The 63955-nt window shown below is 35.8% G+C and overlaps 2 protein-coding genes across 2 annotated transcripts; one reads left to right on the top strand and one right to left on the bottom strand.

The window, feature by feature from the left end:
* Nucleotides 1-8437: 8437 nt before the first annotated feature.
* LOC127505299 (N-acetyltransferase family 8 member 3) lies at nucleotides 8438-11919 on the top strand. Its single transcript, XM_051880755.1, has 2 exons — nucleotides 8438-8516; nucleotides 9995-11919. The coding sequence occupies exons 1-2, from the start codon at nucleotides 8438-8440 to the stop codon at nucleotides 10696-10698; spliced, it is 783 nt and encodes a 260-aa protein (XP_051736715.1). The 3' UTR covers nucleotides 10699-11919.
* Nucleotides 11920-51522: 39603 nt separating this feature from the next.
* On the bottom strand, nucleotides 51523-63489 carry cbln4 (cerebellin 4 precursor). Its single transcript, XM_051880305.1, has 3 exons — nucleotides 62462-63489; nucleotides 54731-54847; nucleotides 51523-53675 (listed from the first exon to the last, which is right to left on the bottom strand). The coding sequence occupies exons 1-3, from the start codon at nucleotides 62753-62755 to the stop codon at nucleotides 53478-53480; spliced, it is 609 nt and encodes a 202-aa protein (XP_051736265.1). The 5' UTR covers nucleotides 62756-63489; the 3' UTR covers nucleotides 51523-53477.
* Between the last annotated feature and the right edge of the window lie 466 nt (nucleotides 63490-63955).

Here is a 63955-nt window from a genome sequence, read left to right as displayed (position 1 = left end):
TAAAACATAACATGCATTTTGTATGATCCCTCTTATTTTGCTAAAATTATTCACATTTTCAGATTCTGCAAGGGGTTCACAAAGCAGCACTGTATACCACAGTTAGATGCTTTAGTAATGTTATTATTGTAATCACTATATGACATTATAAGGCAAGTGAAAAAGCCAAATTTTTCTGTAAAATTATTTTAACTCTTTTTTTAACCCTCAAAAAGCTGAAGTTTTTTTTCCAAATGAAATGAGATCATAACATGATCCAATATAACGGCCAACGTATATTGTATCTATTAAAGGCGGTTGGTGAATTATTTATAATAACTTGCTTTTTTGTTCAGGGTTGCATCGGAAAAGAGTTTTAAAGTTTAATAATAATGCATTTTCTTGATCAAGGAACCAAGGAATTGATGCTAATTCTCTGGCTTGAGAATCAAACCGCATTTTCAAAGATTACAAAAAAAAAAAAAGTTTTGAATGCAGGCCATTTTTTTAAATGAATATTATGGTTTTCATAAACACATTGAAGTTTACAACAGAAAGGCAGACTTCAACCAATAGGACAGGGGGGAAAAAATACAAATGAGATCTCTCTAATTAATATGTCAAATGTTTCTCTTAGATGACAGCGAGTTCAAATTGAGACTTTTGCTCATGCCGTTTAGATTAAGCTGCCCATGACATTACAGTGTAGTCTAGAGCTACTTTTAATCACTGTCTGTCTTAATAGTTGTCCGGCAAAGGGAAGATAACACAACCATCACCAAAACTAACTTGATTTGCTCATAATCTGATTAAAGATTACACGGATAAAGAGGGTCACCAGTGTGGAATTCCAAATTCATCAACATGCTTTGAATTATTCTAGAAACATCAAGAGTCCCTCGACCCTCACCTTCGTCTGTGATTCATGAGGGACCGTTATTGATTTAAGCAGGTGTAAGGAGCCGTCTCACCACAGAGGAAATTCAATCTTACCTGACATCCATGGACTTATTGTTCAAGACGCTGTCACAACAGCCTGTGCCTGTGTATCAAAACAAATGGCATAATTCAACATTTCACAGTCTCACTGTGCCAAATACGAGCCCAGCTATAACTTCATCAGAAAATATTTTGACTGAACATTTCTGAATGCCATTGCATTAGATTGCATTAGATCTATTATTTCAGTTTTAAAAACAGTACATGTACTGTTCATATTTTATATTGTGACACTTTCTGATTGTCAAATGTTAGAGGAACATGTCCATACCCAGCTAATAACAGGGAACATTCTCAGAACTTTGGTTAACGTTCTGACATGGTTCTCTCAAAGTTTTGAACAAACATTCTTCCAGTAAAGTTAATAAAACATTTGTTCAAAGTTGTACGCTGCGTCCGAAATTAAATACTTCCCTACTATATAGTATCTGAAAAAAAAAAAAAAAAAATGCCAAAAGAGTAGTGTATCCAAATACCTAGTAGGCCTATTCGGAAAACAGTAGGCGAAAAGTCCCTAGATGACCTACTACTTCCGCAGAGATTCTTAAGTGTTCATTTGATGGACACTTTACTATCCCATGAGGCCACGGGAGAGGATTTATGAATGGAAGTGAAGCGACGCTGGTAGGTCATGTGACAGTAACAACATGGCGGATGCAGTACATCCAAATTCATACTATCCATATCCACCTTATTCCTACGCCCCATGACGCTTTGCGCGAATTATGGGTCCAACTTCCGTTAAGCTGTAAACAGTCAGTGAAAGACTCGCTCTATGAACGCAATAATACGTTTTTTTTTTAAACTGGGTACAATGAGATGATATTATTCTACTCACCGTTCAACCAACGAACAATAACATTTAAAAGTGTAAAAGCATCAACAAGTACGTTCAACAGGCCATGAAAAAGCGTGATTCTTTCCACAGCAATAACGGACGGGTTAAATATAATTATGATATCTGTATTATGTAATACGTTGCCTTAATAAAAAATGTTCATGAACTTCAGCATTGCGTGATACTATTTCAAAGTGATTTCCATCATTTTTACAGATAATAAATTGTACCTGTGAAAACAAACCTGGAAAGAGACGTGAGGCTTTTTTGAGGAGAAAAAAAATATTGTTATAACATGTTACGTTAAAATACCAAGTTACGTTATTCTCATCATGATGTCTGAAGATAAAACATGAAAGAAAAATTGACTGCTCATTCAGTCAAACTGACGGATAAGCTTTATTTGTAGGGCAACCTTTTGATTTGAAACGATTCGTTTCAGTCTTTTTAAATGGAAGTTCCCCAAACCGGAAGTGCAACCCATAACGGTCGCGATGTTCAAATTCAAATGCATTACCTACTCAGTATGCTATTTCGGATGCAGCGATGGTCTTTAACAATGTTTTCAAAATGTTAGCTTGAAAAAAATATTTATACATCGTTCATGGAACGGTCGCATAACCAAAAAACACGTTTTTAAAACATTTAAAAAAAGAAAAAACTTGAAGTTCAGAAATAACGTTTCAACCTAGCGTGACATCTGAGCTTAGGGAGGCGGCCAGACCGAGCAGTTTTGGTCAGTCAACACTATTTTCATCACATTATTCATATTCATATAGCATATTCGGTAATTACATTATGTAATATGACGTGATTTAATTTTATTATGACTATCGCGCACAGTTGTCATGGCAAACAGATATTGCAAGATGAAGGGCTTCGCTGAGTCTGTTTTGCAGTGCAAAACTTAGCAATAAAACGTTGAAAATACACTACGAACACGATATTTTAAAGTAGGCTTTTATTAAGCAAATAAAGTAGTGAAAAATTACTCACCCTCTGCTTTAAAACAGATATCTGTTGGGCTGTTATTATCCAACAAAATGCAATTTCATCACGCGACAACTTCTTACCCAAATGAGATTGGGGTAGACGTTAGGACGTTTAATTGGATTTATTAATTTGTTTACAAAATAACAATTCAAAATGTATTAAAATAACTACATTATATGCATATTTACCTTCGAGTTGAAAATATAATTTATTTGTATAACTATAGTAGCATCTTTTAGTCACTAGAGGGAGCTAAGCGACGCCCATGCTTAGAACATTAACAGGGTAGTTAATGTAATGAACTACAACTGTTGCTAGTAGGCCTACACTTTTGTTGGTTAAAATTCATTGCACAAATTGCCATGAGAAATTAAATGAAATTGAAATTGGAATTGAAAAAAAAAATCAAGGCATAGTTTATTTGAAGATGCCATTTGGTTTGATATATGTATCTAATGCAGTAAAATCCATACCTTTTTAACATGGTTTAAATTTTCAAATGCTTTTGGAAGATGTTGAAAATACTTTCCAAGAGAGAAATGGTTTGCTAAAGAGTAAAAAAAAAATTAAGGCAACAGTTTGCAGGACTTATTGATTGTTCTTTATTTCATGTTGTCGATGAGAAATATGGAGAACAAAGTGCTTGTTGTTTTAATCTATTATCCTGTTAAGTTTGTAGTCCTAAAATCAGGAAGAAAATGAGCATTTTCGAGCCATGTGGTCCCTCTGGAATTTTTTATAATAGCTGTTTTCGATTTGTGTTTAAAATAACATCTGTTCACTTTAAATGAACCTGCTTACAATTTGCTTAAAAATGAAGTAATTTAGTTATTTTTCAGCATTATTTACTTCAACTAAGAATCATTTTTTACAAAAAGTTCTCTGTTTCAGGACAGATATTGTGTACATATTGCAAGATCCATGTTTGATGTCTTTTCATTTCAGGACAGTCAACATTTGGTAAACAGCAGGTTGCTTTTAATTTTCTCCCAAGATTTCTGTTGGTGCAAAACTCATTAGCTACCCAAAAAATAATTATCATTGCAGGAAAGAAAAGAAGACCCAGAGGAAAAATTAAGCATTCAAAGTTTTTCTATTGTGTGACTCTTTTAAGAACTATAAGCTTTATTCAAGTGTCAAGAACAGACGAAAGAAGGGAAGGGAAGATCCACATGTTGAGCAAACATTTGTGAGTGTGTAGGCCTACTCGTGCAGCAATGAACGTTTTAAAGAGATAGATATCTTAAAAGTGAATATTGTGTCATCATTTACTCACCCTCATGTTCTTCCAAACCTGACTTACTTTTTCCTGTGAAACAGACATTTGTATACTGTACATGTCACTCTTTTTTATTTAATTAACTAATGAGGACTGGAGCTTCCAAAAAAAAAAAAAAAGATGCAAAAACCATAAAAGTGTCACAAAAGCAGCCCATATGACTTGTGTGTTATCTTAGCTAACCAAAAAATATGTTCTAAGAACGCATTGCTAACGTTCTTAGAATGTTCATAACATTTTCACACTGCGTTTATCATCATTCTAAACACTGCTTTTAACCCCGGGTAAAGGAACGTTTAACACTTGTAATTTATGAAACCCTGCTCCTAGCACCGGTTTTGCGGTGCCAAACTTGTACAGTGTGAAACGATGCGGTGTTAGAATTTAACAGGTAGACGTTTAGCAACAGACAACCAATCGCGTATATTTGCCTGCTTTGGACAGTCGTGGAAACACATTGTAGGCTATGAACAGTAAATTCAGCGTTTGAGAGGAAAAATGTCAAATGTGTCTTTTTTTATTATTATTATGAAAACTTAATGAAACAGACAGAAATTAAATTAGTCTTTCTGGAACATTGCATCCGAATGAATCATTCAGACTGGTTATGTGAACCAATGATTCATTAAAAAGATTGGACTCAAAAGAAGAATTGGTTCATAAATTGGACATTGCTACTTGTCTTGCGATCTCATTATGAACTTATGAATGAAAAATGCGTCAAGGAGAGCAAATGCGGATGTCAAGATTTTCAGTGAATGAGACTCTTTAGGTCTATTAAGCTACAATACGTCACCAATAACTTCAGTGCATGAGTCATTTGGTCCATTTTTATGATACTTTTGCATTTTTTGAAGCATTCAAGTGCCAGTCCCCTTTTATTGTAAATGAAAAAAATTCTCCTTTTGTGTTCCACAGACGAAAGAAAGTCCTGAAGGTTTGGAAGGACTTTCAATGTGAGTAACTAGACAGAATTTTAATTTTTTTTTTGACGTGACCTATTCCTTTAAAATCTCTTCATTTGAGTGTCAAGAACAGAATAAATGTGGGGAGATCTATGCGTTGAGTGAACTGCTTCAAGGTCATATGAGCACTTGACAATGTTAAGATTGGGAATAAAAGATGATGTTTGTGTAGAGGCTTCACGTAAATCAGTACCACATAATCAGAGAAGCGAAATATGGTTTATAAGCTGCTACGGCAGCAGTGAGCTTTAAGACTCTGTAAATAAATGCAGCATCCTTGTGCATGGGCCATAGAAAAAACAACAACACAAAAAACAATGTGCATTTGCGATGCTGAAATTGGTTGTCCTCATAAATATGTCATTGGATTTCTGAACATAAATATGTTGGGATATATTCAGAAAGCACATGCCATCAGAGCTTAACAGCAATTGCTTGTATTTATTCCAGTGAGATTTTGAGATCTGAACGCATTTTATGCGCTTATTAATGGAGGTGAAAGGTAACATTAAATCTTTATGGCAGGCAGACCTACCGTACAGTATATGTCAAACCATGGAAACTGAGCTAATATTTACTGTGATAGATCACTCCTTGCACACGTGTGAATCTAGAATGTGAAAATTAATTTCAGCTAGTAAAAATGTGGGATTTCTAACTGTGCGTCAATCAAAGATCCATTATTCCTTGAGGTGAGATCTGCATTCAGAGATGCCGGTGCCTATAGTGCAATCTGTGGTAGTGTAGTCTTGTATAATGTAGAGGAGACCGGGGCTAGTTGTCACACTCAATATTTCCTAGAATAGGTTAAATTTGGAGTTCGCTTCTGTATATAGACCTATAACTTACGTCTTGGCTGCAAAAAAAAAAAAGCTTTGGTTTAACACGCCGGGGCATGTTGTCACAGTCTATGGGGTAAGTCACGATGGAACTTGCCATTTAATCAATTTTTTTTATGCTTTTCATGCAAAAAAAAAGGGTAAAATGTAACAATAACAAAATATAAAAACAAAATTATTCACATTTTTTTTTTCTTTTTTTTTAAGTTACTATTTGTTTCAGAACGTTCAGAGAACATTCAAAAGTAATTCCCATAATGTGTAAAATGATCAGATTTAATGTTTCCTTAACGTTCGTGTAACTAATAATTTTAAAAAACAGGATGTTTTGAATGTTCACAGAACATTCCAAAATAACATTTTCATAACGTAATGGGAACGTTAGCAAAACGTTCTTAGAACATATTAGCTGTTACCTGGGTAGTTATTATATAGCCATTGTGGCAACTTCCCTTTGGCCCTGTTTCCACCTGGTATTAAGATGCGTTTTGATCAATTGGATCACAAGTGGACGACGCTAAATACAGGTGTAAACAGGGTCTAAAATGTTTTGAGCTTGTCCACTTTCGACCACTTCCAGAGGTAGTTGAAAACGCATTTGACCGGATTGCTTTCGTAGTGTAAACCCTCATGTGGTCGAATGAGTTCGAACAGCCACAAAAGACCACCTACTCTCCACCTACTGACCTAACGTGTAAACATTATGGGAAGTGCGTTGGCCAGACAGGATTTAAACTTTGTCGGCTGAAAACCCAAGTTTGGTTTGAAGATGAAAAACCTACCAACCACAATCTTCTCTCAACATTCCTGATTTTTAACACACTCACCGTGTTCAGTGTGGTCTTGCGGCTGTCAGAGCAGAAAGGAAAGCTGATGCTCTCCGTATGTTTTTCCGTCGTCTCTCGGCGCGTTCATATGTAAATTGCGTGAGCTTATTTTGTCCATTAGATCAAAAGATCTGGAAAAACCCATACATTTACCCACTTATAGACCCTTCCCTTGAAGAAATCAGGACTGAAGTGGTTGAAAGTGGACAAAAGAGACGGATTAAAACATCAGGTGTAAACGGAAACGTGTCTCCCTCGTCCACTTGTGATCCGATCGACCAAAACACATCTTAATACCAAATGGAAACAGGGCCAAAGATACATTTTGGTTGATCGGATCACAAGTGGACGACGCTAAATTCAGGTGTAAAAGGTGTCTAAAACGTTTTGTCCTCTTTCGACCACTTCCAGAGGTAGTCGAAACACATTCAACCGGATTGCTTTCATAGTGTAGACGCTCATGTGGTCGAATGTGTTCAAACAGCCACTAAAGACTGCCTACTTTCCGCCTATTGACCTAGTGCATAAACATTATGAGAAGCACACTAGCCAGACTGGATTTAAATGTTCGCTCACTATTCTTGATTTCTAACGCACTCATCGTGTTCAGCGTGGTCTTGGTCAGAGCAGAAACGAAAGCTTCATGTTCATATGTAAACTGCCCAAGCTTATTTCGTCCATTAGATCATAAGATCTGAGAAAAAAAAAACATACATTTACCCGCCCCTTGAAAGGAGGGATTAAAACACCAGGTGTAAATGTCTCCCTCGTCTACTTGTGATCCAATCAACCAAAACTCATCTTAATATCAGGTGTAAACACGGCCTATGTGACAACTAGCCCCGGCTCCCCGATAATGTAAAACGTGCGCACTGGTCACTAAATGAAGTGCATGGTTTGGAGAGCTGTCTGTCCTCTGTAACATGCAGTCTGATTGAGTGACAAGCAATCAGATGTAATTTATGGCTCTGTGGCACTTCAGAACGAACTAAAGGATTTCTCATTTAAATTCTACAGCGCTGAAGGCCCTAGAAGTATTCTGAGTCATTGTCATTGCCCTCAAAGCCACATCATTCACCTACTGTATGTGTGTCTCCGCTGGACTCGGTAAATATTCATAGTGATCTGTTTCTAGTTACAGATTTTCATAATTTATGCTTAAAGGGACAGTTCACCCCCCAAAAAGTGAATATTCTGTTATTATTTCAAAACCTCTGTGCTGATATTTTTACTCTAGGAAGACAAAACAGGAAAAATTATGAGAAATTTGTTTGAGAAGCCATGTCTACCAGGCTGTAAAAAGGACAGTATAATTGCACCATGGCCTATGCCGCTCATTGAGAAAGCAATTTTAGCCAGTGTATTGGCACGTAGAGCTGGCAGTGATGTATCTTTAACAGCTCATATTAAATGACACAGTTACTCTAATCTGGGCTCTCCTGATTAAAAACCTGGTCACATTTAGTGGACGAACTGGTTCAGTCCTACGAAGTCATTGAGATATGGAGCTCGTCTGATCCAGACAGGCATATGAAGACCTCATTACACAGTCAGGCCAAGATTAGAACTGATTTTATGAAATACTAGAGGCGCTGACTGTGTGTGTGTGTGTGTGTGTGTGTGTGTGTGTGTGTGTGTGTGTGTGTGTGAACATGCACTATTTCTTTCCATAAGCTGCTCTGTAATGGGTATTTGTCCCAATACTCTGGCTAAAGTTCATGAGCGAGGAAGAAAGAAGGCGTAGAGCGTTTGAGAGTGAAGTACAGCAAGCAGCAGCGATGGTACAGAAAACTAGCTGTAAGTGAACTTTTTTTCTGTAGGAATGTGTTGTGCGAGGTGTCTCAAAGGTGGCAGGTGTGTCTTCACGTTAATGCAATTAGCATGCAAGGACAGGAATAGCTTGTGCTTTGGTAAATTATTATAAGTTACAGAGTTGTGGCACAATACATAATTTTTTAGATTTATGTGTGGGTGACGGTTCTGCTTGTAAGTTGTGAGTTCAGGGGTGTTGCTTGGGTTCACACCAAATGTTTCCCAAATGTGAAACATTCTTTTATTATAATGCATGAAGTTTGTTGATTGTTTACAACTAACAGACATTCCAATAGAAATGTATTTATTACGATTATTTCTGTTTTTTTTTTTTTTCCTCAAAGGATAGGGTGTTTTGTACTCTTTCTTTTCTTTCTTTGATGAAAAATACACATGAAATTCACACATTTTTTCACAGAATCATGTTTTTGGTTTTGAAATATTTTGCCTGTGCAAATTCGAAGCTTCAGATGCTCTTTTCAAGTGATAATATGTGAAACACACAACCAAACGCATGATTTTGATGCGTAGTATGATTCATGTGCTTTAATCAGTTTTATTTTAGTATCATTGATAAACTATTTTTATATAAATTGAATTAGATTTTATTTCATATTTTCTGAATTCATTTTAATTTTAGTTAGTAATTTTGTTGTGTGGTTTTATCATTTTTTTAATTATTTTTTTAAATATGCATTTTTTAGTTTTTAGTTTCTTTAGTTTGTTATTGTAGTTCTTCAATTTAAACTAAACGGAAATGAGAAATAGTGCCATGACAACTAGCTTAAATAAAATAAGTTTAAGTTGTTTTATGTTTATTTCAGTTAACATTTAATATTTTATGCTTTTAGCTTTAGTTAAAGGGTTAGTTCACCCAAAAATGAAATTTCTGTCATTAAGTACTTTCCTGCAAGACCTTTGTTCATCTTCAGAACACAAATTAAGACATTTTTGATGAAATCCAAGAGGTTTTTTTTATCCCCCGTAGCAAGCAACGTAATTACCGTCATTCAAGGTCCAGAAAGTAGTGAAGACATCTTTAAAATAGTCATTTACATTCAGCGTCAGCATCACACGCATGCGTCGTGCTGCTCATGTAAACAGCATTGGCCAATACTGAGCCGGCGACTATTTTAACAATGTCTACTTTCCTGGACCTTGAATGACGGTAATTACGTTACTTTCTATGGGGGATAAATAAATCTCTTGGATTTCATCAAAAATATCTTAATTTGTGTTCTGAAAATGAATGAAAGTCTTGCGGGTTTGGAACGACATGAGGGTGAGTAATTAATGACAGAAATTTTATGTTTGGGTGAACTAACCCTTTAATGATAATAACCCTGGTTTTAATTACAAGGGTTCTTTCTGCACGTCCTTCCTTCTGGCTATAAATCTGCATGACTTTCTGCAGATGTTCAATCAGCATCAAGCTGAATCCCTGTCTCTTTTCTCTCTTGCAGTGCAGAGTGTAATCAGGCCCTACAAGCCCACAGATAAGTCTGCTATTGTCTCTCTCTTCCGCTTTGGCATTCTGGAGCATGTCTACCCAGCCTTCTTCAAAGCCATGAGTCATCCGGACCACATCGGTGTGACCCTCAGCGTCTCCGTGGCCGGATATGTGCTGGGAGGGAGCTCGTGCTTCCAGGCCCTGCTCTTCGGAGGAGCTTGGGCTTGCTTGGTTTACTATTGCTGCCATGAGATTTACGACAGCTACCTCAAGAGAAAGATGGAGATGGAAATGGCAGATATTCAGGCCAACTTCTTGGATAACCAGGTGAATCATTTCTGGGTGGCGGAGATGGAGGTGAACGGGAAGTCGAAGGTGGTCGGGCTGCTGGCTGTAGTTGGTGTGAAGGGCGACGTTTCGAAGGATGGGTGGAACGCAGACGATGCAGCGACAGTGGAGGTGTTTCAATTAATCGTGTCCTTCAACCAGCGACGTAAAGGTCTGGGAACTCAGCTGGTAGAGACAGCCGTAGAGTTCTGTAAGGAGCAGGGACTTTCTCGGGTGGTCGTAGAGATCAGCTCCCCACAGACCGCGGCCATTTCGATTTTCCGCAAACTGGGCTTTACTGTGACATCCGTGCATAGCAACACACACCCTAACCGTTTGGTCTCAAAACTGGCCATGATCAATGTAATACGAATGGAAAAGCATCTTTAAACTGCAATGTTAAATCCGTGGGTTACACTTTATTTCAATAGTCCGCTTTAGACATTCTACTAACTATAAGTAACTTTGCAACTACATGTCAACTTTCTCTCATTAGAGTATGAGTACCATCCCTTGGCAATCAAGCCTATTCTCACTGCAAAGACAAAGAGCAATGCAAATTTAATAGATTTAGTTCACTTTAAAATGAAAATTACCCCAAGATTTTCTCACCCTCACGCCATCCTAGGTGTATATGCCTTCCGTATTCAACTTACATAGAAAGCGTAGTGCCTCTCGCAGTTCAAAAATGCTTACATTATGTCCCGCGCCTTCCAATTTCAACTTAACAAAAAAAGCGTAACTGAGGTGACATCAGTTACGTTTTTTTCGTAAGTTGAATACGGAAGGCGGTCTGGCGGAAGTTAGATATTTTACTTTATGACTTGTTAAATATTTATATTTTTCTTACACAAATGCATCGCTTCACTTCAGGAAGCATTTATTAATCCCCTGGAGCCATGTGGAGTACGTTTATGATGGATGGATGCACTTTCTTGAGCTTCATACTCATTGGTCCTGTTCATTGGTGCCATTATAAAGCTTGGATGCATCAGGATATTTATTAATATAACTCAGATTGTGTTCATCAGAAAGAAGAAAATCATATACATCTAGGATGGCTTGAGCGTGAGTAAAGCTTGGGGTAATTTGCATTTTAAAGTGAACTAATCCTTTAAAACTAGATGAGTAAAGTTTGTAAACAAACTTTAAAGTTGGCTTGAGAAAGCCTGACTAGAAAGCTTGACAAAGATTTAAAAGCAATTTAAAACAAATACTGTTTTTTTCTAAAGAAAATGTTGTTTTCTTTACATTACTATATGGGATCTATACAAACACCACAAGCAATAAACAATACAAATATCATAGTTTGCTCTCTCGTCCATTAGAATTGTAATGCAAGTAGAAGCTAAGGTGTAAAAACGTTATATAAACTACTTTTAGCTTTCAGGAAAGGTTGAATCTCATTGATCCAGAGGAATTTATGCCAGCTGACCCATATGACCATACTTAAGTCTTAAAATACCACTGAAATGCAAAACCAAAGAAAGCGGCTGGAGGTTTAACATTCTTGCAGCAATGACATTGTGAGCCTATTGTGCAGATTGGAATAAAGGAGCTAGTGTTTACTACTCACATCGTTGGGAGTAAAAGCCATGTTTAACCAGGTAACACCGCTATTGTAGTCAGCCTATTGAAGAACGTCAATCATCAGTAGTACAATGGGGGGGTACATATGATTCAATAGGGTGTCCTTTCTTTTTCACATGACTGTATATGGGTGACACTTTTTTACAGTGTCCTTGTTACATGTTACATTTAGTTACTATATATATGTTCTATTATATATATATATATATATCCAGGATATATATTTATGCATTCAGATAAATGACCCCAAAATATATGTACTCTTTCCCAAAGGTGTGCTGTGGTTGGCTGAGATGCGCACACATTACTAGACAGAGCACAGACATCAATCACCCTCTCAGATCTTGTCAGATGGTATTAAAGCACTGTCCAGTCTGCAGGTGATGATCTCTCCGGTGATGTCTGCGCTACTGAGCCCCCTTTCAGCCACTCCGAGGGGAATTAGCCTCTAGTAATGACTTCCATCATTATTATTCCTACCATGCATAAGGATGGTTTTAAAATAATTGTCTAAATTGCACATCATGACTCTAATGCATGCATATGCACATATAAGTAAGGGACGCAGATGATGTCAGGACGGATAATGCCATAGTGTTAATGCTGAATAATTGGCAAGCGTCAAGGTGTGTGACTGTGCATTTTTGGAGGTATTTTTATAGCTTGGAGAAGCTTGATGTTTTGGAGAGGATAAATATTCAATCAAAGTTTCCTTTATACTCGGACATGGTACCCAGAATATTTATCAGTTTATAATGTGTAAATACAGCAATGGGACTTCTAGGGCTGAATTTACATGTGCATAGAGTTTATAAAAAATATACTTATGTGACATTATCAGGACATAAAAAGGTGAAGTGTATATAATGCTCTGTGCCAATAGCATCACCATCATTTTCTTCAGAAAATATTCCCGTAGATTGGATTATATTAACTTTTTAAGAGTACTGTTAACCATTTAAAGTTGAAATGAAAGTGGTGGTAGTCTTTTCCTACCCAATTGTCACATATATACGATTGAAACGGAACAAGAAAAAAATGTTGAATGGGACTGATTTTATCCATGAGGAATTGATTGGATTGTTGTGGCTTTCTATTGGTGGATCTCATGTGACTGACAGGTTGTCCCGCCCTCGTGCCAGTAAACATGTCATCAGATGATGCTGCAAGAGGGAGGGGAAGTTATTTTAATGAAAGATTATGAGGAACATAAATGAAAAAAATAATAATGATGTGCATGGATAAATCATTTATAATAAATACTACAATATTCCATAAAAAAACAATTGTCAATTTTTGATTTCATGATGACTTTAACCATAATGTATATAGTTGATTACATATATATGATATATAAATATCAACTGCTTGACTGTTATATTTTAGAAAAATATAAACTATATTATCACCCAGCAATATTATAAAAGTCGGATATATAGAACATCCTACTTTACCTGCAAACATTCAGTATACTCAAGTAAAGCAATATATATGCTATATAGCAAATCTTAGTGGCGTGATTGTTTATATCATCTCTAAAATGTAAACTATATTATTGCACTATATATAAAGTTAGATATATTATATCCAAATGCTTTTTGCATATGTACAGTATACTTGCGTAGAGCTGATATATACTAAATAGCGAATGTCTACCTCCTGATTTTTTATTTCGTATGTAACTATATTATCGCCCAGCTCTTTATATAAAGTTGGATATGTAAGTATGCCCAGCTTTATCTGCATACACATATGGCGATATATATTGTATAGCAAAATTCAACTGCTTGATTGCTTGGATAGTCACAAAATGTAAATAATATTATCGCCCAACTCTAATCTGATAAATGCAACTATAAGGCATGAATATATTAAGATATTATAAACATTAACATGATTTCCTGTAAAGCAGCTTTAAAGCTATATGTATTGTGAAAAGCGCTATACAAATAAAGCGGTTATGTGTAGAATTCAGAAACCCTTGTTATTAGCGACACCGGTGGCCGTTAAGTGAACTGCATCCAGCAACTTATTGCTCGTGTTCGCACACGTAACAGAAGAGACTGAATGTGATTTAAGGCTTTTTACTCACAGCGAAGTTATTTTTCGTTCTTTGCTTAGAAGTAAAAAGAAGTTGGAAATACTTTTGCAGTGAACATCCCAACACCACCTAGGAAGTCAGGGAAGGTCTCATTTTTTAAGTTTCATTATTGTTTGTAATGACACATTGGCAAATACAAAAAGCAATTAATACATGAAAATTCTTAAATATAGCCCCTTTAAGTTGTTATCAGTACAATGCCCTAATTGTGTCTTTATTCTGTTGCCAAGATATGGCTGGGGCATGTTGCTATGTAGTTGCTAAGGTGTTGCTAGGCAGTTGCTAGGGTGTCTGTGCTGTTTCTAAATGCTAGCTTGCTAGTCGAAGTCAAAAAGTTGAGTCAGTATCGCTGTGTGGGGCTTATTGGGATGCTCAAACAAAGCGAGCAATGTTTTGATAGAGTTGCAGTGTTTACACTTTCCAGGGAATCAACTTACAAATGGCTTATTTATCGTTGTCTCTGCATATTAAGCTGGAGAAAGTATTCAAACAGCAAAAAAATTACACACACATCACCTCTAAATAGAAAGGCCATTTCATATACCATCATCTTTCAGCAGACATTAAAGTGAAGAGATAAAGGAGGGATGAGAGATGCAAAAAGCACAGTTCTCTTTAATGAACTCTCTCTTGGGTTTAAGAGGGAACATAGAAATCAACACACACACACACACACACACACACACACTCACGCTGCTGGGTGCGAGGCGAGTTTAGAATGCCAATTAATTCTAAAATTTTCCTTTTCTTTTAATGCAAATTTTGGGGGCACAAGCTGAATATATTACAGCCAGGGCTGTCGATTTAACTTTAATTTTCTACACTTAATTATTATAGTTTTATAAAATGTCTTTTTAAAAATTTAAAAAGTATTTAATGTGTACTCATGTTCAGTTAATTCTGCTTCATTTCCCAATTTGTGTACATGACAGTGATTTACAGAGGATATTTTTATCCTCTCATTATCTTTTATGTGGAAACAGATATTCGGCAGCATACTGTGTGACAGCAGGATATATGAATCACTAGAGTTTGTGATTTCACAATAGCAAGATGTCCTCGGTCAGCAATACAGCTTCAAAGACACTACGGGGTCACTTTAAGGTCACTTTTTGAAGGAAAGTTCAGGTCTGTGACTTTCTTTGAACGTGTTCTCTTCAAAAGCTTAATAGATCTGAAATAATGGTATCAGACAGATGTGGCTTATAGGAAAGAACCAAGACAAACTGAAGCTGGATACTGTGATCAGTGTTCAAAATGAATTAGATGCCATTTTAGGTTTTTTTCACATTCTGGTTTTGTTTTCTGAATTTGAGTTGCCAGGGACTTTTGTGTTGCCTATCATGTTGTATACTGGTTAAGCAGTAGGAAAAGCTCCGAAATCAATTCATGCTTGAAGAAAAAACAGCATTAAAAAAATCTAGATTGCAATACAGAAACAGGTATGACAATTATGTCCCATTATAGCATCTGGTATTGACATCCAATTTAGTGATCCGATCACAAGAAGGTACTGCTAAATACAGATGTAAACAATGTGTTTTACACTGCAAAAATCATTTTCTTAGGTATTTTTTCCTCCTTACAGAGCCCTATACATGACATGAGTGGAAAAATCAATAACATAGTCACTATTTATTAATTTGTGGCCACATTTTCTTAATTGGTTCCATCATTTTAGTTAAACCATAAAACAAGGGAACAAATTAGTACAGCATGGCCACGAATTAAACGTAATGTCCTGGCAGAAAATTACCAGAATCTTTTCAGTTTTTCTACCATTGTTATTTCTTAGAGTGTGTACTGTTTTTCTCCAGAATTTATGACCGATAAAAATGTCTGTTCAAAATTAAGTTGCGGGTATCTCTGAACTCGTCAATGCAGGCGTTTATTGCTATTTGTTGTTATGCAGGCATTTATTGTATATTGTTGTACAGTAGCTCTATTTATTTTAATTTAATAATTGATATAATTAATTATTAGCTTTTCATTAGTTTGACGGACCCCCCTTTTGGAAACCACAGTGTATTGCTTCTGTTTAAAAATGTAGATGTTTTTGTAAACAACTGTGTTAAAGCTCACAGGTAAACAGTGAATGATGTGAAAAACTGCTAATTTTACCAAATCAGTGCTTCTGAGTTGAAGTGAATGAGAGATTTAATCTAATTGCACTTTTAATTGTGTGATAATTGCTAATGCTTGTTTATTTTTTTTACACTTCTTCCCTTGACAGTAGTGCTAAAAAGACTAAAAGTGTCCTCCATTTTTTGAACGAATGCCACATAATGAACAATAACCCAGTTTTTTTTATTTTTTAAACATGCCCTTGAGATTAATCCAATGAATGTGTTGAATTGAGGCTTAACCAACTTAGTGCTAAACAGTGTGTGAATTCTTAGCTTAGCTTGAGCCTCAAGAGCTATTGAGAATGCATGAGTCACATATAAGTTGGATGCTTGTTTCCATCACGGAATAAAAAAAAATAGCGATTTCTGAGAGAATTCTGAGGAAAAAAAGATCAAAATTGTGAGATATAAACTCGCCATTGCAAGTTATAAAGTCCGGATTGTGAGATCTGAGATGTAAACTCGCAATTGCAAGAAAAAGTCAGAATTGTGAGTTTATATTTTGCAATTCTGACTTTTTTTACCCCTTCAGAAGATATAAACTGGAAATTGCTAGTTATAAAGTTTGAAATGCAAGAAAAGAGTCAATTGTGAGTTTATATCTCGAAATGTTGAGTAAAAAAAGTAAGAATTGGACGATATAAACTCACAATTCTGACTTTTTTCTAAAAAATTGTGAGATATAAACTCGGAATTGCGAGAAAAACATCAGAATTGTGAGACAAACTCGGAATTGTGAGTTTATATCTTGCAATTTGGAGGAAAAAAGTCAGAATTGCAAATTTGTTTCTCACAATTCAGACATTTTTCTAAAAAATTGTGAGATATAAACTCGCAATTGTGTTATAGTCTGAATTGCAATTTTTTTTTTTTTTTTTGCAGTTTTGAGAATTTCAGAATTTTGAGTTTATACCTCAAAATTCTGAGGGAAAAAAGTCAGAATTGTGAAATATAAACTTGGAATTGCAAGAAAAAAGTCAGAATTGTGAGTTTATATCTTGTAATTCTGAGGAAAAAGTCAAAACTGTATATAATCTCGCAATTCTGACTTTTTTCTCGGAATTGGAGATATAAGCTAGGAATTGCGAGAAAGTAAGAACTGTGAGATAAAAAGTCCCAATTACCTTGGCGGAAACAAGCTTTCGTAGGATGCAACTCTTTGGGGTGTTAAAAACAATCATTTACCCACTGCTCAAGCACCTCAATCTGATGACCACAATGCAACACTCAGACACTGAACACAATGTGAGTCATTACGCCTATAAAGAGCGAACATCCTCTTTTTGTTCTCTTTGAAAATCCACTTGAAACCAGAGTCACGTAGTGTGCTATCTGCCCAGAGAAATGCCGAACACTTCACAGGGCAGGAGGGCTCTTATTTCGGCACGGATGTACGGCACCTTCAGCGCTGTGGCCGACAGCTGTTGTCATGGTATCAACCCGGGCAGCGGGCGCTCAAGTGCTTCCACAAACAGGGTACTTTTATGAATCTTTACCTCAGGATGGTGCATATGCAGGTTGTGGAGACCTGTGCAAATAACGATAACATGATGGAATCACTTGAGCTTATTTACTAAGCAGAGGCTCAGGGCTTCATGCTTGTCTGGGATCTGTTTGACTAGCTGATATGCCACCTGGGGTGATGTGGGTCTTAGAGCACAAATTATTATGCCACAGAGGTGCTTAGAGATGTGTAAGAAGAGTATTTGTGGTAACACTTTACGCATGAATGCATGAACTAACAATGAACAATACATTTGTTACAGTATCTTTGTTAATTTTAGATAATAAAAATACAGTCATTCATTGTTTGTTCGTGTTAGTTCACAGTGCATTAACTAATGTTAACAAATACAACTTTTGATGAAATTAACATTAAATACTGTCATGAAACTCTAGATGGCACATTCTGATGGGTCTTAACACAAGCTGATGATAATTACAGCGTTAACTACTTTGCACAAGCTGATTGGTCCATGTCACATCTGCAGCCAATGAGCTTGATGATCACACATTTAAATGGCTGGTTACATTCCCGATAGCAGTTTGCAGCGCGCTTCAGAGATCCTCTAAAACCCTCCACCTTCCCCAGCTCCACCTGTATAAATCTGCTATGGGTTATTGATATATGCTATTTGTGCAGCAGCACTATGTCTTACTCGCAGCAGCGTATAGGCGAATGTATTGGCAATAGCAAGTTCCTGTACTTGCTCTGCAGCAGCGGCAATAATCTACAACAACAGCAATAATCTACAGCAGCAGCGTAGCAGATCTATTCTGCCAAGACCAAATACATTGACATTGTCATATCCATTACCATGTTAACAATCTTCCAAGAGTCATGATAGAACTAAGATTAATAAATGCTGTAGAAGTGCAATTCATTATCATGTTAACTAATGTAGTTAACTGACGTTAACTAATGAACCTTATTGTAAAGTGTTACCATACAATCTTTGCATTATTTTCTACTTTACAAAAGTAATTTTTTACAGTATAGACATGAAGAGACCTTACGATTGACACATAAAGTGACCAACCAGGTAGTTTTTGATTTATGTGCTGTTTATATCTGTATCTGTTCACAGTTTGATGCTGTTATTTATTATTAATACAGTGCTAAGCAATTAAAATTATCCTTAAAATTATAGAGGCCATATTATGCCCTTTTACAAAGTTTTGATTTTGTTTTTGGTGTCTACTAGAATTGGTTTTCATGCTTGAATGTTCAAAAAACATATTATTTTTCCCATATTTGACATTGTTGCAGCACCTCTCTTCCCAGTCTGTTAGTAACGCCCTGGGGTGCGTTTCCCAAAGCCAGCCATCATCGCAAGTTCCGTCATTACCAATAAAATTCAATGGAACTTGCGACCATAGTTGGCTAACGATGCTTTTGGGAAACGCACCCCTGTTTAGTTCCGGTCTCTATGAAGCCCCGCCTTCTGAAAAGCACAATGTGCTCTGATTGGTCGGCTAGACCAGTGTTTTGTGATTGGTGTTTGGGAAATGTGACGCCCCTTATCCTAGAGTTTCAACATACTACAAAGTCAAATCAACCAGAATAATTATAATAATAATAATAAAAATTATAATAGAAAACTCAAGACTACAATGGAGGCGTTTCAGGAAGTTCAGAAACAGTGTTACTGATATAGAGAATAACTCTCTTTCGAGTGCTCTGTAACCTCGCAGACCTTTTTCATGCTCAAACAGCAACATTACACAATAAAGAAAGTTGAAAGTGTAAAAAAGCATAATAGGTTCTCTTTAAAACAGAAATTTTTCTCTTTTATAAAGACTCAAATGTTTTACCTAAGGCAAAGCTCATTTTATTCAGGGTGTCTTCAAAGGCTGCAATGTACGCAAAATCTCTGTCTCATAACTACTGTATATGCTATCTGCTGAATACAGTTGTATTTATAATGAAATTAGTATAATATCTGATAATTGTAACCTTGTTATATAACTTGTAGACTGCAGCCCGTGAACTCATGATCTCTAGCTGCTGCTGTCTGAATGAATCGCCTGCATCTCAAAGAAGCCATGCAATGTCATTTGAATCAGTCTATTCAACTCCTTAATGAATGCTCAACGTCAGCATGAAATCAGAACTGAATCTATTTACTTTCGTAATGCATGCTGCTGGTCTCATTGTGAACGATTCACTGGTGCATGTTAATTCAAATCAAAAAATGATTATCTTTATAATCTTTCATCAAAATAACTTGCCAGCTTTCCTTCTCAGCTGACATCACTAATCCCTTTTACTTTTTCAGCCCTTTCTCTCGCCAACCACATCCCTCCATTCTGGTTAGAGATGGGTGGATTATAATAGTGACAAATATTATTAATGTAATTTAAAACAACTGTGTTCTATTTTAAAGTCTGTGTAAAAGCAATGTGTTTTGGGTTTGTCACACCACAGAAAAATGTGTTATTAACCACCTAGCCAAATTTGAATGATTAAAAAAGCACCAAGTAAATGAAATAAGTTATCAAAATCTTGAAAAAAATAAGCAGTAGGGCGTGTCCGCTGTTGGCGCTGAAACCTTGCCCACTCGCGAGAAAGCTGCCGTCTCTCTCAACTTGTCTAAGGAGTCAAACAAAAGAATAAACAAAAGAATCACGTTAGAGGGATGCAAAATTTAGTAGAGTTACTGTGGACTTACTACCTACAAATTATAACATAAGCACACAAGGCAACTTACACATGATACCAGATGTCGGCGCCGCGAGACAGGAAGATGAAGGGCGGGACGGGAAACTGTCGGCCCGGCCCCATATCATCGGTTGTCGGCGGGACGGGAGGATGAAGGCCGAGGCGGGAAATATTCGGTTCAGCCCCATTCACCAGTAACAGCGGATTATCAGTGAATCCCAGTTGTCTCTGATGAAAGTCTGTAAAACTATCCGGTGTAAAATTATCACTGCAGAGGCAGGTGTTGGTGGTGATTGTCAGCTCTCCATCAAGACGGCTCTTCACAGAATTAAAGGGTTAGTTCACCCAAAAATGAAAATAATGGCATTTATTACTCACCCTCATGTCGTTCCACACCCGTAAGGCCTTCATTCATCTTTGGAACACAAATTAAGATATTTTTGTTGAAATCCGATGGCTCAGTGAGGTCTGCATAGCCAGCAATGACATTTCCTCTCTCAAGAGAGGAAATTAATGTACTAAAAACATATTTAATTCACTTCATGTGAGAACAGTGGTTCAATATTAATATTATAAAGCGATGAGAATATTTTTGGTGCTCCAAAACAACAAAATAATGACTTATATAGTGATGGCCGATTTCAAAACACTGCTTCAGGAAGCTTCATGAAGCTTCGGAGTGTTATGAATATTTTGTGTCGAATCATGATTCAAAAATCAAAAATATCTTAATTTGTGTTCTGAAGATGAACGAAGGTCTTATGGGTGTGGAACAGCATGAGGGTGAGTAATTAATGACAGAATTTTCATTTTTCGGTGAACTAACCCTTTAATCCACCTTTTCTTCATATCATAGTTTTTAGGAAATTTAAATAAGTAATTTATGCCTGTGATGGTAAAGCTGAATTTTCAGCATCATTACTCCAGTCTTCAGTGTCACATGATCATTTAGAAATCATGCTATGCTGATTTGCTGCTTAAGAAATGTTTTATATTTTTGTGGAAACCATTCACAAGATTTACCAAGATTCTTTGGTAAATAGAAAGTTCAAAAGAACAGCATTTATTTGAAATAATATTTTCAAAACATTATAAATGTCTTTACTGTAACTTTTGATTAGTTTAATGCATCGTTGCTGAGAATACAAGTATTCAATTCTTTTTTGAAAAGTAATCAAATTTTTTTTTTTTTTACTCCAATACTGATATTGTATTAAGAGCATCTTCATATAACAATTTTGATCCTAAAAGTTGTTGCTAAAAATTGTGTGACATTTGTCATAATAATTATAGTAAGCTGGGTTTTATAGCTATTAGATGATTTTGTTCATGTTATTACAACAAAAAAATAAGTCTGAGTTTTGCAGTTTACAGTAGGTCTATCAATATTGGTGATATTTATCGATATTTTAGATCAGACCGGATTGAGAAGAAAATCAGTGGTGTTCGCCATTCCGCCTTTTTGTGATAAAAAAGTCCTGTATTTTTATTGTTGAATATATTTAACTCTTAAATCCTCCCAATTAAGAAAGTTAAATGGGTTGTGAACTCCAATTAATGCTGACTTTAAAAATGTTTAAAAATGTCCTGCCTCCCATCTTAACAGGGTTTACAGACTTGCTTCTGAATGCGACAGTCTGTGACAGACCAAGGGATCAAGAGACAGTTTAGCATGCAGCGCATTCACCGGCGGCGTCCACGCGGCGTGACGAGCACTGATTTCTGAAAGGAAAATGAAAAGCTCATTTGCCCAGGCAGGAAAAACTGCTGTGGCATAGGTGATCTAAGCCTCAGTATATTATTAGTGGTTCTTCTTTCTCGCTCTCAACCTTCCTCACCTACGCAGCTCCGGGTCTCTGCAGGGACCTGCTGCTGGTAGGGGATCTGACTGTATTGAGGGCTTTTGAAAGGCAAAGCCTATCCTAACATGGGAAAAACAGTCTCACACTACTTGATTGCTTATGCAAGGGTCATTCCCAAGTACCCACCTGGATTAACCTGCCCCAGCTCTCAAAATGTAAGTACATGGAAATGAAAAGTAAATACAGACTGATATTGAGCTTGCCCTCTCAAGGCATAGCAATGCAACGTTTTTATCTTGGAACTATTGTCTCCTAAAAGAAAGTATGATTCTGAACTACCTGAAACTGCTCAAACCTACATAGGTTTGTAACAAATTTACATAATGCCAGCCTATGGTTTTCATTGGCTGCCTGTGAAAAATGACAACCTGGCCCCGCCCTCAAACACTGTAGTTGTAGCTGAGCCCTGGAAGAGTTTGGTTTGAGTTGTCGACATGTTGAGAAGATGCTGTTTTCTGAGCTGCAAATGCAAATCCACTTTGCATGCACTTCCAAAGGATGAGGAATCGCGCTCAAATTGATATGGTAAAAGCCTCCAGAGATGAAATTCAGATGGGCAGGTCATTTCCGACACACTCTGTAAGCTGTAGACCAATCACAACAGACTTTGCCATCTGACCAATCAGAGCAGAGTAGACTCGTGGAAAGGAGAGGTTTAGAGAGACTAAATCCTTTATTAACCCTTTCAGACGTGAGAAAAAAGGTGATTCTGCAATGTAAATTTCGTGATTTTTGACCTTGGATGCATGAAATCGTATTGTAGGAAACAAAAATTAGAGAAAAAAGTAACCACATTCCCAAATAAACTAATGTTTCTGGACATTTTTTGGAATTTCCATTATTCGTAATGGTGATTCTTGTTATATTCTCACTTACAATTATGTTATTTAAACCAGAATAAATTATAGGCATTACAACAAATACAACCATTCTTTTACAATTAAAATAATAAAATACAGTTACAAAGTAAATAAACAATTTATTTAATTTATTTTCAGTTAATTTTTATTTCAAAAATTTGAATTATTTTATTATTATTTGCATTTCAGTATGCCAACATATGACCTAGACATAGGTTGTGTGTCATTATTCCGATACCTCTTGCCTTATCTTGAATACCGGTTGACGTTTTAGAATATAGATGCAGAAACATTTTAAATCAATGCCTATAAGTGAAGAAAGCACCCAGTGTATTTTAGCAAATGCATTGTGAAAAATGGAATGAGGATGTTTTTCACACCACATGGTCATTAATTTACATTAGTCTGCAGCAGAAAACCTGCACAGGTTGTGTTTTTTCCCCATTGATGTTGAATAAAAATGCATCTTCAGGTCTGTTAACACCTGTTCCAAAATCACAGATGCACGATGCCATGCCAAGCTGCAATTTGTCTCTGTTTGGCCCAAAAACATGAACGCATACAGCAGTCTTGGACATCTGCTTGCCAGGGCTGAAAATTCAGACAATGTACAGAATCATTAAATCCACAACACTCTGTTTGGAGATGCAAGGCTCTTTTCCAGGAGGAATATATTTACATTTACATTTAATAATTTAGCAGACACTTTTATCCAAAGCAACTTACAAATGAGGAGAACAATAGAAGCAATCAAACCAGCAACAGGGCAACAATATGCAAGTGCTGTGACTAGTCCCAGTTAGTCTAGCACAGAGTACACATAGCACAGTACACACGCAAGTTTTTTTAATAAATAAAATAATTGAAAATTATTATTTATTAAAAAATAATAAATATACACAATAGGATAGTAAGTGTTACTGGGTCAAGTGCTGAAGTAACAGATCCGTTTCTTTAGCCGTTTCCTCAAAAAGTCTAGAGACTCGGCAGCTCGGGTTCAGTTAGGTAGGTCATTCCACCAGCATGGAACAGTCAAGGTAAAGGTCCATAAAAGTAATTTTGTGCCTCTTGCAGAACTTGCAGAACACAACTTTCTGGAGGGCACATACAGTAATTCTGAAGTAGTGAGTTTAGGTGTAGGGGTGCCGAGCCAGTGGTTGTTCTGTAGGCAAACCTCCGTGCCTTGAATGAGATGCGAGCAGCTACTGTCATATCATTTGGCTGGAATGAGAGGCAGAGTTGTGTGTCATCAGCATAGCAGTGATAGGAAGAACCATGTTTCTGAATGACAGATCTTAGTGACGACATGTAGACGGAGAAGATAAGTGGTCCAAGCACTGAGCCTTGAGGTACCCCAGTAGTTAGATGTTGCGACTTAGACAGTGGTTCACCACTGGAGTGTGGTTCCTGAGATGCCCTTCGTCATGAGGTTTGATAGGAGGATCTGGTGGTTAACTGTGTCAAAAGCAGCAGACAGATCCAGCAAGATGCGTACTGATGATTTGGAAGCTGCTCTTGCCAGTCGCAGAGCTTCAATAACCGAGAGCAGGGCAGTCTCAGTTTTTAAACCACACTGGTTGTTGTCCAGGAGGTTGTTCTGTGTAAGAAAGGTACAGACTTGGTTGAACACAACTCGTCCAAGTGTCTTAGCAATGAATGGAAGAAGGGATACCGGTCTGTTGTTTTCTAAAAATGCTGGATTTAGAGTGGGTTTCTTAAGCTTTGGGGTTATCCGAGCCTGCTTAAATGCTGTGGGAAAGGCACCAGTGTGTGGAGAGGTGTTGATGATATGAGTGATCGCGGTTACAACTGAAGAAGAAATGGCTTGAAAGAGATCAGTGGGGATAGGATCAAGCAGACAGATAGTAGGGTTGGAAAGGATGAGTTTGGAGACTTCTGCCTTTGAGAGTGGAGAGGAGGGGAGAATGTGTGTGTTTGCTGTTAACATGCGTGTGTCAGTTTGTGGTGTGGAAAACTGGCCACTGATGGTTGTTTAATTTATGAAGAATGTGGCAAAGCCGTCAGCTGTTAGGTTTGATGAAGGAGGGCGAGGAATAGGACTAAGAAGAGAAGAAAAGGTTTTGAAAAGCGTACGAGAGTCAGAAGAATTGTTCATTTTGTTGTGGTAGTATGTCGTTTAACAGCGGAGACATTTGCAGAGAAGGAAAAGTGGAGTGATTGATACAAACCAAGGTCAGTGGGATAGTTTGAATTCTGCCATTTCTTCTCTGCAGCCCTGAGTTTAGAACAGATAGCCAGGGGGAGGAGAGGGTGGCGCGGGTTGGCCTGGATGAAAGGGGGCAAAAGTTGTCTGAACAAGATGTAGAGTTGAGAAAAGAGCATCAGTAGCACTGTTGGTATCTAGTGATCAGAGAACTGATTAGGGGAAGGAAGTGTGGATGAGACCAATAGGCGGGATGTTGAGAGTAAGCATAGGTTACGCCGAAAGGTGACATATGGAGGAGTGTGTTGTATCAGGAGCCAGGTTGAGGTTAAGAGTGAGAAGGAAGTGATCTGAGGTGTTCAGTGAAATAACCAGCGTTTGATCAGTGGAGCAGTAGAGTGTGTAAGTAAGGTCCAGTTGGTTACCTGATTTGTGAGTAGCTACAGTAGACACTCGCTTGAGGTCAAATAAGGCAAACAGAGTGTGGAAGTCAGCAGCCTGAGGTTTTTCTAGGTGGATGTTGAAGTCTCCAAGTACTACCAGAGGAGTACCATCCCCAGGGAAGGATGAAAGTAACACATCAAACTCCTCCAAGAAGTTACCTAGCTGACCTGGGGGACAATAAACAACTACAAAATGGATTTTAATAGGGTAGGTGATAGTAATTGCATGCGATTCAAAGGAGCTATTGTCACACAGAGATGGTAAAGGATTAAATTTCCACTCATTGGAGATGAGCAGACCAGTACCTCCCAGTCAGGCGAGAGGTGTGGCAGTGTCCTCTGGTCTGATCCAGGTCTCAGTCACGGCCATGAGGTTGAGACCTGAATGACTAGTAATAGATGTAATGAAGTGTGCTTTGTTTACAGCAGACTGGCAATACCAGAGACTAATAGGAAAAGAAAGTAATGTACTAGAGGACATAGGGAAAGTACGCAGGTTGTTAGGATTGCACTGCCTCCAACGTGTGACATGCTATTTATGTGTTGGGTAAGCTAATTCTGATATATATTTCTCAGATGAATATTAGGGCTGCCAATGTTAACATTAATTTATGAGATTATTTAAATATGTTACATTTATTTAACACTTGACTGATTAGAATAACACTGTTCCTAGGAAAATCTTCCTGTTAGGAAATGTACAATATAATTTAATAATGTTTTCAGAATAATAGCACAAAAATGTTATTTATACATTGTTCATGGAAAAAAAAAAAAATCCTGAAATGTTTTAGTTGGATGTTCATTTAACGGTTTTTAAATGTTGAGAGAACATTTAAAAATAACATTCCCATAATGTCTGCAAAATGATAAAATGGAATGTTCCCATAACGTTATATAACCAAGAGGAATTTTTTTTTTTTTAAACATTTAATAAACTGGATGTTTTGAACGTTCAGAGAACATTCAAAAATAAAGTTTTCATATGTTAATAGAATGTTAGCAAAATGTTCTTAAAACATATTTTTGTTAGCTGGGACATTTGCATTTTTTGAAGGTGGACTTCCAACTTGGAAACTCGATTTCACTGATATGCAGATATGTTTGGAAAGGAAGTTTTCAGCAAATTCCAAATTTTAAGACAACAAAAATCGAATTAGTTGTGTTAATGATTAATCATGATACATTTTTAAAAAATTATTGATTGATGATTCATTGCCATTATAGTTAGCTTGTACTATAATTCACATAATATATAATACTTGCAAATCTGCGTGTGGAAAATGCTGACAGCATGCTCTTCAGCTGCCTAGTATAATATATTCCATCACTTGTCACTCTTATGGCATATTTGAAGAGGATCTGACACTGACCTTGGAAAACGTTATTTTGGGCTCAATGAGTCAGCAGTTTTCTGATTTAATGACACCATACCGAACAGCAATATGTTTGTAAAAAATGAAAATATTCATTAAATATGATTTTTTTTTTTTTTTTTTTTGACTTACACAAAGAAGGTAAGAAAGACTAAATGTCAAAATGAAGTGATATTTTGAAAATGCACTTGATGTGAAACAATCCTATGATTTTTGAGGAAAAAGAGCAGGTTCTTCCTGGTAAAAGGGCATATGGAAAGCTTCATATTGTGCTTATGGACTTATGCAAATGTAAATTTTTTTTACAATTGTTTTAACTTTTTAAAATTGCATTTAACTTTTTCTGTTTTCTCATTATTCGTTTTAGAGGACAGTCAGTGGAGATCTGCAAAATGGATTTAAATGGTAAAATGTGTTAAATGGAGCATGATGTAAGAGTACTAAATTAATTTTTACTACTTTTTTTTTTAACAATGCTTTTTGATATTGGATTGTCATTTATAATTTACTTTTCTCTCACTTTTCTCTGTGTGAATGTGCCTTCCTGTTGTTGTTCTCAATCTTAAACTTTGATTTAAAAACTTTACCTTTCAAACTTTAAAAATAATTTCAAACAGAGCTTATAATTAGCACCTAACACACAAATCACACGCGTATAACACTAGCGTTTGCTGAGAGTTGCGAGCGTCCCGGTGGTGAGAGCTCAAGAGAGCGGGGCCTTGATTAGTCGAGTGTCAATGGAGTGCGCTGAAGGGCTTCTCAGAACAGTCTACCTACTTGAACAGCTCGAGCTGATTACAATAATCAAATAAAAATCTGAAATAAATAATTGCTCTGTTCGCCGGCATGTGAAGAGTGCTCTGCACGACTGGAGAGGAAGTGATCATGAAATGGCATCTTAGTTTTATGCACTGACTGATGAAAACTAGCTATATTCTTTAGTAATGTCTGAAAATGCTAAACATTTTTAACTTTTCTTTTCTTCTTTTTTTTTTTTGAACAAACACTCAGGAAATTGTTTTCTCAAAGGTCGCCCATTTAAAAAGTTCTCAGTTATTTGTAATTAAAAGTAAATTTGTAATTGTATTTGTAACTTCTACTAAAATTCCTTCTAAAATATATACTGTATGTATATATATTTTTTTGTATATTTTTATAATGTTTTGTCCATAGTTCTTTTGTAAAGAGAGTTTTCAATAGTTCTTTTTCTTGAGAATCTCACAAGAGCAATCCAGTCATCAAGTTAATGAACATGTATTTAATTTTAAGATCACAGCATGCAAGAAAAAATGAACCTCTTCTAGAGATTCACCCAGCAGGAATCACTTGAGCAAGTTACTTGTAATTTGAATAGGAAAAAAGCAATAAAATCAGAATGTAATTGCTGAAGCACTCTACATCACAGGTCAATTAACTGCATCATCGAACTGAGAAAAAAATCGTCACTCTAGAATGTTCTAAACCATTTTAGGTGGGAAATACAACATTTGGAACAAAAATCATGCTTTTTATATATATATATATATATATATATATTTGACTCAAAACCACAGTTAGGTTATAGAAATATCATTTCTACCAATTTCTCTGTGAACTGCAAAAAAAAAAATAGTTTTAACTTGAAAAAGTAGTGTTAGTCCACTTAAAATGCTTTATGTTGACAACATGGATATTTAAATGAAATTCTGTCATTAATTTCTCACCCTCATGACGTTCCAAGCCTGTAAGACTTTCATTCATCTTCGTGAGGTTCATTCTTGCGTTACGCAGCACATTTGAGCTTCCATAAGAGGTTTGTTCTCGCATGTCAAGCAGGTTCAGCTGAGCTTTTGTTTACATTCACAGATCAATGTGAATAAAAGCATAAATTAGTCCATCATATAAAGTGATTGAGTCTCTTCAGAAAATTTGGACTAAACCGCTCAATTAATATGGATTAGTTTTACAATCTCTTCATGAACTTTTTGAAGCGTCAAAGTGGTAGCTGCGTAGTTGTCTATGGAGAATAGAAATCTCTCAGATTTCATTAAAAATATCTTAATTTGTGTTCTGAAGATGAATTAAAGTCTTACAGGTTTAAAACAACATGAGGTTGAGTAATTAATGACAGAATTCTCATTTTTGGGTGAACTATCCCTTTAAAGGTCACCTATTATGCTCATTTTTACAAGATGTAATTTAAGTCTCAAGTGTCCGCAGAATGTGTCTGTGAAGTTTCAGCTTAAAATACCTCACAGATCATTTATAAATCCATGTTGTAAATACCCATTTCTGACTACTGTCAAGAACAGGCTGTTTTCGTGCATGTGCCTTTAAATGCAAATGAGCTGCTGTGCCCCGCCCCCTCTCACGATCACACTTCCTGCCTCAATCGGATTCTCTGCCAAATACAAACAAGACATCTGCTTGGTTTTGATTATCATCTATACCGCGAACACTCTCACGGATAGCATAGTTTTTCGTTTATCATTAAAGTTTATTATTTCCACGCGTTTAAAGATATATCAGTTTACTTACCAGACATTGTTGTCGCTACAGCTGCTCGAGCGCGGAGAAAATGGCGGACAGCGTACAGCTCGCTGTGGGCGGAAACTATGGTAATAAAGGACTGTCAGTCAGTGGCCATGGGCGGGGCATGAGGAATGTGATTTCACATTCCTCAGAGAATCAATGCATTATGATGCATTAGCAGTTTTATAGTCTGTCTCTCCCACTCTTCAGCTTTGTTCTGGATGGTGTTGGTAGCTGAAATGAGTTTGCATTGTGCTCCTTGTTGTTAATGTGAATCCCATTTTGTTATAAAACTCTTCTGGAAGCAAATAAGCACAAAATGTGGTTGTGTGAGATCTCAATTTTTAGCTTGGTTAAACACCTGCATATGCTGATGTGAAGTGCAGCTCATGCTCACACTAGTTTCTGCATGTTTTTCTGCACTTCGCAGGTTTACTAACTGCCATTAATGGTTGAGAGATTGCTCGATTTGCCCACATGCTGTTTTACAGCATTCTCTCTAATTTATGGATAATTTAAATGACATGCTAATTGTCATCGCTACATAATCAGTGTGACATATAGTGTAATTTGATTACATTACAGAAGACTAAAGCATAGTTTTATTGTATTCATCAGTAAAATGTGCAATGACATTATCCACTTGTGCAATGTGTTGTGATTCCCTCAACAACAATTATACCTGCCGTACGTATGTGTGTGTGTGTGTGTGTGTGTGTATATATACAGGTGTGGGAATCGCACTGTAAGAATTTGTGTGATCCTGATCTGGTTGTTAGCACCTGTTTGTGAATTATTATGATAAGCATTTAGATGGAAATCAATCAGATGGCGTTACCCCGTGTGAATAATGTGTAGAATCTAATTATGTATTTCTGATCATGTTCCTTTAAACCAGATAGGAAAAAAAAATCTTTGCATAATATTAAATGTAATATTTGGTATGTTTTTCAATAATTTGAGATGCAAACTTGTATGTTAACATCTTAAAAAAAAAAGCACCTTGCTTCAAAAAGCTTACGCTACGTCCTACGCCTTCCCTATTCAATTTACGGAAAAAGCATAACTGACGCGACACCAGTTCCTGGTGGAAGCTAGATATTGTACTTCATAACTTGTTAAATATGGATATTATTTTTACACAAATGCATCGCTTCACTTCAGAAGACCTTTATTAACCCCCCAGAGCCTTGTGGAGTATGTTTATGATGGATGGATGTGGATGGAGGCACTTTCTTCAGCTCATATTCGTTGATTCCGTTCACTGCCATTATAAAGCTCGGATGAGTCAGGATATTTATTAATATAACTCCAATTGTGTTCATCAGAAAGAAGAAAGTCATATACACCTAGGGTGGCTTGAGGGTGAGTAAAGCTTGGGGTAATTTTCATTTAAAAAGTGAACTAATCCTTTAAGTTTTGTGGTTCAGTCCCATTCAACCTCTTCCCAGCATGCTCTGAGAATTTCAGTAGCACACTTTAGACATTCTACTAACTAACTTTGTAACTACATGTCAACTAGCAGTCATTAGAGTATTAGTAGACTGTCTGCTTAATATCTGATAACTTTTTATTTTGATGCTCCCAACAGACATTCTAATGACTATAAGTAACTTTGCAAGTACATGTCAACTTATTCTACTAACCCTAACAGTGTAATACTCTAATGAGAGTTACTTGACATGTAGTTGCAAAGTTACTCATAGTTAGTAGTAGAGTGTCTAAAGTGGACCATCGAAATAAAGCGTAACCAGAATAATTAATATAGTCGAATTGTTTAACCTTTTGCTAGTTTAATTTAAATTGTAGTTGATGTTGTTTCAGGTTTAGTAGGCTGTCTGGTTGGTTTCTTTTAGGTTTCTTTTTTTTTTACAGATTTATTTTAAAGCTTTAATATGAAAAACAATAATTGTGTTAATAATAGTTGAGGAAGGTAGGAGGTATTTTTTCCTTTCACTCATCTGAAATCCTAAAAAGCAAACAGTGCTCACAGCATTTACCTTGAGTTTTTCCAAACCTGTATGAACTTCTTTCTTCTGTTGAACACAAAAGAAGATATTTTGAAGAATGTGGGTAACCAAACAGTTGATGGGCCCCATTGACTTCCATAGTATGAGAGAGAGAGAGAGAAAAAAAAATCTTCTTCAAAATATCTTCTTTTCTGTTCAGCAGAAGAAAGAAATTTATACAGGTTTGGAACAGCTTGAGGGTGAGTAAATAATGTCAGAGCTATCCCTTTTGATCATATTTTACCATATAATTTGAGTAGCTCAAGTCCCATTCATTTTTTACAACTTCTAAAACGCTGATCAGCAGTACTACTTAGCTTGTTGTCCTCTTTGTGACACATGCCACAGGACTAGTCCATATATAATGGTTCTTTTCAGCAACATCAACATAATATTAAGTTAGCATCTACACTTATTTATTGTTCTGTTTTGAGGTTACACATTCAGTTTAGACACCAACTTTAAGATTTAGACATGAAGATAAGGGTGATGTTTACTGTCTGACAGCAGTAGCCTCTGTGTAAATCTGTCTAGTTTCAAACTGATAACACAGCACAATTTTCAGGGGCAACAGAGCAAGACTTTACTGTTCAACACTTTAAAACATTCAACCTTTTTAAAGTTTATTTTTTCTTTTATGCTCACCAAGGCTGCATTTATTTGATCCAAAAAAACAGTAATATTGTGAAATATTATTATTACATATTAAATATATTTTTAAATGTAATTTAATCCAGTGATTCAAAGCTGAATTTTCAGCATCATTACTCCAGTCTTCAGTGTCACATGATCCTTCATTCTAATATGCTGATTTGCTGCTCAAGAAAAATTTATTATCATCAATGTTGAAAACAGTTGTGCTGATTAATATTTCTGTGGAGTTCTAAATAACAGCATTTATTTGAAATATAATCTTTTGTAATTTTGTAAAAGTCTTTTTGATCCATATAAAGGATTAGGTCAGAATTAGGTCACCCCCATGTCATCCAAGATGTTTATGTCTTTCTTTCTTCAGTCAAAAAGAAATTAAGGTTTTTGAGGACAACATTGCAGGATTTTTCTCCTTATAGTGGACTTCGATAGGCATCAATAGGTTGAAGGTCCAAATTGCAGTTTCAGTGCGGCTTCAAAGGGCTCTACATGATCCCAGACGAGGAATAAGTGTCTTATCTAGTGAAACGATCGGTCATTTCCTAAAAAAATAAAAATGTATATTCTTTTTAACCACAAATGCTCGTCTTGCACTGCTCTGCGATGCGCCACGCATTACGTAATCACGTTGGAAAGGTCACGCATGACGTAGGCGGAAGTACCGCGGTAGGGCGAAAACCTCCCTCTCATTTTCTCCTCCAACTTCAAAATCATCCGACATCGTTGTTTTACCTTTTTTTGTAAAGGCCGTTTGACTTAGTCTTATCACGTTCGCTTTGTAGACACTGGATCGGTACTTCCGCCTATGTCACATGCAACCTTTCCGTGATTACGTAATGCGTGGCGCATCGCAGAGCAGTGCAAGATGAGCATTTGTGGTTAAAAAGTAAATACTTTTTTATTTATTTTAGAAAATGACTGATCGTTTTGCTATATAAGACCCTTATTCCTCTTCTGGGATTGTGTAGAGCCCTTTGAAGCTGCAATGAAACTGACATTTGGACCTTCAACCCATTGGTAGCTGTTGAAATCCACTATATGGAGAAAATCCTGGAATGTTTTCCTCAAAAACCTTAATTTCTTTTCGACTGAAGAAAGAAAGACAAACATCTTGGATGACATGGGGGTGAGTAAATTATCAGGAAATTTTAATTCTGAAGTGAACTAATTCTTTAATGCATCTTTGCTGAATCTTTGCTGACTTTTTTTTTTTTTTTTTTTTTTAAAGAATGAAGAACTATGATTCGGCTTCATTCCCATGTGGCCATCAAGTCTCTAAGGGTTGGAATGCACATAAGCACCTGTCCTGTTATTCATTTACTCGTCTTCTGTTCCTCCATATGTTTGAATTAGCTCATTTACATTCTATCCTTTCCCCCAAAACATCCCAAAAGAATAAAAAACTTATGGACATTTGTCTCAGTGAAAGGGGCATAAAAGTCACTCCTTTCAAGATCAAAATGGAAAGTGTCCATCTGCCGAAGAACTTCTCTTTTCCCCAATGATGGATCACACTCTGAATTTGACAGGAGAGATATAGTGTTCATCCCTCACTTTTGGCCTCTTCTTCTGTTTTTATCTTCTTTTATTCTACTCAAACAAATTTGCTCTTTGCAGTCACCTTTTTATGACATTTTCAGAAATGGAGCTTTAGAATCTTCATTCACATTGTGCTCAATTGAAACTGGAGTTACATGATAAATCAGATACCTTTTACTTGGCGTGGTTTATCCAAGTAGGAAATGTTCATGTGTATATATAATATATATATGTGTGTGCTTACTTTGTTTATATGGTTTATGCAGTATTTTTTTTAAATGAATGAATTAATCAATTATTCAGTAAATCAATTAATTAATAAATTAAATGTATGTTTAATAATGTTCTATTGAAATTAATAAAATGGTTAAAAAAAACTAGAATACATAATCTTTTTCACTATGTGAAAAACAGAGTTCACAATTTTCCTCCCACATACTTTTCTTCACACACTTAGTAGACGTCTAATTCTATGAAATATGACCTACTGCCATTTCTTACATTTCTGCTGTGGTAACCATGTTCTTTAGCTACTGATTTTGCTTAGGTATGGATAATTGCTAGAGAGAACTTTTCCTTTAGATAGACAAAAGTGAAATGTTAAGCGTCTCAAGAAGGAAAAAGGAAAATGTGAGTTATACAACAGTATGAGGGTGTAAGAATAACTGTTATTTGAGAAGTTGATTTTTTTTTTTATAAATATATATATATTTCTCTCTGATTCTGATGTATAGGCCTAGTGTTATTTTGATGTTACTGTGCTTTTAAAACTGGAATTTAATGTCTGTAATTAATGTGTATATTTTAATATCTCTCGTGACACTTTGCAGACTCTACTCTGGCTGTGCGCGTTCATGTGTTTTGGAGGAGGCGTGGTTTTGGAGACACTCTGAAGGGAGGGCGGGATCTTATGCTTTCAAAACTAGCTTGCTTTTGCTAGCTTCTCCGAAATTGCCTACTCTAGCTTTAAATATATTTTTTCAAAGAGTTCGACCTTTATATAGTTACAGAAATTTTTATTACTGCCAAATATTTTATGTGCTCCAATTATTGGCTAATATTCCCCTCTAGTACATTTAAAAGTATTTCATCCAGCTGTGATAGTAAATCCTTGAACATATTCTGGAGATTTCTCCGGTTTCCAAGGAAACCTTTCACAAAACTGTCTGATCAAACCTTTGAGATACAAGGACAGCAGAGCCAGTCGTTGACTTCTGTGGTACATAGAAAACTAACCAACGAATCAGTCGCCCCTGAGGTTTCCCTCCGTGAGCAAACATGTTTTGTCAACTCCCTTTATGATAAATGACTCCTACTTGATGTGATAATCAAAAACTTATATATGATAGACCGTAAGCTGGCCTTGGAATAGCCCGAGGGCAGAGGGATTGTATGTAATGCTGTGACAGAGGATGAATTCAACTGTTTAGTGTTTATTGACACCACAGGCATCCAGATCTAATTTATACAACAGTCAGGCCAGACAGCAAGACTCACTCTGAATTAAAACCTAAAAAATCAACTGAAAGGAATCACAAATTTACAAATGGTACTAGCTGAATGCACTTAGTGCATTTGCTTCCGTATTTCTTTCATAAATTAGAGCTGTTTGCTTAGGCAAGCTTCACTATTGTCATTGCTCATATTTACTCTTATTCTTCCTCCCCAAACAAAACTTTGTTTGTGCTACAGACAGAAACAATGCCTCAGTGTAATTGCTTTTACGATTTTTGTGGCAATACAATGGGCCATAACATTCTTTTTGACTCGCCAGCAATATCTTGGGACCAAAACAGAAATGTATTTTATTTTTATTTCATTTTGTAGAAAAATAAAATAATAGAAACAAGGGAAATCAGATTTTACTTAAATATACTGCTCTGTATATTGTTCTGAAGGACATGTTAAAAACAATGAGCTTAGATAGACAGACAGACAGTTGATTGATGGATAGATGGATAGATAGACAGAACAATAGATAGAATGATAGATAGATAGAACGATGGATGGATGGATGGATGGAACGATAGAACGATAGATAGAACGATGATAGATAAATTGATAGATAGAACGACAGAACGATGGATGGATGATGGATGATAGAACGATGGATAGATAGAACGATAGATAGAATGATATATAGAACGATAGAATGATGGATGGATGGATGGATGGAATGATAGATAGAATGATAAAACGATAGATAGAACGATGAATAGATAGATGGATGATAGATAGGTGGATGATAGAACGATAGATAGAACGATGGATGGATGGATAGAACGATAGAATGATTGATAAAATGATAGATAGAACGATGAATGGATAGAATGAGAGAGAACGATGGATGGATGGATGATAGAACGATGGATGGATAGAAAGAGAGAACGATAGATAGAATGATAGAACGATAAAACGAAAGGACGATAGGTAGATAGATGGATAGATGGATGGAACGAAAGAATGATAGAACGATAGAACAGTGGATGGATAATGGATGGATGGATAGAACGATGGATGGATGGATGGATGTATCGAATGATAGAACGATAGAATGATAGAATGATCAATAGAACGATAGATGGATGGATAGAACGGTGGATGGATGGATGGATGGATAGATAGATGGATGGATGATAGAACGATAGATAGAACGATGGATGGATGGATAGAAAGACAGAACGATAGAACGAATGATAGATAGATGGATAGATGGATGGAACGATAGAATGATAGATAGAACGATGATAGAATGATAAAACAATGGATGGATGATGGATAGAACGATAGATAGAACGATGGATGTATAGAATGATAGATAGAACGATAGAATGATAGAACGATTGATAGAATGACAGATAGATAGATAGATAGCAACTAAAAGGGACATTACTGCAAGTGTGCATTTACTGTATCAGTGACCAAAACCCCCACTTTGCCATCAAGTTCAATTTAGTTTTCTCTCTTTTTCTTCCTAATTTTCCATTACTAGGGTTTTTGCTGTTTTCCCCCTTTCAGTGGCTTCTAGACTTCACAAAAGCTGCTGAGAACAAGGAATTGTGTCTGTGTGGATGAAGCACCATCCATCAAATGACCTCCTCTGAGACACGCAAACTACTGTGAGTAGAAGTGGAAAAATGCTGGTGGAGTGAATTCTCATCTTTGTCATAATCTTTGCATTTGGGAGAGACGCATCAGTATGTGAGATCTAGAAGCGAGCAGCCGATGTTTTGCAGTCTGTCCATTATCATTTCTAAATCTCTACTGAAACCGCATGTGAATAGTCTCTGAGTGGATGGGCATTTCGTCCCTGTTGTGGGTGTTTCATGGCAGGTTTCTCTGCATGTTCTGTCAGATCTGGGTAACTAATTCTGATGCAAATGAGCAAAGGGGAATAGTCTAGGGAGATGTTGATGCAGAGAGGTTTATTGGTGGCAGGAAAAAAGCAGATGGCATCTTTTTCAAGTCCTCTTCTTAAAGCAGTCATATCATCCTTTGTTTTTTTTTGTTTTTTAGATAAAAGAGTTCATTGTATTGCGAAAACAAAAAAAACTTTTAGAACTCAAAAAGCTACAGTAGCTCGTCTGTTGGATCGGACCACACGGGCCAGCCTTCACTCCCCACGAGCATCAATGAGCCTTGGCCGCCCATGACCCTGTCGCCGGTTCACCACTGTTCCTTCCTTGGACCACTTTTGATAGATACTGACCACTGCAGACCGGGAACACCCCACAAGAGCTGCAGTTTTGGAGATGCTCTGACCCAGTCGTCTAGCATCACAATTTGGTCCTTGTCAAACTCGCTCAAATCCTTATGCTTGCCCATTTTTCCTGCTTCTAACACATCAACTTTGAGGACAAAATGTTCAATTGCTGCCTAATATATCCCACCCATTAACAGGTGCATAAATAGATATAGATTCAATAAATAGATATGTTTAATAAAATGAATGAATATTTATTTATTTATTTATTATTATATAATTTTTATCTTATTTTAAAGAAGTCTGGCAAAAATTAAAACTAAAATGAACTGGACAGCCCTATGATGCATTAAAACATTTCATGTAAACACTCTCCAGAAAGGGCTTTTAAATTATATTAAAACTGCAGCATCTTCATTCTGAATAAAGATGAGCATCAAAACAATATTTATTTATAGTAAAGGAGTAAGCCATGCAGAAATGATTCTCTGAAAACCTAAGCATATATTCTCTCTTTAATTTCCTTACAAGTGATTTATTTTTTTCGTGTTTTTAAAGCAGTGGGTGGGAATCTCATATGATTTGAATATAGAGCAGGCTGTCTTTTGGCTGTCTCCAGACAAGCACATCTAATCTTTCATGATCCAGCAGTGTCTATTATTATTAGTTTTGCTATGAAAAAGAAAACTAATTTGAAAATCAGAGGAAGATAATTAAATGCCAAACAAGTACATCCCCTGAAGACTCCCACATCAGTCTAGATGTTCTAGATGACTCTGGAACGACAGTGAATGAATTTAGATGTGTTACATGAATATATTAGACAAGGGTAAACCCAAGTAATATAAAAACAAATGCATTGGAATTAATCTGTTAAATTCAAGATGTACCAAGGTTTGTGAAGTTCTGTTCATTGCATAGAATCAATCATAGGAGTTTTGTCTGCCCTCATTTAGATCAATGGATAGGCCTACTTTCAGATTTTGTTTGTTTCATTGTTGCATGGAGATAGCGATGTCATTATTTGCTGTTAAATTGGTATTTTATCATTGTAATGTCAGACAAGCTTTTGATCTTTTCTATAAAAAAGATGTTGCTGGCTTACTTATAGTAATACAATAGCCCTACCCAGAGATGCAGTATTCTTAGTTTGTTTGTTTGTTTGTTTAAATATGCAAATATTTTTTCCAATTTATTATCCACCTGTAACACTTTCCAAAAATATGGAAGCTTGTTTCCTCCACTAAATGAAAAAAGAAAAAATGTAATTGCGACTTTTTATCTCACAATTCTGACTTTTTTTCTCGCAATTGTACGTTTTTATCACGCAATTCTGACTTTTTTCTCAGAATTGCGAGATATAAACTCACAATTGTGAGTTATAAAGTCAGAATTGCATGATATAAACTTGCAATTGTGTCTTATAAAGTAAGAACTGCATGATATAACTTTATAACTCGTAATTTTGACTTTATATCTCGCAATTCTGACTTTCTAGCACGCAATTCTGACTTAATAACGCAATTCTGACTTTATAACACAATTCTGACTATAACTCGCAATTTTGACTATAACTCGCAATTCTGACTTTATATCATGCAATTCTGACTTTATCACACAATTCTGACTTTATAACTCACAATTCTGACTTTATATCACACAATTCTGACTTTATCACACAATTCTGACTTTATAACTCACAATTCTGACTTTATATCACACAATTCTGACTTTATAACTCAATTCTGACTTTATATCACACAATTCTGACTTTATAACTCACAATTCTGACTTTATATCACGCAATTCTGACTTTATAACTCACAATTCTGACTTTATATCACACAATTCTGACTTTATAACTCAATTCTGACTTTATATCACACAATTCTGACTTTATAACTCACAATTCTGACTTTATAACTCACATTTCTGACTTTATATCACACAATTCTGACTTTATAACTCACATTTCTGACTTTATATCACACAATTCTGACTTTATAACTCACATTTCTGACTTTATATCACACAATTCTGACTTTATCATGCAATTCTGACTTTATAACTCACATTTCTGACTTTATAACTCACAATTCTGACTTTATATCACGCAATTCTGACTTTATAACTCGCAATTCTGACTTTATAACTGATTTTATAACTGTATAATCTCACAATTGCGAGAAAAAAAGGCAGAATTGTGAGATAAAAAGTCGCAATTACCTTTTTTATTTTTTATTTCATGGTGGAAACTAGCTTCCATACAAAAAAAGAGACTAAGTTTCTTAAAAGTAATGGAGCATCCTTCATCCTCAACACCAATGCAACTGCAAAACTTTGAGGTTTTATTGGTGAACAGGAAGGAGGCGGAGACTAGAGCAAACAAGCAATGAGAGTGATCACGTGACTTATTAAATGACACGCCCACAAATCCCTCATTCTCTCTCGGATCAAAACAAATCTAAAAGCTCAAAAAAATCAGATCTAGACTTAGGAGAAAAAAGCTTTTTAACTAGTTTTGTTAATGATGATAACATTATTCCAGTATATATCAGAATCTAACCAAGGTCAAACATTCATTACATTAGTCTTTTGATTTAAGAATGTCCTGCGTGTTACATCATAAACCTCAGATCGCTTCATTCGACTTCACAAACGAATACAGGACTCACATTAATTGCTGCTTTGTCAGTGTATCAAAGCGTTTATCATCGTGACTGACAGCAGTCTGAAAAATAAGAAGCATTTCTGTCCAGAATCATTATGTCTTCCATCCAGCACCTGAAAGCGGCCCATAAGCCGTGTCTGTTCCATTACAATCCTTTTAAACATCATCTCTTACCTTGACATATTCCAGCTATACGCTCAAGCTTGAGCGCAACTAGCTACAAAACTATTGTATAGGGCGGCTAATAATAAAATGCAAGGGTGCCAATCATCTGTGCCAACCTTTATGGAAAAACTCTCGACTCATATTCATGACAGCTCATCTTTGTTGAGAAGGTTGTGTAATATTTTGCAGTAAGACTGCCATCCTCACTTTTGATGGTCAGCTCAGAGGTCAGAAATGAAACTTGGAGAGTATTAAATGTCAACAAAGTCCTCCCACAGAGCTCTCGAGAGGTGATTTCCAAGTGCATGCAGCTGAATGAACAGAGAACAGGTGAAACTGCTTCATTCAGGTGCTTTCTTTTCTGCATTTCCCCAGGATGTCCAATAAACCGGAGAACAAACTGTTAGTGATTACAGTTATTATCTGACTAATTTTATGCAAGTGTTGGAAAAAAGGTCAAAACTGTTGGGCTTTTGAACTGACAGCATGCGTCAAAGCGAAAATTGCTAGATGTGGCTCTAGACTGAGACTAAATCAAACTAAAAAGGTGAGAATAATTTAACATCTAAAGTGGTTCATACGAGGTTTTCTTTCGAGCGCATGCCAGTGTTTCCTGCACAGAGCAACAAACACAGCGTGAGCCGTGATGTCTGGTTCCCAAACAAATTACTCTTACTAACTAATTCTTTTTAGTGAGTCAGTCACAAAGGCTGCATTCAAAATTGCATACTTCCCTACTATATAGTAGGTGAAAAACAGTATGTGACTAATGACCTACTTCTTCGGAAGTGTGCATACGATGGGCAGTTTATTATCCCATGAGGCCATGGGAGAGGATTTGTGAATGCCGGTGACGTGACGCAACTGATGCAGCTAGTCACATGATAATGACAACATGGCAAATGTAGTACATCCAGATTATATTCATACTATAGCCTAGTATAGAAGAACATACTTTTTAGCGGACATGAAGTAATTACTTATTAAAAATAAATACCTACTCAAGAGTGTGATTTAGGGCTGTCATGATATCAGATTTTTCACACCACTGTTAGCGTGGCCAAAAGAATTTGCGGTAATAATATATTGCAATATCTATAGAAAGTACAAACCTTGAAAAAAAAACAATGCTATCAGTCAAATTCATCTTTACTTTGTTTATTTTGTGTTTTGCTTTCTTTTTTTAGTTAAATTTAGTTTTCTAAATTGAGAAGAAATTATATAAAAAACAAAGATGGCTTGAAGAACACGGATAAATGTGTCACAATGGTGTGTTAATTCTCTTCATGTTTAATGAGTCAAAGCGTCTCTATCTACATTTTATTCAGCTAAGGCGATTTCTGTCCATATTAGCGATTTCCTGGAACGTTAAAGGTTTAATAATTCTATGGGTTGTGGAGTTTCTGCACGAGGGCGCCCTCCAGTGTCGAGTATGAATGAAACAAATTACATGAGAGTTAGTGCTCCATAATGACATCGCCCTATTTTGGATAAAAATACAACAAAAATATTCCTCTCTAAAGATATTTGAAGAAAAAATCCATACGTTTTTATCCGAATGAGCAAATTTTTTTGACTAAAAGCGATGTAAATATAACAAAACACAGAAAGGTGTCAGCAGCTGACAGGTTAATGGCCGTTTCAGGACTAGCAAAATAATTGCAACTTAGCGTTGTTGGCAGGGCAGCCAAGGCGAATTTTGACGCTCGCCGGCGGCGGTAGCGGCAAGATGAAGAACGTGGAGGTGGGTGAACAGGTTGGTGGTTTTGCCCCCTTTTGTGCTCACTGTTGGAGACTCTCCTCTGTCTTATCGGATGACATGATTTTGCGCTGCGTCTTCTGCTTTATGAGCAATGAAAATAATGTCATTTATTACTCACCCTCATGTCGTTCTACACCCGTAAGACCTTCGTTCATCTTCGGAACACAAATTAAGATATTGTTGATGAAATCCGATGGCTCAGTGAGGCCTCCATTGCCAGCAATGTTACTGCACTGCGACAAGAATACTTTTTGTGCAGCAAAAAAAAAATAACGACTTTTCAACAATATCTATATGGGCCGATTTCAAAACACTGCTTCAGAGCTTTACGAATCGAATCAGTGAATCGGAGCGCCAAAGTCACGTGATTTCAGCAGTTTAGCTGAAATGTATTTTTATTTAAATATTAAATTTTATTTTTATATATATATATATATATATTTTTTTTTTTTTTTTTTTTTTTTTACAGTCTATGAGTTTAGCCATTTGATAGGAGATCCAAATCACTAATTCGAAACAAAAGATTCATAAAGCTCAGAAGCTTCATGAAGCAATGGAGGCCTCACTGAGCCATCAGATTTCATCAACAATATCTTAATTTGTGTTCCGAAGATGAACGAAGGTCTTAGAACGACATGAGGGTGAGTAATAAATGACATTATTTTCATTTTTGGGTGAACTAACCCTTTAAGCAGCGTTAAGGTACAATACCGCCACCTTTTGTACTTTGGGATGTCAAGCAGGTGCTGGAGCTGCATTATTTGCATGTCATATTATCATATGTGTACCATTTGTTTTAAATATTAGTTATCGCGATATATTTTCACACACTTAACACAATATTGATATTTTATGTTTTGAATATCACGGTTATCATCAATACCGGTATATCGCGACACCCCAAATTTCGGACGGAGCCAAACACTCGCTGGTTTAGCAACTGAATCAGATACACAGTGAATCATTCAGAGACTGACTCACTCACTGAAATGCGAGTCATTTCATAGAAGCATTCCATTCGAAGTGAACTGGGAAATGTTACTGTGATACTTTAGGTTTGTGAGACTGCAAGACAAGTTGTTCTTATGACAACATTTTCGCCAAATCATATGTAAGGTCAACACAACTTTTTTTTCCCCCCAAACTGCCAGAAATATTTTTATGTCACAAATAAATGATTCATTTTCACATTCATCCAAATCAAGAGTTTCTTTTCTCAGAGTGCTTAGTTTTGCTTGTCCCGGGACTGGGGATTTATTGTGCTGTATTTGCCAAATGAACTTTCCACTGAATCAACAAAAGTCTCTCCATTTGAAGGTGCTGATGGTAGTTAGAAATAGTGAGATATTTACAGTTTGTTGTGTTTACTCCCGGGCAAGAAGAGTCAGAACTGAATTGCACTAATTTAGTCCAATTCCTCATCGCCTGGATGGAATTACATTTCTGATTACAAGACAATTAGATAAATTTGCGGTTCATTTAACATCTTATCTTTTATGTATATTTTTGTTTAGATACCAATTTGCTTAAGTTGCTTTGTGCTCATTATTTCCATAAAGTCAAATCAAACTTATTTTAAGTGCACTAGATCTGTCTGCCTTGGTTTCTTACAGAACATCCCAGTCACTCCTTTCTATTCACCGATAGTGAATGGGAATGGGCCTTAAAAGTTTCATAAATGTACTATATTCTCAGTCTTCTAAAACCAAATAATGAACAGACTGAAATACTTAACAAAAATGTTCAATTAGGCACAAGCCCCTTGCAGCAAATTCGCATTAAGCCTAATTATTATGCACAAGTATATTACATTACAATTATTAAATACAATCGTACACTTGATTTGATCCCACAGCCTGTCTCCAGACACATACCTATACACACCTTTGTGCAATCTGGACACAGTGTCATGTAATTGGCTGTTTGCACAATGCAAGACACACAGCATGAATAATGAATCTTGATAAGTCCTGACTAATTGCAGCAGCTGTGAATAATTTCTTTCATGACAATAATTACCAAGGACCCTCTCATTTCCTCAGATGCACTGAGCAGGACAGATGCCCAAAACTCTTTAGCAAGGCCTCTGTTTGTATTCGGATGGCATTTTGCCATGATGCCTTTGACACTCAGTGATATATATTGTCAATTATTCTTTAGAAGCAGTTCAAAGAGGACATACAAATGAATTTATGGATTGAGGAAGCGATGCGTGGACAGAACGGACGGACAGACAAATGAATACTGTGAGTCTTGAAATTGAAACGCTCAACATTATGCAGTTTCTCCTCATTTCCTCAGTTCTTTTTCTCCTTGTTCCTCTCTCTTCAGTCAATCTCTGTAGTTTTTTTTATAGCTCTTGTTGATGGTTGCTTTAATAACTCCTGTGTTTAATATTAAATGAGAAGAGGCCAGTAAACAGGGCCTTCGCAAGCATCCCACAGTAAAATCCATCCTACCTGCTAAGGTTTCCGCTGGGTGCTTGGCGGGCCATTGTGTTCATCCTGCACAACAACATATTTATCATTCTTGAACCATGAGGGGAAAGTGGCCAAATTGACCAATTATTCAGAAACAGAAGTGCAGATTCTGCATAATGTCAGTTGGCGAAATGTGCAGAATTGGCTGTTGCTGGACGGAGGCGTCCGTTTCGCCGGCGTGCTTTTGCTGCTCAAGGGTTGATTTAATATTTAGAGTAATTGGACTGGTGCTGTTCACTCCGGTGAGGTTCAGCTGCTAAGTGAGAAACGTTTAAAAGCACCCAGATTAAAAAGAATATACACCCGGTGGTCAATCGTATATCTGAGGTGGTGAACCGAATGACTCACAAATGCTATTGATTGTGGAAAACACTTTTTTTAAATTTTTTTTTAAATTATTGTTATTTCCAAGCAGATAACCGTGGGCATCCCAGTGCGAAATCTCAAGTGACTTTCTGCAACTCTGATTTCCTGTGTTGGCAACAAAAAGTGTTTACTAAGAAATAAATGTGCTAAAAAAAGTCACTGGAAAGGTTTTAAAGTCACATATTAAGGTGGAATCCTTGTTAAGTCATTAAAAAACAACAACACCAAAATAGTATTTGAAAATATAACCGTATTTTTAGAATTTGTACATTTCTGAAGAAAAGGCTGGTGCTGGCATTGTAATAATGAAGGAATTTTTTAATTTCAGTGAACTCAAAATTTTAAGGCAACTTACTTTTTTAACTTAAACCAACATTAATTTTTTTACAGTGTTGTTTAAAGCAATAGAGTGCAACAGTACCCTTCCACTTTTTCAGCGGCATTGGTTCCGGAAGTATTTTTTCCATTCATTTAAAAAAAAAAAAGAATGTCTTTGTTAAAACATTAAAAGGCATGAACCAAACCAATCAGCTACAAGGTGAGTCATAACATTACAAACTTGATTTGAAGCAAAAAAAATAAAATAAAAAAACAAACTGCACATTTAAAAATGTTGACTTTATACATATATAAACAATATATTTTAAAATTAAATTATAAAGTTTATTGTAAAATATGTATATACACACAAATATTTAGTATTTTGAGAGCATTGGGAGACTGACTTAATTACATCATTTGCAGTGCTTCATTGGAGTGGGCGGGGCTAAAGAGCTGTTTTGGCACGGGCGCGTTGCGACTCTCTGATTGGTGGAATTTTTTGTACAGCATCATGGGTAGTGTAGTTTTCACCATAAATTCCTCTTTTAAACACAAAATAAGTTGAAATAATGCAGGATGATGGCTTCAACAGAAGCAAATACTGTCAATTAACAACCTCATAGCTCATAGTAATGCTGTCTTTAAAGGTTTATAAGTCATCGTTAAAAAATCTATTTCCCTATGTAGAAAATGAATAGTTTTTACATCCAGAATCAGACTGTTACCCTCTATTAATCTAAATATGTGCAGTAGTAATGTTGAAAGCACCCACTGATAATAAAAAAATGCTACTTTAATGTGAAAAATGTAGATCTTTCAATTATTCTTGGCCAAATTATTTGAAATTATTCCTGCCAGTTGTTCGTGATTCACTGGGTTAAAAGTTCAAATCTTCTGTTTTATATTAAGCGGTATGCATTTGTATACAACATGCAGATTGTTTAAGAAAGCCTTGAATTACAATAGTTAAACAATAAAATACAGATACTCAACTGCATGAGGAAAATTGGATTGAAAGTACTTAATCTTGCAACCTTGAATCAGAAATTACAAATACATAATACTGTGTGTACTCTCCATTTAATCAAATCTCTGTGTTCATGTGCAGAATAACACTGGCCCTAATCCTCTGAACTCTGAAGGATTGGAGTGATTTTTGAAATCCAGCTATGAAATGAACAAGGACAAATTTTCATTACAGATGCTTTGATTTAATTGGACAGAAACACATAATGGTTTAAAGGCTTTTTTGTTAAAATCAGAGACAATCCAACCATGTGGTCAAACACATTTTGGTGATTAGTAATCAATGACAGACCAAATGCCTCTCTTCTTTTAATCACCCAAGTCCCTCTTGTCATCTAAAGTGGTTCAGTTACATGATTTCTGCTGTTTTTTTAACCATTTCAGTCTTGTGACACTACTGATGGTGTGTCTCTCTTGTTCGGTGTGGACATTGGTAATAATGAGGGAAAGAAAAGTTTCAGTATTGATGAAAACATAATCACTCATCTTTCTGCTTGTCACTCCAAATCCACTCACGCAAACATACGACATCTCCTTTGTGTTTTTGATCAGGTACAATCCCATAGAGAAGTCATGTGAATCCATCTAACTCATCGCCATCCTTTAAGTTTCACTGAAGAGATCTCAAAGTGAGATGCGCTTAAACACAGATAGAAAATATCTTAAATAATATAAAAATAGGTGTTTTGGATATAAATATGACAAAGATTTCAACCTAAATGAGGGCCATGGAAAAACAAGACAGTGTTAAGAGTTTCTGAGGTACTTGCCATGTGGGTTCAAATAGTTCAATATCATTTTTCCAAGCATTTCCATTAGTCTAATGCTGAGGTCCATTATAGCCAGCCTGCTAAAAGAATAATGACTCATTGGAGCATAAAACATGTACGGCATACAGTTTGATCTACACATGACACCAATCGGTCATGTGACAAGCCAGGATCAAATTATTCACAATATTAGGCCAATCTGCCATTCGTGAATTATGACACTTCACATCAGCAAATCTAGTGTAAAAAAATACTGACATTGTGAGAATGAAAATGAAATATTTACAAAGGTACTTCAACATTAATGCAACATTTGGCATAAAGAGTGTGCTGCGTGAGCCATAAAGTTTGTGCTAAATCTTACAGCAGCTGCTTTTTATGGCCAAATGGTTGATTGAACATTCACTTTCTAGACATTTTAATCCATAAACTGAGTTTGTTTCATTAAAAAATATTAATAAGCAAGAATCTATTAGTTGCTAATAAGTGGCAGACCTGTGTCACAATATGAAAGGCTTTTCAGGGAAACTGATGAAACGCAGCTGAAGGTTTTGAAGTGTGTGGTGAACTATACTTTGAAGAAATTTACTCGAAGTCAAGTCAGTGATTCTTACAATCTCACCCTCTCATTAAAACATCTTTTTTAATGAGCTGAAGTATAGAAAATGTCGATTTTGTTTATTGCAGCATTTGTTTGAAACGGCGCCAACCTGTGGTTGAGCTAATTATCTCCAGATCCAGATCTAAACCAAAACTTTAAGGGATAGTTCACTCACAAATGCAACTCCTGTCATTATTTACTCACCCTCATGTCATTACAAACCTGTATGCTGTGGAGAATTTTAAAAAATCTTATGCTCTTTCTTCACTTAAGTTATTACTTGATAGGACCATCAAATGTTAAGACATTTTTACACAAAACTTAATTCAAATGCACAATAACAACTAATATGCAATGAGTTACAATCAATCAGTCAATCAATCGATCAATTAACCAACCAACCAACCAATCAATCAATCAATCAATAAAAAAGTGAAAAATATAGCATAGACTATTGTGGAATAAACTGTTACTATTTTTTAATAGTTACGAAAAAAGGCATATGCAGAAATGTTATTGTTAATTAAAACTATTGAAAAATCATTAATGATAATTGAAATAAAGCTAGAATATATATATATACTTCTGGGCTGTTGAATGGTCACAACAGTTCTTTCTGGTTCTCGAATCTTATTGGCTGATAGCCGTGCGATATTCTAGTGATAACAGCACTCTTACCTTTTCACCGTTTGTATCACTCCGCTTGAAGCGACTGTTATGGCGGCTGAGCAAATCCACCGTATTTTTGTGAATACTACACTTGTTATACCACGAACTGTAGTTTTAAGAGTTTTTTAGGCAAGAATGTAGTTGATTAGACCTGAAATTTCTGACTTATATTTAATCATAGCGCCTATTTTACAATTTGTTTAGATGTTTTCGGAGATGCGAGCTCCAGGCCGTCAGCGGCCATTTAGATCTCGTGTACCCACCGAGAACAGCTTCATCTCAGCCAGAGCTTCGGGGATTTGCCGCTGGCTCTTATAGTGGTTAAACATGAGACATAATTCATTTTGGGGTACATAAAACGGCCGAATCACAGCCGTGCTGATATACAGCCATATCGCACAGCTACTCGTGTGATATTGCTCATATATCTCATTAATAATAATTGAAATAAAGCTAATATATGTATGTATGTATGTATATATGTATACATATACATATACACACACACACACACACACACACACATATATATATATATATTAGCTTTATTTCAATTATGTGAGCATTCAACAAATCATGTCTCATGAATTATGTCTCAGTATATAAAAAACACTCAAACATAAAGAACATAAACAAAAATGAGAAAAGTTGCCTGGAAATTACTTGAAAAAAGTCTAAATTACTAAAACTAAAATAAAAATAAATAGAAATATAAAAAAAAAAAAAAAAAAAACTAATAAAAATGGACAAACACAGAACAAAATTACTACTACGAAAATGAAAACTGAAAATATAAAAATAAAAGCTAATCCAAAATATTAATAGACACTATAATATATACATAATACTAAAGTAACACTGGTATATATAGTATGTACTTCATGTATTTCATTCTGAACATCAATTCACATTCAAAAATGGTTGCACAAGACATAACAATTTGCAATATAGCTGTCATTTGGATTAATATTGGTGAATTTATGTATTTTTTATGCCATTTTTGAAGCGTGAAAAATGTGGTCACTATAAACAATTGTTAAAAATAACAGCATACAATTTTGAAACAACATAAGGATGAGTAAATGATGACATTTTCTTTTTTGTGTGAACTGTCCCTTTAAATGGTCTCAGCGATGAGATCAACACTCCAGCTGTGGTCATTAAATGATTATGACTGAACTATCCAGCCTCTAGAGACCTACAGTTCTGCCTTAACCTCAAGCACACAGTCTAAGTGACTCACAAGTGACAGACAGTAATTCCAAAACTGTATGAATGATGTGGTGATAAGATTGTTGTTTACATTCTAATGAGTTAATTTGAAGGTGTTACAGCACCGTGTCTGAGCTAATTGGCACCTTTATTTGCACTAAACCCTCGATGATGCTTTGTCATGTGCTGTCACAGATTCTGTTAAAACAAACTGTGCTTTAACACTCCGTATGTCACTGAACGGATCATGAAAATATTCCCTTTAACACCTCTTAATGGTGAAAATTAGTCCATTTATTTTTTCTTTTACATTTGTGTTTCAAGATTGAAATCAGTAATTACTGTTTTATATTTCTTTTCCATTGAGACGATCATTTATACCAACAATAACAACCTCTTATTACTGCAAACATTACAGGGCTAATTAAGGATGAATTGGGCCCAGGTTTACTTCCACGCTGTGTTGTTTTAGCACCTGACAAGTCTTGCGTAGCCAGAGCTTCAGACTGATGGCAGACGGTCTGGACTCTATCGCAGCTTTCATTGGCTAAGGGCCACTCAAGAGGCCGTCTGACTCATATGTAAAGCAACCAATCACACTTCGTTTTGTTAAGCGTCATGTTTAGGGGCGTGAAAATGTAAAGTCTATATCCCTACAATAACAGACCAGTGTGCATCTAATAAATTATTCATTATTAATTCGGCTTTGTTTCCAAGCAGACCATTAAAAAACGTGACACACCCATCAATCGGAAATCCTGGAGAATTCAGATGACAACTTTGAAACTGCCAAAGTGTTTCCCAATTTGTGTGCCTTATGCATCAGAGGTTCAGCCAACGGTCTGTGGGTGTGACGTCTGAGGCTGAGACTAGAGGTGCGTTCACGCCATGTCGTAATTACCAAAACGATTCTGAACTGTTAAAAGCCTTCACGTGCTTGCAGAACTTGTACTTACAACATGTAAACTTGTAAATTTCTGAGAGCTACAACTTGTACCACCACGTGACCCATGTACCACCTGACCACTGCAGATGTGTGTTCGATTTGATGCAGCGCTATGTAGGCAGGTCAGTGTATGACATCAAAGCACCGCAAGAGTGGTTCGAAAACATACAGAGCTTTATTTACGGTAATTACGAAATGGTGTGAATTCAGCATAAAGGAATTCTGCAAATCAAATAATGTCACAAACACAACCGAAAAAAAAATTGGTCCAGCGCAATTCTCCATCTTCTAGGAGATGGAGTTCTAGGATGCAGAGGATGCAACAGACTACCGCAATCTAGTGACTTAACTGAGTCTGTACAGCAAGTCAATGTAACGGAAAAAATCTCTTGAGGCACATTTTTTAAAAGCACTGCATTTTTAGAACCCCGTGTCACACCGAGGCGCTCCAAAAGACGTGAGTGAAATGGTCAAACATGTTGGTCTAGCGCATATTTACATAGAAAAACAATGGAAAAGTTGTGCAGTGGAATAGAAAAACACGTCGGCTGCATCCGAAATCGCATAATCTCTTGAGTAGGTTCTTATTTTGAACAAGTCATTACTTCACGACCACTAAAAAAAGTATGTTCTATATAGAGGGTATGCATTGACGTCACTTTCCCGCCAGAACACGCTCCCTCAGCCAGACTGAGTGGCAGAAGAACCTGCTGCATGACTGGATTTAATAGGGGAAACTGCAAAAATGCAAGGAAAACAAACGATTATCAGTTTAAACTAAAGGTTGGATGTGATATAGTGTTCTTTACAACTTACCAAAGATCCAGTGATCCATGAATATTGATATGCAGCCAGGAATAGTGTTTCCTGACATTTATATGTGCCTGATTTTGACGCCAGGAAAATAATAAAGCAAATTTGCCTGTAAACGCTTTACATAACTACAATATAACCTAGGTGTAAATCTGGGTGATCACTTAAATCAATGTTATATATATCATCATCTCGTCCAGCCCTAAAACTTGTATAGTTTTTGTCAGCGTTTATTTAAAAGCATCCAATTATGCAGAATATAAGATGGTAAATATTTAATTGATGAGTTTTTAATACAATATATATAACAAAACAATATATAGAGTATGATTTTACCTCAAAATTCAACATATTGGCACAAAATTATAACTGCAAATCCACGTTTTGATGCCTGGAGTCCAGTTGTTTCTGTGAATTGCAGCGATCCATTTGCTTCTCTTTTCTTTAGCTTTTGACATTCTGTAAATATATACCTCAGATTTCTTGTCAAATTTATTTGCACAGTCAATCGCAAAGCTCTTTCCTATTCTGAATGTGTTTTGTGTGTTTTTCGCGGCATTCATGCTGAAAACCAATGCTGCCACGCAGTCTTTTGCCACTCGGTGGGCGTAACCGCAGTCATAACGGCTGACGGTGACATCACGTGCATACCCTCTATAGTATGAATGTAATCTGGATGTACTATATTCACCATGTTTCCCTGATCACGTGACCGACCAGCATCAGTTGCGTCGCGTCACCGCCATTCACAAATCCTCTCCCGTGGTCTCATGGGATAGTAAAGTGTCCATCATATACATATTTTATAATCTCGCCAGAAGTAGTAGGTCTTTTTGCCCACTCTTTTATGAGTACTGTGAATTCAGACATACTTCTTTTGTCAAATACTACTATATAGTAGGGAACAGGACTTGACATTAACGTTTTTGCTCACTAGCTACTGTGGCTAGTGGTTTTCCAAAGATACTAGCCACTCAGCATTTTCACTAGCCACAATTTTGACTTCGATACCATGGGGAAAAAACGCTATATAGATATTTTTAATATTATCTCATAATTTGGCAGCAGGTATATTAGGCTGCTGTCACTTTAAGAGCTGATGCACGGATCCATTATACTGTTACACATGAGTTTTCTTTCTCAACTGTTTATGTTCACTTAAACATAACAATGTGTTTACATGAATATTCGCCTCTTTGACATTATTTTGTGTGTATTTGACTGTTTAAGCGCAATAAGTAGTGAAAAATAACTAAATTTAGTACTGAGAGGCGGCTTTATTTGTCGCTTTTTATGTCTCTTGCTGTCGGAGAGATGAGAAACGCAACTGGTATCGTGTATCTATTCTGTGGAAAATGAGTACTGAAAGCGTTTCAGATATTTCAGTATCGATATGTAACGAAAAATCTGTATTTTTGACAACAATACATTGCACTTAGTTTATTATTTCAGATGCTTTTTTAAAAGAATTTAAATTATTTATATAAAATTCAACCTACCAAAGTGGCTAGTAGGAGTGACTGAAATCCACCCGCATTTGGCGGGTTGGTGGGTGTTAATGTCAAGCCCTGGTAGGGAAGTATGCGATTTTGGATGAACGGCCCATCACTCAACCATTGCAATGCTTTAAAATGCAGAAAGTACGGAGCATGTTGGGAAATATAGCCATTATTTTCATTTGATCATCATTTTATGAAATACTGCTGGAATGATGGCTAGAAACAAATGGAAACACTTTTAAATAAAGTCTTTTTTTTTTACCATCTGCTTTTCATGGCGATAAATAGCACATTAATTGTGTCAGGCTAACAGCATTGACATTTAGCATTAACAAGTCTAATTTACATATAAAGGTGTATTTGCTTGAAAACAATGATATTTTTTTAATTTTTTTAAATACGCATGGTGAAGTGCAAAGTTTTTGAAATATTGCGCCCTCAAGTGGCGAGACCGGAAATTTCCTTTTTAATCAGGATCCCTCATGTCACCTAAAACCACACGCTAAAAACATACGAACGAAATGAACAAACAGTCTGACATGATGTGTTGAACCCTGGATCTATGAAGAACGACTTAGCAGAAAGTGATATTGCACTGAAGTAGATGTCGTCTCTCCAGATTCACCGTCACTGACGCATTTTCCAGTAGTCCGCAAACAACAGCTGAATGAATGTCTGGAATTGTGATTCCATTTGGGGGCCTCCAATTGATGCTGAAGGGCTGGTTACACAATGACAACTGGACAGCAAAGGTGGCGGTCTTTTGTTTGTTTACAGAGGAAAAACAAGAAAGCCAGAAAAGGTGGAGTACTGCCATCCTCCTACCAGATTCCCCTTCTCCAGTTTCAGATAAACCTTGTCTTCTTTGTTGAGGTGCAGGAGGACTCCATTGGTGGCAGCCTCACGTGTGACATCTTTGTCACCGGCGAAGGCAGAGATGACTGGTTTTCCATTCAGCATTAAATTCACCTGGAACACAAAGAGAGAAAATCAATACAGACATTTCAAGTATAGAAGTGTGACAGGACTTATTCAATGCCAGGAAAAGTTATTTAATGATAACCGCATTTATGAAAAGAAATTTTTCAGTACACTTGACTTAAAGCTTGCATATAATATTGTAAAAATATTCATAGTGCCTTATATTGTAATTCACTATATATTTTCATAATAAATAATTGTAATCATCATGGTAAAAAATATTAGCAATTTTAATGGAAGAACACTACAGTAAACCTGTAAATTGTTAGTCACCATACAATAAAATGAAAAATTAAGTTTGACAAGATAATACATGCAATTTTACTGTAAAGTACTGTAAAAAAAAAATATATATATATATATATATATAAATGAGAATGTATGGATCACCTTATATTTGCAATTAAAATCTATATAATATTTAACAAGATATATACAATAAAATATTGCTAAAATTATTTTTTCCAAAATTAAGCTTGAAATACCCTTTAATTATAGTAAAAAAAAAACCTATATTTAACAAGATAATGCATGTACTTTATTTTAAGAATATTTTACAGTAATGTTTCATGAAATACTTAGTTTTTCGTGACAATTATAAGCTAATTGTTGCTTTTTAACTACAAAAAATATTTTAACAACATGCATCATGTTAAATATATTTAACTAGAGTTATTAAACAATATTTTTTAAATGATGTTTTTTGTAAATAAAAGTATTATAAATGTCCTTATAATATATGAAAAAGCACTGAAAAAAGTACTATTAGAATTCCTGCATGACAAATAATATATTTATAAAATTAGAAATTATATTTTAATTATATAAAATTAAAAATTATATTTTAAATGATTATTTTTAAATATACTGACTATAAGGTGTATTGTAATGAATTTAAAATACATTTAAAATGCTGTATAAAATTTATACAGGCTTCAAATTTTACCCAATTTCTATATTCTCTAACTGTACAGTATGTTCATTATGCAACTCAGATATGATATTAAAATTAAAGTGATTAAATATTTTCTTTCTGTGCTCACTTGTATAGTCTGGCTCTGGTACACTTTAATAACGTGGAAGTTAAAGCTGTAGACTCCTTTCCGGGGACAAAGAAAGACGGATTCCAGCGTGAAATAGTTTCCTATGTTGACAAGAACCTGCAAAAGAGTATGTCAGAGGTATCAGACCTGACAGAGAATTCAACAGTTGCTATTACAAAGAAATATCCTATCCAGACTATACAATAATTCGTTCTGTGAAATATGTATACCTGTGATGCTAAAAACTCGAAAGAAAGACCTTGAAAAAACGTTATTGTGAGATTAGAAAAGGCAGCTGGAATGAAATATGAATGCACTCATGCTTACAATGGGACTTTTCAATAATAATTCTCTGCAGCGATGAAACAATACTCAGGATTTCCTACCGTCACACTAGGTCATGTTGATCGTGATTCCATTCTAATGCCGTGATGAGGCACTATGAACTACATCAAATGCAGGGCAATCAATCATAGGTGGATTTTCACTTGCGCAGAAGACAGAAACTGCATCTGAAGCGGGACATACGCCACGAGAAGATGTGTTTCCACAGACTTTATAATGCACGGTGGCATCATAAATTATTCAGTTTAAAGGGTTAGTTCACCCAAAAATTTAAATTTCTGTCATTAATTACTTACCCTCATGTCGTTCCACACCTGTAAGACCTTCGTTCATCTTCAGAACACAAATTAAGATATTTCTGATAAAATCTGATGGCTCACTGAGGCCTCCATTGACAACAAGATAATTAACACTTTCAGATGCCCAGAAAGCTACTAAAGACATATTTAAAACAGTTCATGTGACTACAGTGGTTCAGCCTTAATGTTATGAAGCAACGAGAATACTTTTTGTGTGCCAAAAAAACAAAATAACAACTTTATTCAACAATATCTAGTGATGGGCGATTTCAAAACACTGCTTCATGAAGCTTTACGAATCTTTTGTTTTGAATCAGTTGTTCGGAGCGTGCATCAAACTGCCAAAGTCACGTCCCCCAGTGGTGAACCAAATTTCGAAACACTTACGACGTAACGAAGCCTCGTTTACTGAAATCACATGACTTTGGCAGTTTGATACACGCTCCAAACCACTGATTCGAAACAAAAGATTCGTAAAGCTTCATGAAGCAGTGTTTTGAAATCGCCCATCACTAGATATTGTTGAATAAAGTCGTTATTTTGTTTTTTTTGGCGCACAAAAAGTATTCTCGTCGCTTCATAACATTAAGGCTGAACCACTGTAGTCACATGAACTGTTTTAAATATGTCTTTAGTAGCATTGAAAGTGTTAATTATCTTGCTGTCAATAGAGGCCTCACTGAGCCATCGGATTTTATCAAAAATATCTTAATTTGTGTTCCGAAGATGAACAAAGGTCTTACGGGTGTGGAACGACATGAGGATGAGTAATTAATGACAGAATTTTCATTTTTGGGTGAACTAACCCTTTAACCATTTGTTTTGGGTTGCTATACAGTTCCTATTGTGACAAAAGATTTATGTTTTAAACAAATGTTCTTTTGAGCTTTCCATTCATCAAAGAATCCTAAAAAATGTGTGGTTTTTAATTGTAATAATATTTCACAGTATTACTGTTTTTACTGGGTTTGTTTTAAATGACTTGGCAAAAAAAAAAAAAGTCCAAATCTACTGTGGCAAAAATATAGGACAACTAAACTAGAATCAAATGCTATTAGGACCAAACATCCTGGAACAGGTTTCCTAGGATTAAAACCCAGTGTTCTCAAAACTGATGAAATTTCAGGTCATGTTCAGTAATATTGATTGAAGTGAACATCAAAAAGAAAGTGTATTTATTGTTTTCACCTCACTGACATCTTTGTAGACACAAAGATGAGTGGATGGAGTCTGAACATTGACCCCTGCCAGCACAAAGTTAAATTTGTACACTGCACTCTCTCTTTTGATCTTGGCTTTATTACAGCTGAATTAAAACTCAAACAAAAGGGAGAGCTTTTTTTTTCATCTTTTTTTTAATTTATGAATGGCCACAAATTATGGAAGCTTATATCCGCCACAAAAAGAAAAAGAAAAGATAATTGCAACTTTTTACCTCAAAATTACAAGTTTACATCTTGCAATTCTGACTTTTTTTTCTCAGAATTGTGTCATATAAAGTCGCAGTTCCAAGTTATAGTCAGAATTGTGAGATATAAACTCACAATTGCGAGAAATAAAGACAGAATTGCGAGATATAAACTCTTGATTCTGACATTTTTTTTCTTGCAATTGCAAGTTTATATCTCGCAATTCTTCTTTTCTCAGAATTGTGAGAAATAAACTCACAATTGCAAGTTATAAAGTCCAATTCTGAGGAAAAAAAGGCTGACTGACTTTGTCACATGCAATTGCGATTTTAATTCACACAATTCTGACTTTATAACCTGCAATTGCGAGTTTATATCACGCAATTCTGAGAAAAAAATTGCGAGATGTAAACTCAAAATTGCGAAAAAGTCAGAATTGTGAGATAAAAGTTGCAATTACCTTTTTTTTTAAAAATTTATTCAGTGGCAGAAACAAGCTTCTATAACAAATATATAGGCTCCAATACTGGGGTCCAAAAGTCTGAGAGCACTGGGATTTTTTTTTCCCATTTAAACCTGAAAAAACAGACGGTTTCAGATTTTGAAACCTTTCAAACAGTTCTGATGTAAAACAAGTAAGTCATATTGTGACACTGATCATGTGCCTTTGTACAGACCTTTGTACTTCTTCTGAAGAACAAGATGCTCTTTGGAAAATGTCAAATCATGCTGGAGAACATGATCATCAGGTTTGATTCATGTCAGGCAAATATAGGGTGACCACATTTCTCATGGTGGAATACGGGACGGGTGAGCAAGGGCAATACGACCATTTTATTTGTAATATGAGAACTTATATTTCATGATAATTATTGTTTTTTTTAAAAAAAAAGATGTTTACAAACAATATGACAACTACAATAGAGATACAAATTAAATAAACGTGTTTTTCAGATACAGTAGGTTTACAGTATCTACCATGTACACATTTATTTAACATATTTTGTTGTTTGATTAACATTAATGACAAACAAATATTTAATTAGGCTACTGTCCCTTTAAGAACGAATTCATGGATGAAATATACTGACACATATCAGGTTTTCACCCACCAGTTTACGTCTACTTAAACCATAACCGACTGTATTTACTTGAGATACTCCACACGATGGACATTTTGGCAACTATGTGTGCGTTTCACTATTCAGGCGCAATGAGAACTGATCGTGCGCTGTCTGTGAGAGAACTGGATCGCGTGCAAGGAAAGAGAGAGCGTGTGCGAGAGAGAGTGCTTCTGGTGTGCGTCATTCAGCGTGATTCCGCCTATCCCGCCTTCACTAACGGCAAGTTAATCGATAACGAATTGTGATTGGATGGTAAATTTGTTCTACAACGAATTTGATTGGGCTGACAGAACACTACTACTACTCGTTCTATTAGTCATAACGAAATTTTAGGAAAGATGAAATACGGGACAAAACATGACTTTTTCTTAATAAGTCGGGACACTAAAAATAGACCTAAAATATGGGACTGTCCTGGGAAAAATAGGACGTCTGGTCACCAAATACTAAGCACTCTTAAAAATAAAGGTTCCAAAAGGGTTTTTGTAGTGATGCCATAGAAGAACCAGTTTTGGTTCCCCAAAGAACCTGATCAGTTCTTAAAAGAACCATTTTAATAATCTAAAGAACCAGTTTTGTACATTGAAAAGGTTCCATGGATATTAAAGGGTTAGTTCACGCAAAAATGAAAATTCTGTCATTAATTACTCACCCTCATGTCGTTCCACACCCGTAAGACCTTCGTTCATCTTCGGAACACAAATTAAGATATTTTTGCTGAAATCCGAGAGGTATATGACTCGTCCATAGACCGCAGTATAATCAACACTTTCAAGGTCCAGAAAGGTACTAAAGACATCATTAAAACATTCGACGTGACTACAGTGGTTCAACCTTAATTTATGAAGTGACGAGAATACTTTTTGTGCGCAAAAATAACAACTTTATTTAACAATATGCCAATAAGCTGATAAGGAACCTTTATTTTTTAAATTGTAGTTCAAATTAATTAACTTGTCACTTATAATTTTCATAAGATTTTTTGTATGCAGTTTTACTCAGGCTCTTAGATTCGGGGTTTCACTGTTTATGATCCATGAATATTTATGGAGCAGTGCAGCAGTGACACTAAACTCAGAAGGCTTTGCTTTCCACATAAACTAGCTGTGATAATGCACTAGGATTACTCAGCATCCCAAACACCCAGCTCTTTTGTTGGTTCACAAAGCTCTTGGTACATTCACAAGGACAGAATCTCTCTCTTGCAGTCTGTGAGCTCCAAGCAACCTTTCCCTGTGGCGTACCCCGAGCAAGAGACGTGCCAGGCCAGGTGATTGGATGGTGTTATGTGTGTCAAGGTGCTGGAGCTCAGTGGCTGAGGGCAGCTGGTCAGTCCTGCACTTTTGTTTTTACATTATTTTTTCAGTTTCCTGCAGCCAAAGCAATGAGAGTGGAATAATGGTTCCTCAAGGGCGAAATGTACACAGCTTCCTGTGTATCTCAGCAAAAAGAGACAAGTTTACCTGGTGAAATCTTTAGGAATTAAAGGAATAGATCATCCTAAAATGCTAATTAATTTGCTCTCCCTCATTTTTTCCCAAACCCATACGACTTTCCTTCGTCTGTGGAACAGAAAAAAAGATTTTGAATAATGTAGTTGGTCTCTTTTTCCATTACAAATGGGGGTTTCAAGCATCAAAAAGGATGTAAAAGCACTATATTTCAAGTCTTTTGAAGGCATACAATAGCTTCAGATCTTATTCAATAATATTTCCCATGACCAAAGTGAACGGATCATTGAGTCAGTGAGTTGAATTTGAGAATCGGATCAGTCAGATCAATTAGTCTTTTCATGTTTTCTGGGAACTGGATCAGTTGATTCATTGAAAAGATCTGACAGAAATGATTCATTCATAGGCGGACAGTATGATTAATGAACTTTTCATACTTTTAGTGAATATTGAAGTAAATTTCAATCTGTTCCACACACAAAGAAATCATATGGTTTCAGATTTTATTCAATAATATATTCCATTACCAAAGTGAACGGATCTTTGAGTCAGTGAGTTGAATTTGGGAATCGGATCAGTCAGATCAATCATTTTGATCCATGAACAAATGATTCAGATTTGGTTTTCTGAACTGGATCAATTGATTCAGTGTGAATAATGAACTTTTCATACTTTCAGTGAATACTGAAGTAAATTTCAATTTGTTCCTCACACAAAGAAATCATATGGCTTTAGATGTTATTCAATAATATTTCCCATGACCAATGTGAACGGATCATTAAATCAGTGAGTTGAATCTGAGAATTGGATCAGTCGGATCAACCAGCCTTTTCATGTTTTTTGGAAATTGGATCAGTTGATTAATTGAAAAGATCTGACAGAATGATTCATTCGCAGGTGGACAGTGTGATTATTGTACTTTTCATACTTTCAGCAAATACTGGAGTAAATTTCAATCTGTTCCACACAAAGAAATCATATGACTTCAGAAGCCTTAATTGGAAAATAAATGCACAAGTTATTTTAGACAATTATGGTGCTTATGTATCCTTTTGTAGGATTTGTATCTTCAGTCACCATTGTAATTGCATGGAAAACATATTCAAAATTTCTTCTTCTGATTCACTTTTATGTCAAGGTTTGGAACAACAGGAGGGTGAGTAAAAGATAAGAAAAAGTTTGTAAGGAAGCATAAGTAATCTTCAGAGAGACACATGTTCCTCCTTTTTCATTTGGGAAATAATTTAATCGTGAAATACAAACACGCGTTGACCTCATCTCCAGCATAATTTTTTCATTCATTTCAAGGATGTTGGTAATAAAAGAGTGTTTTTTTTCCAGGCATGCACATCTCGCAGGCTCTGTTTGATTTGACCCTGCATAATGACGTTCACTCATTAATTTTACCACGTCTTTGACCAAGAAAGCGAACTGAATGAAATCAGGTAGGGTCGTGCTTTGCCAGATCTGTGTGCACCAAAACACACAGTGAATATAAATATTTTCTCACAAAGCCAAGCTTACTTCTTTTCATGTTAAAGTTCCTATCAAATAGGACTAATTTAAAATACAGTATGTTATGAATTCAGCACATTCATGAATGTTTCCAATTAAAATTTTTCAGAGTCATAAAGCTAAAGGCTAAAGTTAAGCATGGAATGGGCCCTAGATGAATGCGTGAGAAAAAGCCAGGGCAGTACGCACCTCTTTTAACAAAAACACAGCTAAAATAAGCAATGCAATAAGAAAAAATCACTGCCCTTTACAGTCCTGACAGTTTGACTTATGCCCTATCACAGTGATGCTTCATGCCTGTGTATCTGCTGCAATAATGGAAAGCCTGGAAACATGCGTTCATGTGCTATCAGTGTCAAGCATGCACAGTTGCAATGTATTATTTATGAACAATTAGGCACAGTTCTTACAATAGGAAGGCTGTGAATATCTGATCATATCCAAAGTTATGAAACAAACTCTTTCAACTATGTACACAAAATCTAGCCTGAATTTATCTGAACTCTCATACAAATGACTATGAATGTTGAATTTGAATTCTTTTTCTTTTGAGTAAGAACATCTGTTTTTACTTAATGTCCTTGTTAAATGCAATATAATAATTGACCTCTGCACTCATTCCAATTATCACAGTAATCGGATTTAGAGCATTATTAATGCATTGTGACCTGCCATAATGATGACAAATTAATTGAAATTGCTTTATGCCTGTTGTAATTTCATTAGTTTCACTTAGATCCTCTAAAAAAATCCAAAATTACTGTTAATCAGTATAATCATCACTTTAAATACACTGCCTTATAGTGCCTAAAAATTATATTCATGATTTATCACATTTTTTATTTTGTCAAATCAACTTAGATAATTAATGTGGTTCAGATAACATAATATTTTGAGTTTCTGTTGATTAAACCAATTGCCTTCATTGTATTAACTCATATTTTTAATTTCAATGAACTCAAAATTAAGACAACCAGGTAACTTACTTTTTTAAGTTAAACCAACAATTCTTTTTTACAGTGTATGTTACAAATATTACATCAGTTTAATTAATTACAAAAACAATGTGTAGTCACAAAAAAAAAACTTTATATAGAGGTTGTCACGTGTGTAATTTTAAATCACTACTTACAATATTTGTTGGCCAAAACAATGATTTGATATCCATTTGGTTACCTTTTACATTTATTACATATATATTACCTTTTACATATATATATATATATATATATATATATAAAATATTATAATAGGCTGTTTAATTAGTCAACATGACAGTTTTCGTTGTGACAACTTACCCCATATAATGTGACAACACCTCGCTATTAAGATGGGCTGTGAAAAGGTGTTAAACTATCTTTTTTTTTTTTTTTTTTTTTGTTAGTTAAAACTTTAATGTATGATACTACTGTATACATAAATTGACTTAAAATAAACCTATCCTGAGAAATAGGGAGTAAAAAATGTATTACTTGTAACCCAAAACTATTAGTCCACCCCACGAGCTTAGTTGAATGGTCTGAAAAGTCAAAGAAAAATACTATTCCTCTCAATATAACATAAATAAAAACATGAACATCAGCCTTACCTGGTCAAAATATATGATTCTCGTTTTATTGCTCATCTCAGAGGGCTCGTGGTTGTTGCTTCTCACCGCAGAAAAAGCCACTTTGGAGTTGGCGGCGCGCACGGAGATGCCAAGCGGCGAGGACGAGCTCTTCCAGTCGGCGGGGTTCGAGTCACAAACCACCAGACATTTGCCCTCCAGGACGATGGGTTCCGTGTCGTTTTGAGCCAAAGCGAACTCAAACATGACGGCCAGGCAGAACAAAAGAGCCACGCAGTCGAAAAACGCCTTATTAAAGGGCTTTATGGTCACCATGATGAACGATCTCCAATGTAGCCAAAATCCAAACGGCTCTCCCGATCCCGTCACTTCGCTTCTGCTCCGTGTTCGTGCTCGTTTACGCCAAACATCCGTCCGGACACCAGCTGCTGATTTACAAATCACCAAATGCGCGTAGGTGGATGCAGCAACCTTATATCTATAGTCATTTTTTGATTGTTATACCTGTGCGTTATTGATACTGATAGTTTTCAACTCCAGAAGATCGGTCAGCCGAGTTTTGGAGAGCTGCAGGTAGGTTCCTGGCGACTCCGCGTAAAAATCCTCTCAGTGCGCGCAGAGATAATTATCCGCAATGCCTGCGCAATCGCCACTCCGTGTCCGTATTAGTTTTGCGCCATAAAAATAGAGAAGTAAACAAAAGCAAAAGTCCACTGACCCCCTTAACACATCTGTGGACGTTCCCCTCGCTCTCTCTCGACCAACAGACACTTCTATGAGCGCGCGCACACCCTTAATGACGCCCGACTCTGTGAACTCACTGTGACGACTGATATGTTGCGTAACGTCAGATGATTTTTCAATATCCACCTGAGATTTAGCAAACAGAAATGTTTTTACATAGTGTTTGGTAATTAAGAAACTTTTTTTTATTTTTTTAGATGGAGTATTTATATACACTATTTATATGTATGTATGTAAAAGTAATATTGTAATATTAATAACAATAATTAACCATATTTATATTAATATATTTCCGATTTGTATTAAATTATTATTTATATATTCAAATAATATCTTCATATCATTGACCACACCTGAAACAATACATAACAATAATTTATTAAAAAGAAATATATGTGTATATAACAGTATTTATGTCTAGTTGATGCAAATGGGCATGTCTGTACTAATATCTATTAACAAAAGATATACGGCCTTTGCATTGGACACAAATGAATTGCTGGGTCTCAGGAGAATACTGCATATCAGACTAAGGCTTCAAAATTGTGAAGTTATAAGAGAGACAAGCAATTTATGTGCAATATAATGGAGCCGTGAATGTTTCAATACTTGGCTTTATGCGTTTGGCGCTGCTTTATGCATCTTAAGTTGGAGCTGTGAATGTTATTTGCTCTAATGTCGGACTATTAAGCAATGCAATTCTGTCATTGTAGTTTTTTGTTATGTGAGGAGAGATGGTGATTATATAAGATTATAAATTAATTGTATTCA

The sequence above is a fragment of the Ctenopharyngodon idella genome, chromosome 22, assembly GCF_019924925.1.
Source record: "Ctenopharyngodon idella isolate HZGC_01 chromosome 22, HZGC01, whole genome shotgun sequence".
Classification (NCBI taxonomy): Eukaryota; Metazoa; Chordata; class Actinopteri; order Cypriniformes; family Xenocyprididae; genus Ctenopharyngodon; species Ctenopharyngodon idella.
The sequence above is the reverse complement of the archived record's forward strand: the minus strand, read 5'-3'. Positions and strand labels throughout refer to the sequence as shown.

Bases quoted from the DNA above. Each gene is read 5' to 3' on its own strand.
- LOC127505299 (XM_051880755.1), top strand. From the start codon at position 8,438: ATGAGCGAGGAAGAAAGAAGGCGTAGAGCGTTTGAGAGTGAAGTACAG. The intron at 8,517-9,994 runs GTAAGTGAACTT...TCTCTCTTGCAG, and splicing joins GATGGTACAGAAAACTAGCT to TGCAGAGTGTAATCAGGCCC.
- cbln4 (XM_051880305.1), bottom strand. From the start codon at position 62,755: ATGGTGACCATAAAGCCCTTTAATAAGGCGTTTTTCGACTGCGTGGCT. The intron at 54,848-62,461 runs GTAAGGCTGATG...ACTCTTTTGCAG, and splicing joins GAATCATATATTTTGACCAG to GTTCTTGTCAACATAGGAAA. The intron at 53,676-54,730 runs GTGAGCACAGAA...TTTGTGTTCCAG, and splicing joins ACCAGAGCCAGACTATACAA to GTGAATTTAATGCTGAATGG.